Raw genomic sequence first — 72,089 nt, 5'->3', positions numbered from 1 at the left:
AATATTTTTACTGATTGTTATTATTAAAATAAAATTAGATAGATTAAAAGATCTAAAAAAAAAAATGAAGAGAGAACAGACGACGCACAGTCTTACTGGTGCGTCGACTGTTACACATATAATAGAAAAAAAAAAAAAAAAAACCTCAGTTATGTTACTCTAATATTTTTATGGGTCATTTATTGTTGAATTAAAATTAAATTAATTAAAAGAACTAACAAAAAAAAAAAAGAGGAGAGAACAGGTGACGCACAATCTATATAGTACGTCGTATATTTATTGAAGTTTTACTAACGCATTAACTTTAGAGTTGCGGTTTTGTTTTTTCAGACGTGATTGTTTCGTAGTGTTGCTAAGTGAGTGTCGCTAGATATCAATTTTGGCATAGTATAAACAAAAAGGAATCCCTTTTGCACAAAAATAAAATAAAAAATATATTTTGAATATTTTATTTATATTTTTTATAAAAAATTATATTTATAAAATATAACAAATACAAGTATATAATATAATAAAATGAAAAAAATACATAAAAGCTTAAATATAAATGCATATTAAAAATAATTAATTGTATATACAGAAAAGAGAATTCCTCACCCCATATCCAACCTCGGGGGATTTTGTCATTCCCACTTAGTTGCTTGAATTTAAAAATTTTATTTTTAAATCTTCTCAACTTTTGAAACCAAGCTACTCACTATATAGCAAAGTATACTGCTAATTTAATTTTTTTATGAGACTTGGCTTGAAGGTAGCTCTACGTGGCTTAATCTTATACTTCACGCTGATAAATGTATTTCTTTGGTTTCTTAATGAATTTATTTATGTTTTAGAAAAAAAAAAAAAAAAAAGAACTTTTGAAATGTCCCCGGAGGGCAATGTAACGAGAAAAATCACAATTCAACCTCTCACTTCCAATATTATAACAAATAAATAAATAAACCCCTTCCACTTTTGAATGAATCACATACTAAATATTCTTTTAATGACCGAGATTTTCAACTTAGATTATTATCCAAAAAAATAATTGTTATTATTATTAGATTGTTTCTGTAGGATAGGAAAATAAATTTTTTTTTTAAGGGAACAGGTAAATATTGATATGGATAGAATTTTTTTGATCTTATGGATATAATTAAAAAGTTTATTTTTGACACTCTTTAATTATAAATCTTAATTGAAAAAAATTAAAAAGATATGATGATAGCATTTGCTGGACCATCATTAAGTTGGGCTGTTCAGATTCCCTACTCGATTTTTTTCACTAAGTTATGCACGAATCTCTTTAATAGATTTTTCGAACCACCAAACAACCCTGAAATGCAGGAAATTTTGAATTTTTTTTTTTCGTTTGGTTAGAAGGAAAATTGATTGTTTTTAGAACGCTGAAAAGCTGGTTTTGGTGTCAATTGAGGTGAAGGTCTTATAAAATATAAGTACGTAGTAAATTCCAATTGTGGACAAATGGCCTGTTGGTGGTTTTTGAATGTCCGACTCCCACAAGATTTTCACTTGCCTAGAGGTCAAGTATTTGACAGCAATCCATTGTTTCACTCCCTGTTATCAATTATTGTTGCAAGAATAATAAAATTCTACTATTACCATTTTTATTTTTTTTAAAGTTTCAACAAACTTAAATTTTCCGTATCATTAATTAAGAATTATTGTCTGTTTGGCCATGTTTTTTATTTTTTATTTTTAAAATATTTTTTTTAAATTGAAAAAAAAAAAACAATCTTTTATTGTTTTAGAAAAATAAAGAACATTCAACAATCTAGGATCTTGATCCATTATGAAGCTCTTGGATGCTTGGCTTGTGAGAACAAATATATTGTTAGTTCGAGTGCTTCCATGTATCAGGCTTGTCCCGGTAGTTCCGTGCCCTAAGTCTATTCAAGTAATCCTCAGAACCATTTAGATGTTTTGAGCCCCAATCCAATTCAGGTATACCCAAACCTCAACCCCATTTGCCCCAATCCAATCTCTCATTTCCAATAATTATATAAATATGTTGAAGAAGTTAGCTGTTTAGGCTATTCAACACATTACTTTCCGACATGGTAGATACAAACTTCCACTATAGGGTGTTCAACAATTATTTTCCAAGTAATTTCATATGTATATAGATATATATATTCAAGGCTTCTACCCTTATCAGATTCTTTCTAATTGTATTTATGAATCACTGTTATTTCCAATTTTATATTGAAGTACTACATGCTTTATATATATATATATATATATGAAAAGACTAGCTAATTTAATCAAGTAATGAACAAAAACTATGAAATTACTGTTTCAATTATTAAGAAGAAAGCAGCAACAAAGGAAAATCTCTCAAACAAGATTCAGATATATACGAAGAAAGAACTTTATTAGGGTAGGGTAGTGATAATGTTTCTTCAACCTCTCTCAGAACTTGGAAATGAAGTAAATGTGAGTGGTGATTTTGTGTGGTTTTTCTTGGTTGATAAAGTGAGCAACTTGTCACGGGCCTAACTTTTCCAATACTCCCATGCGGCACTTAGCACCTCCCTTGCTAAGTAAGCCTTGCTCACAAGCTATCAAAATGCGGAAGCTAAGAGTAAGAGAGTAGGAAGTAGGAGAGTTTGAGAGAATGTGGAGAATACTTGTATTGGTAGAATTTTTGGATTCTTGGATATGTTACAAATGAGAATCCAACCCTTTATATAGAGGGCTTGGCACGTATCACAACAATACATGGTTCTAGATATGTACACATGTCACCTATTTAGTTAGAGTTCTAGATTATTCTAGGGTTATGTACAAGATATTTACATGGAGTATTCTAGAGAGATTCTCATCTACATTAGTCTAGGTTTCTCTTGAATCTTCTAGAATATTCCTGGCTTTTCTTGAATCTTCATGGAGAGTGTAGAGTCTTCCGGTTAAACCTTAAGGGTTTTACTCCTTTTGCACGGGACGTGACAAACTCCTTCCATTACGACAACTTGTTCTAAACCTCCCCTCGTGTATATATATTCTTTAATCCCAGGATTAACGTAGAACATATCTTGATCCCCAATTTTGAACTTCACTGGCCCAGTCATGCCCATGTTAGCTACCAAGTTCTGCAATATTAAACCATAATTAAATAAAATTAATCACAAATTAATAAATTATTACTAATATGTGCAGTCATACCACAACAAAAGCAAGTATACAAAGACTAATCATACATATATGCGAAACCTTTCCAATTCATAACTTAATGCTTTCTAAGGAACATCATGCTATGCTCCAAAATCATAATTTTTTTTTTTTGTTTAAAAAATTTGGCTTAATTCCTTTAATGTTTTATAATATCTACAATTAACCAAATAGTTTAATTTTAAGTCATATTGAGTAAAATGGAAAGGGCATGCAGCAAGCCAATTAAGAAATTGAACATACAGATCAAAAGATCGATAGTAGTTCAATCCTCCAGGGAAGCTGATCTTGTTGAATTTAGCAGCATAATAACTTATGTCATCTTCGGACAGCCAAAAGGGCAAGGTCTATGGAGCTTTTAAACCCTCTAAATCCTATTTGCTTTGGTATGATTAAAGGACGTGGCAAAGATGTAAAAATTTTCTTCAATAGCGTTTTTGTATCATCAGAAGCAAAATCCTCTTCAGCCTCCCCAGGTACCTATGTATGTAATACGTACGTAAATTGACCATTCACAATTTAGCAAAATTAATTAATCTATAAGAGCTGGATTCTAATATGATTTAATTGAAAAGGAAAAAAGGTACTGTTAGAGTTTGTGACCCGAATTCTTGTTGACCCGACCCGAAAAGTTCGCGGTGTGACCCATTTGGTAAAACTAAATTTTGGAGAAAAATTTGGGGCTCTGTGGTGGAAGCGGAGGTCTCGGGCCGATAGGGTTTCTTATGTACCTGTTCAATTTTAGGGTTTCTTATGTACTATATATTTTTGGTTTTCGGCTGAAATTAGGGTTAGAAGGTATCGCGCAGTCAGGCTCACCTTTTGTACCAATCTTTCGATATTGGATTTGCTTCTCCCTGCCCGTGGTTTTTCCCGTCAAGGGTTTCCACGTTAATTGTGTGTTTGTTCTTCGCTTTCTTTTGTTTCCGTTGCTATTTGTTTTTCTCCCAATTCCGTAACAAGTGGTATCAGAGCCGCGTCGATCTATTTGGGAATTTTTTTTTCTTTTTCGATCATGGCAACAAAGTTCGACATTGAGAAATTTGAGCGCAACATGAGTTTCTCCATGTGGCAAGTCAAGATGAAGGCGATTTTGACACAGAACGGTTTACACAAGGCGTTGGTTGGCAAGGAGCAGATGCCGTCTTCGTGGGATGCCGAAAAGAAAGCCGAGGTTGATGAGCGTGCCCTATCCACCATTCAGCTATGCTTGTCCAATGAAGTTTTGAGAGAGGTCCTTGATCAGAAGACAACAAAGGACTTATGGGACAAGTTGGAATCTTTGTACATCACAAAGAATCTCACAACGAAACTGATTGCGAAGCACCGTCTATACACCCTTTCTATGGTTGAAGGTACATCTATTAAAACACACATAGATGACTTTTCTACTATTTTGTTGGATCTGGCGAACATGGACATTAAATATGATGATGAAGATCAGGTCCTAATGCTACTGCGTTCCTTACCTCCATCGTATAAAAATTTTAGGGAGACTTTGATTTACAGTAATAAAACCCTAAAATTGGAGGACGTGAAAGCTTCTTTATATTCTAAGGAGTTGTTTGATAAGGAGTTGACCAGCAGTTCGGATAACAATAATTTTGGGAGTTCCGGAGGAGAGGGTTTGATTGTTAGAGGTAGAACATCATCTAGAGATCAAAATAACAATGGTGGTAGTCGGCCAAGATCGAAGTCAAGGTTCAGAAACCTTATTTGTCACTACTGTAAGAAAAAGGGGCACATCAAAACTGAATGTCGTAAGCTTCAGAATAAAAATAATGAAAAGAGTAAGGAACATGCCGAAGCCAGTGTCGCACATGAGGAAATTGAAGATGGAGATGTTTATTCAGTGACTGAGGATAGTTCGGGCAAGCAGGGATGGATTTTGGATTCAGCCTGTTCGTTTCACATCTGTCTCCATAGGGATTGGTTCTCTTCTTATGTTCCGGTGGATAAAGGTGTTGTGTTGATGGGAGATGATCATCCTTGCTGTGTCATCGGCATTGGAACTGTAAGGGTGAAGATGCATGATGGAATTATCAGAACACTATCTGAGGTACGTCACATTCCAGATATGTCTAAAAATTTAATTTCTTTATCTGCTTTGGACAAGTCTGGTTGTTCTTTTGCTGGTGGAGGTGGAGTTTTAAGGGTTCTGAAGGGTGCTTTGGTGGTGATGAAAGCTAGCCTGGTTGGTACATTATACAGGCTACAGGGTTCTATGGTAATGGGGTCGGCTGCTGTTTCAGTATCCATGTCAGATTCGGATGTTACTCGTTTGTGGCATATGAGATTGGGCCATATGAGTGAGAAAGGTTTGGCGATGTTGAGCAAACGGAGTTTGCTTGGTGATCGGAGTATCTCGAAGTTGGAGTTTTGTGAACATTGTGTGTTTGGGAAGCAGAAGAGAGTTAGCTTCAGTACTGGAATTCACAAAACCAAAGGTACTCTAGACTACATTCATTCAGATCTTTGGGGACCTGCACGTACTGCTTCTAAGGTTGGTGGCAGATATATGTTGACCTTCATTGATGATTTCTCCAAGAAGGTCTGGGTATATTTCTTGAAGCACAAGAATGACGTATTTGCTATCTTCAAGCAATGGAAAGCTTTGGTAGAGAAGCAGACGGAAAGAAGGGTGAAGCGCCTTCGTACAGATAATGGATTGGAGTTCTGTGATGGTGTTTTCAATGAGTTTTGTAGAAACGAAGGGATTGTTAGACATCTCACAGTTAGAGGAACTCCGCAGCAAAATGGTGTGGCTGAGCGAATGAACAGAACTCTTATGGAGAAAGTGCGATGCATGTTGTCGAATTCTGGGTTAGCACAGGAATTTTGGGCAGAAGCAGCTGCTACAGCTTGCTACTTGGTGAATCGTTCTCCATCGGCAACAATCGATTGCAAGACTCCTGAAGAGGTATGGTCTGGAAAACCTGCTAATTATTTAGATTTGAAGGTGTTTGGATGCCCTGCCTATGTTCATGTTAATGATGGTAAGCTTGAGCCTAGATCGAAGAAGGGCATATTTCTTGGTTACCCGCAGGGTGTAAAAGGATACAGAGTTTGGCTTCCTGATCCAAAGTCATCTAAGGTTGTGATTAGCAGGGATGTTGTGTTTGATGAGATGGCAATGCTGCATCCGAAAAATGAGCTCGTTGTTTCAGACAGTATGCCAAAGCAGGTGGAGTTTAGGGTGGAGGAAGTAAGTACTTCACAGAATGGTTCAGTTTCAGGCCCATTTGAGACACCCACTCATGTGGAAGAAGAGAGAATTGAGGAGGTGCAGGAGCATTCGATTGCCAAGGATAGACCTCGCAGGGAGATCAAGAAGCCCTCTAGTTTAGCAGACTATGTCACTTTTGCTTGTGTTGCAGCACAAGAGATCGAGAGTCCCAGTGATCCTTGCAACTATTATGAAGCCATCTCATGTGAGGATTCTGCAAAGTGTAACATTGCTATGCAGGAAGAGGTGGAGTCGCTTCATAAGAACCACACTTGGGAGTTAGCATTACCTCCAGAGGGTAAGAAGATTGTGGGATGCAAGTGGGTCTACAAAAAGAAAGAAGGCATTCCTGGTGTTGAAGATGCGAGGTACAAAGCACGTTTAGTAGCGAAGGGGTATTCACAGGTACAGGGAGTTGATTTTAATGATATATTTTCCCCTGTCGTTAAACATACTTCTATTCGTGCTTTGTTAGCGCTAGTTGCTATGCATGATTTAGAGTTGGAGCAACTAGATGTGAAGACCGCTTTCTTGCATGGTGAGCTTGAGGAGACAATTTATATGCAGCAACCCGAAGGTTTCGAGGTTGAAGGAAAAGAGGATCATGTGTGTTTGCTGAAAAGGTCCTTGTATGGTTTGAAGCAATCCCCTCGTCAGTGGTACAAGCGGTTTGATGGGTTTATGTTTAGCCATGGCTATTCTAGAAGCCAATATGATAGCTGTGTGTATTTTAGGAAGTTGGAAGATGGCTCATTTATCTATTTGTTGCTTTATGTTGATGATATGCTGATAGTGGCCAAGAAGAAATCCGATATCAACAGATTGAAAGCAGAATTGAGTGGTGAATTTGAGATGAAAGATTTGGGAGTGGCAAAGAAGATTCTTGGTATGGAGATTGAGAGAGATAGATCTGCAGGTAAACTTTTCTTGACTCAAAGATCTTTTGTTGAGAAAGTTCTGGAGCGTTTTGGAATGAAGAACGCTAAACCTGTAAGTACTCCATTAGCTACTCATTTTAGATTGTCTGCTGATATGTCACCACAGTCGGATAGAGATATTGAGTATATGTCACATGTTCCTTATTCTAGTGCTGTTGGTAGTTTGATGTATGCTATGGTGTGTACCCGTCCTGACATTGCACATGCTGTTAGTGTTGTGAGCCGGTATATGGCTAATCCTGGCAAACAACACTGGCAAGCTGTCAAGTGGATTCTAAGGTACTTGAGAGGCACTACTAACACTTGTTTAGAGTTTGGTGGAAGTAAGGAGGGTGTACGTGGATATGTTGATGCAGATTTTGCTGGGGACCTTGATAGAAGGAGGTCCACTACTGGTTATGTATTTACTCTTGGAGATATTTCTATCAGTTGGAAGTCTGTTTTGCAAGCAACAGTTGCACTATCAACTACAGAAGCTAAATATATGGCTATAGCTGAAGCGGTGAAAAAAGCTATTTGGTTAAGGGCGTTGATAGGTGAGTTGAGCTCTGAGCAGGAGAGTACGGTCATCAATTGTGATAGTCAGAGTGCTATCTATCTCACTAAGGATCAGATGTTTCACGAGAGGACAAAACATATAGATGTTCGGTATCATTTTGTACGTGATGTTATTGCTCGTGGAGATATTGTTGTCAGCAAGGTGAGTACTCATGATAATCCTGCTGACATGATGACCAAGGCACTTCCAGTAGCCAAGTTTGAGCATTGCTTGGACTTGGTTGGTGTTTGTTGTTAAGCTTTGCCTTTAGGGGTTTTTGTGGAAGAGGATGGCAACTTTTATCGAAGATTGGAGTTTTGTATATTTTTCATTCCTTATATGGAATTCGTGTCAAGGTGGAGATTGTTAGAGTTTGTGACCCGAATTCTTGTTGACCCGACCCGAAAAGTTCGCGGTGTGACCCATTTGGTAAAACTAAATTTTGGAGAAAAATTTGGGGCTCTGTGGTGGAAGCGAAGGTCTCGGGCCGATAGGGTTTCTTATGTACCTGTTCAATTTTAGGGTTTCTTATGTACTATATATTTTTGGTTTTCGGCTGAAATTAGGGTTAGAAGGTATCGCGCAGTCAGGCTCACCTTTTGTACCAATCTTTCGATATTGGATTTGCTTCTCCCTGCCCGTGGTTTTTCCCGTCAAGGGTTTCCACGTTAATTGTGTGTTTGTTCTTCGCTTTCTTTTGTTTCCGTTGCTATTTGTTTTTCTCCCAATTCCGTAACAGGTACACATATAAAAGACCTATAAAACAACATTTACATGATGATAGGGTAACAATAATATGTGAGTACATATATATAGATATATATAAATATAAAATCATTAATTACAATGATTGAATAATGTAATTACAAATTCATTCTTATAATTTAATGTAAACATATATCTGAAACCTGCAGAAATAGTAATCATCGCCATACAAAGCCGTGAACCCCTCAACAAATTTGATTTCTGGGTTCCTGAGAAGGAGGGCGATGCTGAGGTTGACCAAGGCCTTGACCCTGTCAGGACTGACCAAGCTCAAGTACCATGCTATTCCAGCTTCCATATATGGCCCACCAAAAACACCTGCTGGAGACCCAGATGAAGAAGCCCAGTGAGGTCACCATGTGGAGTGTTGTTTAAGATTCAAGGTTTGGTGGCGTGTTGGAGTCTCCGTGGCCGCGGAGGTCCGGCGCAATAGTATGGAAACCGAGGGAGGCGAAGGAGATGAGCTGGTGTAGCCATGAGTACCAGAGCTCAGGGAAGCCATGAAGGAATAGCACTACCTTCTAACTACCTTTTTCCTGTTGATGGAATGTGCATGTTTATGACATTGGTCCTAATAGTTGAATGTTCCATCTTCTCCAATTTTCTTCTCATTTTGCAATATTCCTTTCTAATTTTTATATTGGGATGTCCTTTCTTTCATTTTTATAGACAATAAAGTGCATTAAATTAACGAAATCCAATGCCACTTATTCAAATAAGTGCATTAAACGTAATTTTCCGATGATCAGGACAAATACAAATTATATATTCAAATGGCGTTCTTTCAACACAAACCCCATTTCATGACCAAATTTATTACTTTTAGATATATGATACGGTAAATTTTTATTGGTTTAAGTCAATTTGCGGCACAAAAAGAATGCCACAATATTCAAAAGCATTATTTTTATTTTTATTATTTTTTTGTTTTTTCTTTAAAAAGAAAAACTACAATGATTATGAAAATTAATCATTCACGCAGAACGTGGTTTGAATTTGAAAGTACTGAATGGAAATCCTGTTAATGAACTAATAAAAATAATTATTATAATTAATTGGTGACAACTCTAATACTAATTTGGCCATACCAATAAACTTTTCACAGCAACCGTTAAAGTTTCGTGGTTGAAACATCAACGACACCAAGGTTTCTATAGTCAAAGGAAACTACATATTCTCACACGTGGGGACAGTGGGTCCCTTCCCAATAGTCCTTTATTTATTATTAGAGGTGACAACACAGCACCGGATGGCTTACACGTGGCACGATCTTTGCGTAAGATTTGACCATGACATTGAACTTATACCCTTCTGACTTTTCGAAACTAAGCGATGTCTGTCCGCAGTTTGTACATGTTGTCCGATTCTACTTAATTTATTTCGAAATTTTATATATTAAAGTTAAATTGAGCACCAATTTAAAAATTTGAAAATAATACCGTAGTGACAACTCAACAAAACATGTTGTAGGAAATTATATTTAACATTAAAAAAAATATATAGCAGACCAAAATTTTATATTATATATAATATGCATTATTTGATCGGTAGATAATTATTTGATTAAATAAGCGTATACTAAAAATTTGAATCAAAATTTTCATTTTTTTCTATTAATTGTTCATAATTTCATTTTAACTATGGTTCTATCAATAGTACAGTATTTTGAAACCCTCTTTTTGTTGATAGTAATATTTTAAAAACTATTACTCCTAATTTTTTTTTAATGTATTACTCCTAATATGTGCCTTGTTCTAATTACCCAAAAAAAAAAAAAAAAAAAGTACTTTGTTCTCATGCCATTCCTTACTTCGAGATGGAGTGGGACTGACAAACGGAATATTCAATTTTTCCACAAAATAAGATTAAAAAATATGTAATTTTGAATATTTTTATATAAATATTATTAATACATAAATATTTACAAAAAAGAGAACAACATACAAGTATAGAATGATATTATGGACATTTTTTTGTCACCGAGAATGCCATTATTTTTTTAAGTTGGGCTGTTTTTATATCCCCTTATCAATTTTCCACTATTTTTTTTTTTTTTTTTTTTTGTTGCTAAAAATTTTCCAATAACATATGCACATAAAATGCAGGAAAATTTGGCTCTTTTTATAAAGCTGAGAATCTGGTTTCGGTGCTTTTGCTCTGTTCAGGTACAATACCTCCATTTAGGAATACGTGTAGTAAATTCAATTGTGGACTCAAATGGGCCGTTGGTGATTTTTTAAGGTCCCACAACACTTTTACGTGCCTTAGAGGTCAAGTATTTGATGACGTTCTGTTGTTTCACTCTCGTTATCAATTAATTACTGTTGTGAAGCGTAACAAATTCCACTATTACCAAAATTTTCTATAAAGTTTCAAGTAATTTAAGTTTTTCAGATCATTAGTAAGAACGTTAGGTTCTCTTTTCTTTACAACCTCATTCTGAAATCTTTATGAGGGGGGAAAAAAGAAGCTCATCCACAGTAATTATATGAATATGTTGAAGAAGTTGGCCATCTAACAAATATAACCCACTTGGTAGATACAAATTTCCACTCCAGGGTATTTCAACAAATTTTTTTCCAAATAATTTCATTTAATGCAAGGGTTCTACTGTTATCAGATTTTATATATATATATATATATATATATTTGATATTAAAGGATGCCAAAAAATAATGACTTTTATTATAGAACTGTGCCGTAGGGACATTTCCAATTTATATTGAAGTACCTGTTTTATTATAGAACATTCTAATTTAATGATAGTTAATTTGATTCTTCAACCCTTTAGACCGGCCCTTTTTAACCTCAAACCAATTAACTTGGTTCATTCTCCCATTTTCAATAATAATAAATATGAAATCAAGTTAATTAGAATTATTAATAATAAAGCATAAAAATAATAAGAATAAGAATAAGAAGATGAATTTTGCATATACAGTAGTTACTTGAAAGGAGACATCCCAACTAGGTTGGCACCCCTCCTACTACCAATACCATCCATTAAATCAAATACGATACAAAGTCAGTCAAGTACAACTGAAATCGAGTCCAAGAAGGACAAACCGACCAAAAGACCTCAAGGGAATACCACCGGCCTCATTAAAACCTTATTAAGAAAAAAACCCTAAATGGGAAAACCTCAAATAAGGAAAAAGAGTACCGGCAAAACGTAGGTATCCCTCACAAGTCTAAATGGTCAAAAAAACAGGAAAAGAGAAAAACTCAATTACAATTGGTAGGGTGTACGCGTACCCATAAACCTTCTTCACCAAAAACACGTAACTTGACAATGTCCGGATGCTTCTGCCGATTGTGGTGCTTCTGATGGCATCTTGAAGAAGCAGCAGCAGGCGCACAGGAAGAAGAAGGACGTGGAGGAGGAAATTGGACGGACTTGATTGCTTCCACATCATAGATCAGACGCTTGCGAGGGTCACCGAGGACTTCGTAGACCTCGGAGATCTGCTTGAACTTCTTCTCGGCCTCAGATCGTTTGCTGGCCGGGTTCTTGTCTGGATGCCATATCAACGCCTGCCTCTTGTACGCCCTCTTCAATTCATCGTCGCTGGCTTTCCTCTTCACGTTCAGAAAGCTGTAGTAGTCCAAAGCCATTCTGAATCCTCTCTTCTCTCTCCTTTTTCTTTTTCTCCTTCTTTGTCTAACTATTTGAGTAATATACCTTTTTGTGTGGTGAGCTCTCTGTCTATGTATAGGTTTGAAAAAGCGGTGCGGCAATTTGGGTTGAGTGCGAATTCTAAAGGAAGTAGAATTGATGGTAAAAACTTTGCTTGAGGACTAAGCAACTCAAGTAAGCGGATAAATAAAAGTTCTAATTTGCTTGAGTAACTAGATAAATAAAAGTTCTAATTTGCTTGAGTAACGAGATAATACAGATAGCAGGAAGCAATTCAAGTAAGCATTCAATCCAATTTACTTTTGCTTGAGGAGTAGGCAAATTAAGTAAGTGGATAATAAAAATTCTGGAGGAACTAGTTAATACGGGCAATAAAAACTTACTTTGCTTGACGAGTAAGCAACTCAAGTAAGTATTGAAAATCCAGCTGATATATATCAACTAATCTAATCTACTTGCTTTACTGTTATTGTATCACTCTCTCTGTTTAAGTCTGTGTTAATTGTTCATCTTTTTATTCAAGATATGGCTAGTCAGTTGCTTGGTCGTGACTCAAAGTGTGAAGCATGGAATTAAAGGGTGAAGATGATCAGGAGCCAATAGAGTTAGTGGCATAGCTACTATTTCCTCCTACAATGATTAAGAATTCAAATCCCACAATCCCCAATAGATTACTGATGAAATTAGTCACATATTCTACTTTATGTAGTATGTTGAATTGAATCCAAAGGCTCTCAATTGTGATACATCCAAGAGCTAGCGTTAAAACTCTAAACCAGATTTTTCTTTTTTGCTATGTTCGTTTTATTCCCAAAACTTGGACAATACGTTTTATTTCCAAAACTTGGACAATAATCACTTTTGTATCCATAATCTGTTTATACATCTATGAATAATTCTATTGAATGCTGTTGATTAATTTTTATTTTCTCCCATAAATTAATAGCAATGAAAGAGAGGAAAGGAAAAAAGTGAAAACACAAAGGGTCCAAGAAACATTGCTTTCCATCTTTCATGCTTTTATTTCTTCTTCTTATTATTAAATTTTTGGTCATCTTTTGGTTTTTTAACTATTCGGTATTTTGAAAAATAGTGCTAGCCAGTTGTTTAACCACCATCATCGGTGATTCCAACAAGAATTTGACAAACCCTCCTTTCATTATTACGAGTGGTACGTCCCTAAGATCCACCAAGATCCTACTTGCTAAGATCTTTCCAAGTCTTTGCTAAGTCTCAAAAAATATTTACCATTTCATGAATGCCTAGAGCTCCAGTGCTACCCAGAAGAAAGGCTGCCAACATCTATTTCCCAGTATCTGGAGATGGCATTTGCTGAAGCCACAACGTCAGAAAGGGGTAGGGGAAGATTGGCCTGCCATCCATCACATTCATCACATAAGATTGATCATTTCTGCATTTTCTAAAATTACAATCTCTCACGTATAGACAGGTACTTCATTTCTTTTGCTTTTGCTTTTAGTAAATATTGTGCAAACTCATGAATGACCATGAATTAGTTATAAAGAGATGTAAACAAAATGCACGTGAGAAACAAACAGGGAAAAATCACATGTAAATGTAATTTTTCTTACAAACTCAAAAATGTAAATGTGATACTCTCATTCTCTGCTTTTGGTATGCTAGAAACTTATTTTGTTTCCCTTATTTTAACTGACTTGTGATAAATCTTTCGTTTCCAAGTTCTCTACATTGCAGGTCTTTTCTTTTTCATTTTTCATTTTTATTTTTATTTTTTTTAACTTCTCTAAAGTAAAGTTTAGGTGATTGATTAACGGGAAGCTTTTTGGTTGTAAATACTATTCTAGCTCTACATGACCATTTCAGTCTTTTTCAATTCAGATACTGATACCTGCAACCACGGACTCCTTTCTTGTTTCAAAGTGCTTTTGGGATTTGAAACTATCAGATTTCATTTTTATTGCAATCCTGACTCCTTATTTTTCACTACAATCCTAGCATAGGATTGTTTTTGAGTTGCTTGTGCAAGAAGATACCGTAATTCAGTTCTAGCTGTGAACTAGTGTTTTCTTTTACACAATATAATGGATTCCATCTCCTTGACAGAGAAAGATTTATCCCAAAGAGTTTATAAAAAAATTCCAATTTCAAAATGTAAAAAAGTGTGGATTGTTTGCTTTGATAATCAAAATAACAAGTAGTTAAAAATCATCAAACACAACCGCAGTCCATGTTCATTTGATTACCAAGACTTAACCAATAGGTAATGTAATGGAAAAATGAAAGAACCCAATGTGTGTGCATAATTGTACTTTGATTTTCTTCCATTGATTAAACGCAATCAAAGAGAGAACGAAAAAAGTTAAAGTTTATTTTTCCAATTTTTTTGTTTTCCATCTTTCACACTTTTCTTTCTCTTATTATTAATTCGTGGCTTTTAAGAAAAAAAAAATCATCTTTTTATAATTTGGGCATCTTTTGGTTTATTGGTTATTAGGTATTTTGAGGTTTATACTAAAATATTGCAGCAGAAAGTTCACCTAGAACAAGAGTTATACTAATATATTTACAACTTAAAGGGTTATTCATATATAAGTATGGTTAATTAAGGAAAAGCAAAACAAGAAGAAAATATAATCATCAAACACAACCAAAACTTGTCAAATTGAAAAACAAATTTCTAAGCTTTATGGATAGAATACACAACCACAGCCCATTGTCAAGGGAGATCCAATAAGAATCCGAAATTCAGACCTAATATGGCTATCAGAGACAAATTTCCAAATTTTCACTCTAGGGTATTTCAACAAAATTTTTTTTTTTTCCAAATAATTTCATTTAATGCAAGGGTTTTACTGTTATCAGATTATATATATATATATATATATATATATATATATATATATATTTATGTAGATTTGATATTAAAGGATGCCAAAGAAACAATGACTTTTATTACAGAACTGTGCCGTAGGGACATTACCAATTCGAAGTACCTGTTTTGTACCTATGAAAAATTTTGAAAAGACATAGTAGCTATTGACAATTTCTTTTACTATGAATTTAATATATTATCTTATTAGTTTTATTATTATTATACGTAATCAAATTTTGTTTGTTCTTGTAAGTCAAAAAAATGGATAAAGATCGTCTTAGTGCTAAATTATTGAAGAGTTGTTTTTCAATATAAAGGAATTTTATCATGAAAAAATATTATATCTATATATTTATATATCGCTAAAAATATCATATCATAGTTCATCAAGTCTAGTGGCGGTGGCCCATTATCGGTCTATCTTCTACAGTTTGAGACATATGTCATCTTTGGACAGCCGAGTGGGCGAGGACCGTGGAGCCTTTAGACCTCTAAAGCTTTTTCGTACGTAATTGTTTTTCTTCAATAGCATTTTCGTATCATCAGAAGCAAAATCCTACTCTGCCTCCCCAGTATCCTATATAAATATATACATATACAGTTCATCTATGATGTGAACAGTCCTAATGCGAATCACAGTATTAATAATGATTTTTCATAGTATTGGTGATGATTTTCTAAAAAACCTTCGTTAATACTCTGAAAAACCATCATTAATACTACGATCCTTAATACTGTAGTTCTCATGCGGACCATCCTCACCATAGAATTTTCATATATATATATATATATATATAAAATAAGTACGTTAATTATAGCCATTCACAAGTTAACAAAATTAATTAAACTTAAATTGTAATGCTAGGATTCTCAAATGATTTAGTTGAAAAGGAAAAAGGTACACATATAGCTTATACTTATTATCTTCAAGTATGCAGTTGAATTTCATTTTAGCAACCAAAAAAAATAATAATAATAAAAAACTTAGTTAATTTACATGAAGACAAAAAAAAGAAAGCGCATTGAGTTAACGAAATTTCCCAATCAGCACAAATGAATTAATACGAATTATTCATCATTGTTCACTGATCCTCAGGGATTAGGAAGCCTCTGTCTTATTGAAAAATAATTCAAATTTCAATTTTCCATCTCCAAATATCAAAACAATAAAATAAAATAAGTACATTAAGGGAAACTTTTGAATTAGGGCAAATGCAAATTATATATTTAATGGCTAACACAAGCCATTTGATGACCAAATTCATTACTTTCATGTATAATTCTGTAAATTTTTATTGGTTATTTTAGTTGCACCACAAAAAGAATGTCATAATATTCAAAAGCATTGTCTTCTTTTTTTTTAAGGAAAAAAGAAACTGTAGTCATTAAGAAAATTAATTATTGAATAATATTAAAAATATCAATTAGAGGTGCATTCAATTTAAAATATAATAAATTTAAAATGAGTTATAGTTTGAAATTTTTGATAAATTATTATGAAATTCTATATATTTAATAAAAAATTCATAATAACCCAACAAAATATTTAAGGTTAAGATTGTATTTTATATTGATAATTTTCTTCATAATTTATTTTTAAAAATTTTTTAAATTCATTAAAACTTATCATTTTTTAAAATCTTTTAAAATCAATGACTTTTTGAATATTTTTAAAATTTTAAAAAAAATTTACAAAATTCTAAATAAATACATCTGGATTTTATTGGATTTTTATAAAATCTATAAAAATCTGAATTAAATATTATTATATTTATATTGAACCATTTAAAATTTAAATTAAATATATTTAAATTTTTAAATATTTTTAAATTTCAAATTGGATATATCTCCTGTATCTATCAAAATATACATTAAATGATATGTGGCCTTATATTATTAATTTATATTCAATTAAATTTATTTTTTTAAAAAAATCATTTATTCTATTCATATCTAATAAAATTTTAAACAACAAAATAAAATCATATTTTCACAGAAAAAGTTGAAGTTGATTGGCCAAAAGAAAACAGCAAGAGTTAAAGTTTCGGGGTTGAAACATCAACGAGACCTAGGCTTGTATAGTCAAAGGAAACCACATGATTCTCACACGTGGGAATTGTAGGTCCACATCACAAAAAATAAATAAAATAATATGAAAAAAGTTCGATCAAAGAAAACTGCTTTTGGCCATATGGTTTACACGTGGGACGATCTTTATGTAAGATTTGACTATGACGTTGAACTTATACCCTTCTGACTTTACGAAACTGAGTGATCGCTGTCTTTCTGCGCTTCGTACATTATTTTGTCCGGTCCTTCTTTATTTTGAAATTTTGTATATTAAATCTTTGAGCACCATTTTAAAATTTTCTAAATAATACACCGCTAACAACTAAACGTAAAATGTTATAGGAAATATATTTAACATTAAATGTCAGTTGTCACTAATATTTGGGTTAACGTCCCAGTTTTTTTTTTTTTTCTGTATTTTTATTTTAAATGTTTAGTATTTAGAATTATATTTATTAATTATGTTAATATGATTCATAAATTTTTTAAATAAAATTTTAATATATCTATATTATAAATTATAAACTTTAATATAATTTAAATATTAATAAATAAGACTTTAATATTAAAATTGTAAAATTATTTTGATATGAATATAATTCTATAGTAAATACATATTAAATTTTTTTTTTCTTCAATCAATTGCTATAATTTCTTTTAAACGATGTTATTGCTTATACATGTATATTTAACTTTTTTGGCTAAGAGCTCCTAACATCTATTTTGTTCTCATCCGAATAAGAAAGACAGAGACAAAGGGATTCCATTTTTCCATAAAAATAATTCTTTAAAAATCCGTTTTTAATGTTTTAATACAAAAAATAATTAAATATAAATATATATTTTTTTAATATAACAATATGCAATTATATAATATATATTCAAATAAAAATTACATTAAAGTTTAAAAATGAATACATATTAAAAATAAATAAATTATAGGGAATGCATCCTCATTTCTGCTCTGTCACGGCCCAAGTTTCGAAGCAGCTCAAAAAGATAATGGCGATTGGATTTTGCCGGACATTTTTGTCATCCAAATGCCGTTGTCTTTAAATTGGGCTGTTCAGATCCCCTTCTCAATTTTCAACTAAGATAGGCACATATATTTCTAATATATTTTCCTGACAACCAAACAACCCTGAAATGCAAGGAAAAATTGATTCATTTTAGAAAGCTGAGAAGTTGGTTTTGGTGTCCATTGGTGGTCAGGTATGACCATCCATCCACAATGATCTAATAAAATAAAATATCTCCGTTTAGGAAGAAACATAGCAAATTCCAATTGTGGACTCATTTGGGCTGTTGGTGATTTTTGAAGGTCCCACGACACTTTTGCTTGCCTTAGAGGTCAAGTATTTGTTAGCAATCTCTTGTGTCACTCTGTGTTATCAATTTGCTGGTGTAAGCATAATAAATTCTGCTACTACCAAAATTTTCTCTAAAGTTTTCAACTAATTTAAGTTTTTCAGATCATCAAGTAAGAAATTAGGTTCTCTTTTCCTCATATATGAATATGTTGAAGAAGGTGTCTGTTTGGGGCCGGTATATATATATATCAACAAATTACCCACCTGGTAGATGCAAATTTCCACTCTAGGTCGTTCAACAAATTATTTTCCAAATAATTTCATGTATACAAGGCTTCCACCCTTATCAGATTCTTTGTAATAGTATATATCACTGTTATTTCCAATTTATATTGAAGTACATGTTTTGCATATATGAAAAATATATGAAAAGACTGGCTAATTAAGTAATGAAAAAAGACATTTACCCCCAAAAAAAAAAAAAAAGTAATGAAAAAAGACATGATGGTAGCTGCTCACAATTTCTTGTACTAAGTATTCAATATATATTATCATATGCATAATCAAATCTTGTTTGTTTTCCCAAGTCCAAAAATAGGATAACTAAGATCGTTTTGGTATTAAATAATTGAAGAATTATTTTTCAATTTAAAAAGGAATTTTATCATATAAATAAGTTTATCAACTGTGGCGAAAATGGCCCATCCCTCTATCTTCAAAGTTTCAGTATATCAATGCCAAATTTGACTACATCATGCTGAGAAGGCTTTGACAAAATATGTACAAAATTCATACCAAAAGAAAATAATGTTCATGTCTAGTCATATTGAGATGAATGGCTCTTTGATATATAGGCTAAGATCAAACTACTTTAGAGTCGTTTTCCTATACACAATTTTAATCTCTCTTTTTTTTTTTTTTTGATAAATTGGGGAGAGGGGATTTTATTGCCAGGTCTTAAGCTTGCAATGTTACTAATCTTTTTAGCAAACTAAAGTTAGTTGGAATCCCCTATTTTCAATAAGTATAAAAAAATAAAACTTTATCTGGTTTTGAATTTATAAAATCCAACTCTTTAAATTAAAAGATGATGAAGCTTGAAAACGAAAGAATTTAATAAACATGAAATGAAAAAAAAAAAAAAAAGAATAAGAAGAAGAAAAGGAAAATAAAGAGGAAAACCTTCATTTATCCATAATTTTTTTTTTTATTACATAGGTGTTACTTACATGAAAAGCCATCTATTTATTCTTTAACTCTATCTTCTTTAAGATATGTAAATTTCCTTTTGTATTTTGTTTTATTGTTGATGTAAGATTACAATAATTTGATCATTAACTTAAACCCAAAATACCTTCTTTAAAAAGTATACATAAATTTTAGTATTTTACTGTTAGGTTATCCTAAGATTTCCATCTTTTCACTTTTATTTTATTTTATTTTATTTTTGTTTTTTTGGTTTTGTTTGGAAGCCCAAAGTCAGAATAACCAAGTCATGAAACATAGTAGTCCCAAAAGCTTCCATTTTATGGAGAGAACTATAGGAATTTTCCTACAAAATTACAAGGGCGGTTTACTTCACAGCAGGTGAACAAAGATTTTCAACGATAAAGCAATTCATCAAAGTAAGATTTCCCATATACATTTATGAGAAGAAAAAAAGGCACATGGATATACAATTAAGTTAATTAACAAACACCCATATAAATATGGTCCATACCATATTACTCAACAAACACCAATTGCCAAAGCACATTCTGCTTGAATCATTCCTTTTAACCAATCAAATTCTTAATTGTTAAAAATATATACAAACCAATCTCGATCCATCTTCTATAAATTAGAGATTTTAAGGGAAAAAAATGATATTTTAATATGGCAAAAAAGTTCTACGTTTTCAAATTCCTATTAGATTCAAATTTTATTATTGTTAACGTATGTCATTTCAATCTCTGTTAGGTTCAAATTTAATTATTGTACATTTTTTAAATTTTAACTTTTAGAAAAAATGATTTTTTATGGTTCTAAATTAGACAACATTTTTTCAGTGGGATGAAAAAGCAATGGCTTCCTCACAAATTAAGCCAAGTCTTCCTTAGTTCTTCTGCCATTTCTTATCATCCTTTTTATCTCAATCGGATTCACAACAAATTTAAGAAGCTAACAAGCATTTATTCTGAGTGGAAAACTCCATATCAGACAGCTCCAGCATAAAATTGAAAAGAAAATAAATGCCCTTTATTCTTTGAATCGCCTGCCACATAAAGGATATGAATTAGTAGCAAGGACCTTGCGGGCACTATTTCTAATTTTGTTGAAGCATACATATCGGATCTTGAGTAATCAATAGTATGAAGGCTCAGAAGTTTCATTTTCAAACTATTTTTTTTCTTTCTTTTTTTATTTTTGATAAATAAATTTAAAAAAAAGATTGAAAAAGTAGATATTGATTTACCAAGTAACCTTAAATAATGTATAAATAATTAATTTATCCATGATACAGTCATAATTGAGCTTCAGATCCTTTTAAATGACAATATAACTTGAAACATTTTTATATTGGTAGTCTTAATCTAGTGAAAATATTCTTGAAAATACATGTTCAGATCAATTTCCACATGCGTAAAAATTCCCTCTTCCAATCCAATGTTGCTGCAGAAAATAAAAATGTCAGTCAAAATTCCTTGCCATGCCATTTGTTAGTGAGCTAGTCTTTTTTCAGAAGGGTTACAATTTGCATTCTCAAATCTTTCTTTCTTCATGACTTCCATAATCTTTTATTTCTTAACCGAGTAGTATCATCTGTTTCTTATTCATTAATGGATTTTCAATTTATTCAAAGTTTTTTAATTGAATTAAAATGCAATAAATTGAAGTTTAAAAATTTATATTGTAATGTTTTAAATTTAAAACAAAAAAAATTGCATGGGTTCAGAACCATCAAATCTCTAAACACAAACTTATTTGGGTTCTGCATGCGGGGCAAATATTAATTATATGATAAGTTTTTGTGCTTAGAAACTTGTTAGTTTATGATTCACGCAATTTTGCTTTCAATTAGAAGTCCAAAATACAAATTTTCTAAATGAGATACTAAATTGAAATTAACTTTTCTTTTCCCAAGGTAAAATTTCATCATTTTTGAATAACAAAATTTGCTGCTGTATCTGTATCTTAACCTCTCAGGATTTTCACCCCTGTAAGAAGATAAGTACTAATGAGATCAATTCTGGAAAATATTATAGAAGATGGAGCCAATTCTAGATACCACAGGAATTTTTTTTTTTTTTTCCTTTTTCTTGATAGATTTTTTTGGGTCCCATTTTCTTGCTAGACCTTTTTGGTTTTTGGACATCCTTTTCTGGACCTGAAGCAGGAAATTTGCACCATTATTTCTTGACTTTCCTCTTTGATATCCATCAAATCGAATGGTCTTAATTTTAGTCCCCCCAATAAAACATTAAGTTCTGTATATTTTTGCTCATCACTCAAATATATAAAAATTGAAAAAGAAAATACAAAAAGCTTTATTTTCTTACAATATGTATAAAGTAATTTTTAAGCGTATAGGTTTAGTAATGTTTTTATGGTATATAATTTTAGAAAATCATTTAAATTTTTTTTATACTTGTGATTAACCATTTAAAAAGAATATAGTATTTTCCAATTAATTTTTTCCTAACTTACCAAACTCGACAAAGAGAAAAAAAAAAAAAAAAAATCCAATCCCATTATTTCTTTTTTTGGCCGAGGGCAAAATCCTAATATAAAAAAAAAATAATAATAATTATGAAGAAAGCAAAGAAAATTACAAGATATAAATAGTGAGAGCCATTATATAAATATATAATATATATTTTGGGGCAAATACAGTTTCTTGTAATCGAAGGTACCGTCAGTTTCTTGAACATTAATCAAACCCCTATCTGTTCCACCAAAAGGCCCTAAAAGAAGAGCCTCCGTAACTGACCCCCTTTTGAAGAATCACTGAAAACCCCCATCTTTCGGAGCTCCGTTTTTGAGCCATGGGTCTCGAAGCTGCTGCTGGGTCTGGGGGAGAAGCGAAGACCCAAACGGCACCCACAGCGCTCGCACCGGGCTTCAGGTTCCACCCAACCGACGAAGAGCTCGTCATTTACTACCTGAAGCGTAAGGTCTGTGGGAAAACTTTCCGATTCAACGCCATCTCCGAGGTTGATATCTACAAAAGCGAGCCTTGGGACCTAGCAGGTTAAAATTTTATCCCCAACCCTCTAATTAATTTTTTTTTAATTTAAAAATTTTCTTTTTGGAAATGGGTTTTGCTCTGTGGATATTGTTGGGCTACATTTCCCCTTGTATGGATTTTACTATATAATCCTGGGTTTTTATTTTTTATTTTTATTTTTTGTGTTTCTTAAATTGGGTGTGTGTATATATTTTTTTTGGGTCTCTCCCTTTTTGTGGGTAAATATTTTCGTGATTTTTTTTTCTTGGGTTTTGATTTTTCTTTTAAAAAAATTATTTTTTAATGTTTTGAATTGGTGAATAGGAAAGTCGAGTTTGAAGAGCAGGGACCAGGAGTACTATTTTTTCAGTGCATTGGACAAGAAGTATGGAAATGGGGCCAGAATGAACAGGGCTACGAGCCAAGGGTACTGGAAGGCAACAGGAAATGACCGGCCGGTGAAGCACGATTCAAGGACCGTGGGGATGAAAAAGACCTTGGTTTTCCATAGTGGGCGAGCCCCAGATGGTAAGCGGACCAACTGGGTAATGCATGAGTACAGACTTGTTGAAGAAGAATTGGAGAAAACAGTTGGTCTCACCCAGGTGAGGCATTAGCCAGAATGTGGTTAATGCTTTTTTTGCTTTGTTTTTGGGTTTTATGAGCCTATCTTTTGTTTGGTTCTGAGAAAAGTTTAGAAACAAATTTTAGTTAGGAATTTATGGTTTATACTGATTCAGTTTGTAGTAAATGAAAAACTAATGGGCAATTTGAGCAGAATTCTTGGCGTTAGTGGACTGGAGGACTTGGTAATATGGGTCCCTAATAACGTCAAAATCTGTACTTGGGTTGTTTTTAGTTTGTCTTTCCTTACATTCTGTTCAGCAGCCAAAAAGAGATTTCCTGTTGTGCTGGGAAATGGAATCTTATGGAGATTGATATCATTTAATTTATGTTCTTTTGTTTCCTTTTCATTTTCTTTTGGATGGAGAAGGATGCATATGTACTGTGTAGAGTATTTCACAAGAGTAATATAGGACCGCCAAGCGGGCAGCGTTATGCGCCTTTCATTGAAGAGGAATGGGATGATAATAAATCGGCTGTGGTTCCTGGAATGGAGACTCTGGATGAAGCAGTAGCTGGTCGTGGTCAAGATGCGTGTATTGAAGGAAATAGTGAACGTAAATGTACTGAAGATGCATGTGTTGAAGGAAATAGTCAACGTAAGTGTACTGAAGAAACTGCTCCGGATGCAAATGCTGGACGAAGTAGAGAAAATGCTCCCGATGCAAATGCTGGACGACATAGAGAAAATGCTCCTGACGCAAATGGTGGACGACATAGAGAAAATGCTCCTGATGCAAATGCTGGGCGAAATAGAGAAAATGGTCTTGATGCAAATGCTGGACGAAATAATGATCAGGTTTGCTCTTTATACAAGTTTAGCTCCTTTCTCCATAAGTTTCTTATTTAAGTATGGAATATTCACATGGTATGCTGAATTTTGTTCCTGTGAAGTGATCAGTCAATTATAATTCCCCAAGATTGTTGTTAAATTGATTTTTGATAGTCCGTGAACAGTAGCAATGAAAATAATTGTCTATGAACGTTATTCTATGAACAAACGCAAACAAAAAGTGAAGCTCACTCCCTGCTTTGATTATAAAGTGAACAATATTTGGTATTCTGAATATTTGTAAGTAGTCATGATGTAAAGGATGACATAAACTAAGGAAAAAATTCAAAAAATATTGTTTAACCTTTCCTCATATCTAATATTCAACATCCAGTAAAAGAACGACTATGTATAAGAAAACTTTGTGTAAGCCATTGAGAAACCTTTGAATCAAGTAATGCCTGCTCGATACTAGGAGCTCTTATTTCTTATCTGATTTTCTAAATTGACTGGAGAGAGAAGAACCATTTCCTTTCTCTTGCTTTGTCTTGCATGTCATCTTGAAGAGATTCTTACAAAATGGGAACTCTCATTGTACAATGAGAAATTTCTACCATCCCAAAATTCCCTCATTTGCAAGGCAATATTTTAGGTAGGCAACCACAGAAGCCATGAAAACTTAATTCTTAAAAAAATAATGGTTAAAGATGTGTTTGTTAGCCATAATGATTTAGGGTTACCAAATTTATGAGTTGGCAAAAAATGATCTTGACATATGTAAGAACTGTTGAAGTGGGAGGGCATCGTTATTTTTTGGAGGAGACTAATTTTCTTTTTTGGTATTCTTGTGAGGGGAAAGGTTTGATGAAACTATAATTAGGAATGCTTTGAGTATGTGCTTTAAGCAGAAGGATTGATGTGGTATCTTGCATTGTTTGTATAGCATGTGTATGCATGTTGATCCTTTAGCCAATTAGAAATGACATTCTCTGTTCTATTTTTTCGGTTAGGGAGTACCTCACCGCTTCAAATAATTAAGGGATAATTCCTCTTGAGGCTTGTGTTTATTTTAATAACCCTTCTAATTTTGCAAACGTCTATTACACTCCTATAGGGATTTGAATGATAGAGATTGATGTTAAACTCAACAGCTGAATGTAACAATAGAGGATAATGGAGAGATGAAAATCTTTTGAAACCAATGGGTGGATAAACGATATTTTTGAAACCAGAGGGTCTGATTGAATTTCAGTCAAATCTCAGGGAACAAAACTAACCCAATAATCAACAATGGCTTTCATTATTCCATTAGGAAGTTCTCATTTCTTTTTTCCCTCCCTCTTGGAGGATTTCGTATAGCAGCTACTAACTTTTTAGCTTATGTGATCATATACCTAGCGTGCTAGAATTTGGTAGTTTGAGAAGCTTGGAGTTTAAATTTCTAAGAATTTGTGGACTAATAGTGATATTATGGGTGTACTTGAATATAAAAGGGGTTCCAACATGTTTGTAGTGCATATAGGGGCTTTTCCAAATTTTGATGTAGGATGTGGGAAAGAGAAATAGGGAAAGAAAACAGGAGATAGAAGTAGAGAGAAAATAGGATGAGAACAGAAGGGTGAGAACCAAAGATAGGAAGTAATGTTTGTTACTCAATAATAAAATCTTGTCAGTTTAGGGTAAGATTGAACTCTATTTATGGGTTAAGACGAACCTAATTTAATAAGGAAATTAAATCAAAACTATATTGACTAGTAGTTCTAATTGATATTAAGTTCTAGATATATAAAATTGATAAAATTAATAATCAATAATTAAATTAAAATCCTGAACATGTTATACATCATTCTCTTTAAATTGAAAGAGTTTTATCTCCAGGACAAAGTAGTAAGGAATTTGATTGACAAACTTGACATAAGAATGCCATCTCAAGGAGAACCCTCTTGCAATATGAAGGAACTGTTCATTTAATTCGTTGGAGTTGAGTTTCATTTTGCGGAGAATGATGTGTAACATGCATGGAGAGGTTTTATTTAATGTTTTACTTAGGACCATTTCTAGCGATTACATTAATTGGAATTTTATTCAAAAAAATTTGTTAATAAGAAATATTAGTTTTCTTGACTTGATATAGTTTCCTAATTAGATTAGATTCATTTTCTTATAAATAGGTTTGTGATCTAAAGAGACAGACTTGATTATTGAGTAATAAGTATAACTATGTTTTCTTCTGGTTTTCTATCCTCATCCCATTTTCTATCTATTTGTCACTTCTCTTTTTACCCTGATTCTCTTTCCCAGGTCATGCATCACTTTTCTTTATCTGTAATGATAACCACAAAAAGTGGCTCTAAATAATGCTCTATGTATCACCATAGATTTCCAACCAAAAAACAAAAAAAAAAAAAAAAATGAGTGTAGATTTTCTAGAATCTTCACTATAGGACCAACTTATAGAGGAAAGTCTCCAAATATTGAAATAAGATTTAAAAACAAGGAAATCCTGGATTAAATATAATATTTAGAAATATATTATATTATCATAACTATAAAGTAAACTTAAAAAAAATTGATAATAAAATACCAAAAATAGGGTTGACATGATTTGAACTCTAGATTGGACGTACAATTGGTTTTGTTACCAGATTAAGTTATGTTAGAACTCTGAAACTTATTTTGGTTCAATGGTATGTTAGCAGATCTTTTCAAGGCTATTTTACCTACTCATAGAATAGGGACAAAGAAAAGTACCATTATCTCCATTAGGTCTAGCTGAATCTATAGGGTTATAGTTTGGATGCTGCTTCAAGAAGTTATCAATAGGGGACTACTCCTTGGCAATCAGGACCCATCCACGTTGATTGAGCAATCTGTTTACATCTATGTTTATAGTTCCATGGTTATGACCAAGCCTCTGATCCGGGCGATGTGGTACTTAAACCTTTGTCCTTTTAATTAGAGTCCAAATGCCTTACCAACTCATTTGTTAGCCCCTGGGTGCATGCTGCTTCCTCTATCTGACAAGAGTGCTCATGTCAGTGAGCCAACTATTTGATCTCTAGAATACGTCAGTACATTTACTTGTTTTCATAGGCTTGATGGAAGCTAGTGTACACGAAACATGTGGTAGTGGTTGGGTGATGACTCCTTAGGAGAAAATAGGAAATTGGTTATATGTATCCAAATTTTTCTTAAACAAATAAAATTTTGGAAATATTAGAAGATGACTAATTGATTCTGCTATTGCCATTTAGTATAGTGATTTATATCTAAATATTCAAAGCAGTGTGCCCTTTTTCCAAACTCTTGAAGAGAGCAAAATATGTTTGTGATGATGAATGCTGCACTGAAGAATGAAGTTTCTTGTTTTTTGTTTTTTCTATTTTAACAAATGTGCTTGGTGAGTTACTTTAAAGTCTCTTGGCTTGGGTGACATGAAGTGGGACTTGAGCTTGGACCAGTTAAAGGATGCATGAGTAGGACTCTGTGTGGTGTAGTATGGTGGAGAAATAGGTGCACTATCGGTGTTTTGTGGAGGATGAACAGTTTCTCATGTTTGGTTTGTTTCTTTGATAAAGATGAAGGGCTTGGACTTTACGTATCGGCTCTTAACTCCAAACAAAAGCACTTTAGCTAAAAATGGGCTTACAAAAATCAAATTAAAATTGGATTGTCCGGTAAACTGGTTTGATTAAACTTTCACATATTGTATAAAATTTGTAAAGATGGGTGGTTTCTTTGATGTGCCTATTTAGGACTGACTTTAGATTTCTAAAATCACTTCCTGTAGCATTTGGCCAAAAAATATGTAATTGCTCTTTAGTTATTTTGTTTCAGGGAAATCATCTATTTGCTGATTTTGGAAGAAGGATTAATTAGGTGATGACTTGGAAATCACTTCTTAGAGGAGAAGTGATTCCTATGGAATCATAGCATAAGTAATCCCTTATTTTCAAAAAATATAAAATGGATTTCTAAATATAATTTAAAAATTCACTATTTGTTATTATTAAATTAATATATTACTATTTGATTGTTGTTTGGAGTAAGTTAATTTGTTAACACAAAGCTTCTTTTTATACAACGTTATAAATTATGACATGTTTTACATATATTCAAAATTTGGACACTTTTAGTCAAGTCCCTATATCCTAGACTTTCACAAATAGACAAAAGTGATCTCTAGAATATGCTCCTGCATTGAATTGGCACCTGAGTTTATTGGCACCTGAGTTTATGTAATATAGCAAGGTTACGTTTTAATGTATTATATGCAGAACATACTACAGGTGCATCGATTAACATGGGGACGTGTTTATAATTTATTCTGTCTGTTGGTGTTTTGGTAAATAAAATTCTTGGGCGTTGTCATGTGACTGAAGGAAAATTCATGGAAGAGCTAAATATTGCTCTTCCAACTTTAGGTATCTATTGCGACTAAAAGGAAAGTATGTGATGGAGATCACAAGAAGAAATTGAAGAATCATATTTGGCCAAAAAAATAGAAAGTAGCTTAAATAATTTTAAGTAATTATTTTCTTATTAGAATTCTTAAAATATTTAGTTCTCTATTTCATTTAGGCTTTTTTGTTTTATTTTGTTTCTTTTATTAGTTGGTTGTTTTGTTGTAAATGGCTCTCACTAGAGCACTATAAAACGCGCTTGAATTGATTATTGAATAAAACTATTGAATTTTCTTTTTATTTTCTCTCCCTTCCTATTAATTCTCCTTCCCTCTCATCTAATTCTCTTTCCCTTCTCTTTCACTTGCTCTCTCTCGTCTTTTAGGTCCTGCATCAATTGGTAACAGAGCTTACTCATCTTGCATCAGTAAGTGTAAAGTCATTGCAATGCAAATAGGTGATATCTATAGAAAAATTACAATACTTACGAAATCCTTTGCTGAGAGAAACCACAATGTAAAAATAAAGTTCATCTATGTGGACATGTAAATATCAGTGTTTCGCAATAGTAATTTGATTCTTTCTTTGTCTCACATTAGGGAATTTTTTTTTTTTCCCAAAAAGAGTGGAAAATAAAAGTCAAAAGGGATATCACAATATCCAGGGATTTAACCACATGCAATGTTTGTGGTTCCAAACTATCTTTTCTTAGGACTCATATGCATGATCACTTCTTTTTATTATTCTTCTTCTTGTTGTTACTGTTGTTGTTATTGTTTTGCTATTGTCCTTGTGCATAGATTCCCCATACACCCCCTAATTTAAAATTTTTTAGCATATACTCTTTATCAACTATTCTTGAGTCACTAGAGGAGCTATTCCTGCATTTGACTCTCAAGCTTCACATAGACATGATGGCCTTTCTAATTATTGCCTGTACTTCCCTTTAAATTTAAATTTCTTGCAAAAAGTATTCTTCTTTCTGTCAAACCTTTAAATCTTCACAGTAAAAGGTGTTGGATATTTTAATGCCAAAATTACCCTTATCTCTAACTTTAGGTCTCATTAACTTATATTGCTCATCCATTGGTCAAAAGCAAAATTGCCATAAGCAATATAGGATTTTGAATTGGTAAATGATTTATGATAGATTGATTGATGGAATGGTACTTTATGCAACAAATTTTAATTGCAAGGAAAGTAAGCATATGCAATTACTAGAAAACAGGTGTATATGAAAACTAGGGGGGTATCTGTGTAACTTGAAGGAGGGAGGGGAGGGGGTGTTGACTGACTTCCTTAAATTTCTTGTTAACTTGTTTTGCATGTTGTTGTTTTACAATGCTTCTATTAAGTTACCATAGGGAGGGAGTGGGTGTTGAGCAACTCCCATAAATTTCTTGTTAACTTGTTTTAGATGTTATTTCACAATGCTTCTATAAAGTTACCATATGTAAAAAGGGAGTGGGTGTTGAGTAACTTCCATAAATTAATAGAAACACCAAACAGACAATCTTATCTCTGATGCTATATTAAGTTATGATTGAACCCATAAGCCTGAGTGCTTCAAAAGTGGATTCAACTATGTGTATGAATTATCATGCCAGCATCGGATATTTAACAGATTGTTTGTTTTAAGCCACATTTAGAATGTACCATATGCATGCACATGGTTATCCATTTGAACAACTCTTTTATCTCCTTGGGATTTGCCTTTTCTATATCGATCCTCTGTCCAGAAAATGTTTTCTGATGTTTGTTGAACATTTCAGGATACTCAATCCATCGATAAGGCTCCTCCTAATGCTTTGGATCTTCCAATGGACAATAAAAATGTGTTATCAGTGTGCAAGGTAGAGAGTGTGAATGAACCCCCTCTCTCATGTGTGGTCAATAGAGAAGAGAGATTGGAGGATTATCATTCACCAGGAGTAGATGATGAGCAACCCTTGCCTAGTGTGGAAAATCGGCTAACATTGCCACTACAAAAATATAAAAGGCGGCGGCATAGTGATTTGATTTCTGATTATTCAAATGTTTCAGAGAATTCGAGCAGGACAACTCAGGACCGTTGCTCTTCAACTACAACAACAGCAGCGACAGCTATGCCGATCCTGAGAAAAACTCCGAGTACTAAAAATTTTCTCTCTGCACTGGTGGAGTATTCGCTGTTGGAATCCATTGAACGCAAAGAACTAGTTCCAGTTCCTCCACCGGAATTGAATGCTGCTAATCACAATTCATCCGTGCCTCCAAGCTGCATGAAATTCATACAAGATCTGCAGAATGAGATACTCAAGATTTCTCGTGAGAGAGAAACATTGAAATTTGAAATGACGAGTGCTCAGGCCATGATTAACATTCTTCAATCTAAAATTGATCTTCTACACAAGGAGAACGAAGATCTGCACAGGGAGAATAATGATTTGAAGAGAATTAGCCGACATTTCAAGTGATTAGCATTTGCATATATAGTCTTATGTTCTTCATTGTATGGATTTCAGGCCCCTTATGGGCCACGTCTGTCGAATCATTTGATCTAAGACTCTATTCTTTTTCTAGTTTCAGGAATCAGGACCATCTTTCTTGTTCATTTGACTTTTGTTGTAATATAGAATGTTTTTCTATTTCTGTTGCCTTTGTTTTCAAATTTGTAGCTTAAAACTTTTAGATAAAAACTACATGTAGCCTTTTTTTTGTTTTTTGTTTTGGCTACAAATATTACTCTTCTTTTAAACGGCCTAAAATTGTCACCGAGAACTCGATGCTTTTAGTGTATTTTCACAGAAAAGAGTCAAGTCATGCTTGGCGTCCTACTTGTTTGAAGTTTGATTAGGGACCTTTTGGAGTTTTTGTTTTTTTGTTTTTTTTTTTTTTTTTTTGGTTTTTGGTTAATACCACACTTTATTGTCACTGCCAAAGACATAACCGGCAAGGTCATTGTACAAGGAAGTAGTGTTTTTGCTACTAAATTGTCATCTAACAACCATACTAATGAGACGGATTTGTTATTGAATTGCTGTTCAATAGCAATATTGTATGAATCTCACTGAGAAATTTTTGCTTCTCCGAAAATTTTCACTTTATGAAACTTGGCTGCATAACCAAATGAATATGATATGAAATTTAGTTAGTGTATATATGTGTTTTTATACCATGTGGTCGATTTTGTAAAATTTTAAAATAATTATAACAAATGAAAGATTTGATTGAATGTTATATTCAAGAAGAGGTTTTGCTTTTATTAAAAAAAATAAAAAGTAGTGGTTTTGCTTTCGAAAAAAAGTTTTTTTTTGATAAACTGCTTTAGAAAAAGTTTGAAAGATAAAATTAATTTAGGAGGCATACTACAGTACAATAGTAACTTTTGGTATTTAATTTCTTTAAAAGTTTTCTAAAATAATTACATCATTGTCAAATATTGTTATTGTAATTGTATTAAGAAAATTTACATTAGATTTTGATATTTATGTGTCAACTTAAAAATAAAAAAGTTGAATGGAATCTGATTTGTCAACTTTTTGGAACTGGTCATTTCCTTAATCCAAAATTCTTTTATTAATATTAATTTAAAAAAAAAAAATAGTCTGCAATAATTTTATTTTATAACTAAAAGAGAAGAACATTCCAGATAACATTGTTAATTCGATCTGTGTTTTTCGTATACTCTTTTTTGACGGATGCGAGTACGTCAGCGGTGGAGATATCAAATTATCAATTCAACCAATCAACAAAGTGTGGGACCCATTATTTTATTTATTTATTTATTATTTTAAATAGATTCAGAATTAAGGCCTCTCTTTTGAGCCGCACATCGTGGTGGGGGTGAGGGTGAGAGATAGGACTACATCACCTGCATGTGACGGAAACATTCTCTTGACCAACTTATATTTGAAGTTTTGGAAAACTTCCTCGAAACAACAACGAGACCTGGTAGAAAATAAATTTGGAGCTCAGCCTTGAAATTTGACTAGTTTACGCATATCCCTCATGGCTCAGCCCTATGCCTTCTTCCTATTCCATTTTCGACTCTCTGACTCCGACTGACAAAGAAAAAAACCAAAAACCCTAACCCTAATCCCTAATTTTCTTTTCCCATCTCTTTCCCTTTTTAATTTATTTCTCGATTTCTCTTTAAGGGTAAATTGCGTAATTTTGAATTTGGATGGGCCGTGATTCGGCAACTTCGTTAGCTCCTGGTTTCCGATTTCATCCGACGGATGAAGAACTCGTTCGGTATTATCTCAAGCGTAAGGTCTCCGGCAGACCTCTCCGGTTCGATCACATATCCGTCGTCGATGTCTACAAATCCGAGCCCTGGGATCTGCCTGGTGGGTTTTCTTTCTCTTCTTTGAATAAATGAATTTTACTACCTTCATATATGTGCATTTCTTTTTTTTTTTTTTTTTTTTTTTTGGAATAAAGATCGTAGCTTTTTTTTTTTTTTTTTTTTTGGGTTGTGGATTTTAGGTCAGTCGAAGTTGAAGACCAGGGACTTGGAGTGGTACTTTTTCAGTGTCTTGGATAAGAAATATGGTAATGGGTCAAGGACCAATCGGGCAACCGAGAAAGGATACTGGAAGACCACTGGGAAGGACCGCCCGATCAGCTATAATTCGCGGAATGTTGGAATGAAGAAGACCCTCGTTTACCATAGTGGGAGGGCCCCTAAAGGCGCTCGGAGCAACTGGGTTATGCACGAGTACCGACTTGTTGATGAAGAATTAGAAAAAGCTGGAATTGCTCAGGTTAGGATTTTGGTTGGTGTTTGTTTGTAATTATGGAGGTTTGAAATCTTAGTCTAATTTGAATGACTGATTGGTTTTTTTATTTTTATTTTTTACCTTTTTTTTGTGGCTTTGGATGGAGTAGGATGCGTATGTTCTTTGTAGGATATTCCAGAAGAGCGGTACAGGACCTAAGAATGGGGAGCAGTACGGTGCACCATTCATCGAGGAGGAATGGGAAGATGACGAGTTGACTTGGGTACCAGGTGAAGAGGCACCAATCGATGAAGTGCAAGTTAGCAATGGTGAATATGTTGAACCGAATATGGTGGATCAGGTTTGTGGGTTTTTTTTTTTTTTTTTTTTCGGGGGGATTCTTTCTATGTTCATAAGTAGTTTTTTTGTTTTGTTAACAGTTGTTTGTAGCGTACTCATAAATACGTAGGAAAGCCTTGTAAAAGCTACAAGGACACTCTAAATCGTTACATCGTCTGGGGTTTAAAACGACTGGGAAGAACATGCATAAATGTCATCCAAATCTAGTGAAATATGATTATTATAATTGCTAACTTTTATAGCTGAAATTTTAAAATGCCTCTGCACATTGGTTCATGCAATTCTTTTTGTTATACTTATTGATGGGAGTACAAATTCTGAAGGAAGAGTGCCTGCTTTACTGATACATGTTCAAAGATAAGCAGTGTTGGAAAAATTATGCTTATAAAAGCATAGAAATTTCATAAATTTCTGTAAAAGCTTTTTAACTTCTATCTTTTGGGCAAAATACTTTGTGAGTACAAATTCTATCAGTGGTAAATATATATATCAGCTTCTAGAATTTGATTTCTTTTTTGCTGGTTTATAAATTGGAGCTATTTATTTTATCTTTTGGATAATGGTTAAATTATTATGTATGGCAGGACCTTGTATTTTATAACCTAGAAATTTGCATGAATTTATGTACAAGATAAGTAACCATCACACTGAATTCCCATGCTTCTTTGTTCTTTTCCAAAATGCGACCCCCCAAAAACAAAAAAAAAAAAAAAAAATTGTAAAATATATTTCAGCTGCTAGGTATAGTTTCTTGGTTTTGGTGGTTATGAATGAAGGTTAAATGGTTTCATTCAAAATTCTTCTGACTAGAAACTCGTTATGTTCAATATGTTACAATGTGCATTAGATATTGATTATTTATTTCTAATGAAAGATAACAATCTCAGAGTGGTTAGTCAGATATTGTGTAATACACCAAATTTGAAGTTAAATGAAATCTAATATGTTGAAATTAAATGTCGATAAACCTATTAACTCCATTTGTTTATCTGTTCTGTTGTGTCTGGTATAGTTTCTTGGTTTTGGTGGTTACAAATGAAGGATAAATGGTTTTATTCAAAATTCTTCTGACAAGAAAGTGGTTATGTTCAATATATCATAATGTGATTCAAATATTGATTATATCTAATGGAAGCTAATCGTAATCCTAGAGTGGTTGGTCAGATAGTGTAAAAAACATACTTTGAAGCTAAATTTGTACAGATATTATTTTGAAATTAAATGTTAATGAACCAGTTAACCCCGTTTATTTATGTGTTCCGTTGTGTCTGGAGAAGTGAAACAAATTTTGTGGCAGGTTAGCATCAGCTTCAGCTGCATGTAACATATTTTGGGCTAAGATGAAGCCAGAATGCCAAATCACACAATAGATTGGTTTGGTGACCTTTGGTTCTTTTCAAGCTAAGCTTAGAAAGCCTTCTAGTATTATCGTCTTCTTTTCATGAATTGAACAACGATGTTATATTCCGCATGTGTTGCATTATTTATTTAACTCTTCTTGCATGTGCCCATACATACTCCAATTATGCTTATTCTGTCATGAAAAGGTTTTCGCCTGTGGAACAAAGTAATAGTTAAATCCTGCATGGAGTTTCAGTGTGTATATTAGTATAGGTTTTGCAATTTGCTTGTATTTTACTCTTTAGAGGGAAATTTAAATTGTTAAAGGTTTAAGTTATACTATGTATATGACTCGGGAGTGATCATAATGTCTTTTGGTGTTATTATTTAGTACATTTCCTTAACTAGCTAAGCTTTCATACATTTGGTTCTGGAATTGCAGCTAAGTTCTTATTTTGTATCTGTGTTTAGATGATGTTTCCTAATTTTTTCTCTGTTATGGTCCTAAGTTTGAAAAAGTTGAAATTATATTGACATTCGTACAAGTTGAATATTTATGTGAATCTAGAATTTTAGACGTTACTATAATATGCAGTTTCTGATCTGTATACCTGTTTCATCTTTTGTAAGAGATGTTAACTTATAATGATTAATCATATAATTTTGGACTTGATTTCTGTTATTTTGTATGTAATCACAATTTTGGACAACTACACTTGACCCACCTGTTTGATCTCATGGAAATCTTTTTCCCCTTTTTTTTATTTATTATTATTATATATATATATATGCATCATGGACAAGATTTGTATGATATACCCTCTGGTATACTCTACTTGTCGGTTCCCATTTCTCTTTCATACCATGTTACCAGTATTTGGCGGTTGTACCAACAGTGCCAGTGTGGACATGAATTACTGGTACTAGATATGTTTGATATGCTTGGAGATTCATTCGGCATGACCTAACCTACAGCAACCAATTACTTTACACATCATGCATGTTATTTTGACTTAGAATTTTAACTTTTGAGGTACTGTATCAATGCTTGCAGGACCTTAGTTTGATGGATTAAAAGGTTGAGATATCGTTTGTGTAAAAAATAGGTTTCATATATGCTGATGGTACTTTGTATATTTGCTACAATTTAAGAGTTTCTTCTTTCTTGTTCTTGATCATGTTTGTCTTATGCTCTTCTTGCAATTTTGCTTGTTTTTTGTTTTCAGTTTTATCCTCATTGTCAGGTGTCTGCTTTAGTAATGATATAAGTTACATAGTGCGGGAGTCATGCACCAGCACCTCTTATCTTATCTCTGCTATTCTATGTTTATTTTTCTCAATTAATTCATCATGTGTGGTTCTCTCATTTTAAAAATATTTCTGCCTTCAGAATCTTGATGCTGGCATTCCTTCAGAGAATGCTCCTGTTCCTTTGAACTTCTATTATGCGGATACAAGCAACAATGTTGAACATTCAGGGGACTTCGTTCAAGATGATGTTAAGCCCATTATAGGCACTGGTGAAACTTCTCAGGTTGGTGGTGAACAGGTATTCTTTGACTTACCACAACAATATGGAATGGGTGCAGAACCAGTCAAAGATGAATATCCTGTTGATATCAATTACTCAAATAATGAACCATACCTAGATGCTTCTGAGGCTCCTTCATTTGGTGATGATTTCTACATAGAAACAAATGACCTTACAAAACCCATTGACCCTGAAGATTTTGACATGCTTGATGAGTACCTTACATTCTTTGATGTGGATGATGACAACACTCAGTATTTGACTATTGATTCTTCTGCCAATGTGGGGATTGAAAATAATGTTTCTGAATCAGATCCTAATGGCCAGAAGGTACAAATTAAGTTTCAAAATTGTATTCCACTTTTTAGTAGGTGCTTTTCTATGGTAACTCTTATTTAACTTGTCCTTCTGGAACAGCTTGTAAATGGAGAAACTGAGTTTTTGGCCTCGGGAAGCCAACGTCTGCTAGAAGCAAATGATAGTAGTGAGGCTTCTTCTTCGAAGCAAAAGCCTGAGGCAACGGAGTTTGAACCAGGTAAGATTATATTTTGTTTGAATAAAAGGAATGTTAAATGTTTGAAACTGATAAGTAATATTATAGAGTATTTTATCCCTCATTGCATGAGTCTTGTTTGCCCCGGCTTCTGATCTGAGATTATCACTTTGCAACTTATGTTGCAGATATGAAGAGTTCATTCATCAAAAGGGCCAGTCACATGTTGGGCAGCATCCCTGCTCCTCCCGCATTTGCTTCAGAGTTCCCTACAAAGGAGGCAGCTCTACAGCTGAATTCTGCTGCACAATCGTCTAGTTCGGTTCACATGATCAGAATAAGAAACATGACTTTGGACGGCAGTGGGATGGACTTGTCTTTTGGCAAGAACGAGGATGTTAACCTCGTCTTATCTTTTGGCGTGTCACATGCTGATGCTAATTCCATCACACTGGTACCTGTGGCTCGCTTGCTTTATGGAAAGACAGGATCAACATTTACAAGGGGCTGTTTCTTCTTTTTGTTCATTTGGGTCCTAATTCTTTCTGTGAGTTTCAAAATTGGAAGCCATTTCTATACCAAGTAGCTCAACGTCAGTAAGGCATTGATAGGAAACACACACCCCACGCTGTATTATCAGGGGTAGTTGGTAGTAAATTCGCTGTATAACCTGTTCTGGATATTGCAGATTCAATATTTTATTTTATTTGTACTAACTGCTGTATTGATGACCTCCACAGATATTTGCATTCGGTGTGTGTTATTTATTTTTAAGTTAGACTGAATGCCTGATTGGGACTGTCTTTTGAACCTTTATATTATCTCAAAATGTAATGGAATATACATACGACAAGTATAAACATAGTTCTTATGCTGTAGACATGGAAGTCTTCCACCGTCTGAATTTTGTCTTTTTGAGGTATATTTTCTCCATTTACTCTAGTTTCTTGATTTGTCGAGTTATAAATTACTTGTGATTTTGTTCTCTTGTGTTTGTAAAATATGGGTAAACTGCACAAGGAAATTGATACGGTATTTGATATGAGCTGCGTTCATGGAGGGTTGCCACAAGCTTTGTTCATCAAAGCAAACTTCTGGAATTGTTCCTTCCCAGGGTGTGGTATTGTTTCGCGTAACGGTTATGAGGGTTGTATGTTTGAGGTTAGATTGGATCAGGTTCGATCATTTGCTATATGAAAACAAGAAAAGCAGGGAAAATAGAAGAAATTCACCTCCATAGCGTCCAAATCTGAAATCAAAACCAAATTATCTAATGATTGCCAGTGCATTTATGCTTTTGGATATGAATCAGTATCTACAGGAAGTTTGGTCAGAGAATTTTTACCCTTTTATTTTCTAGTTATGGTTTTCAGAGACTTTTATCTCCTTGAATTTTATTAGTTTCTATGAAAATAAACTTTGGATAAAGTATTTAATCAGACTTCAATTATGCCTTTTGGTTATGTTAATATTTGCAATTAACCAGGGGGAATGCTATAATTTTTGTTTGACATAATCTTTTGTTTGGTTTTATTTGACTATCATTTGGTTTTGTTTGATGTAATTTTTTATTCTATCTTTACTTTTTTAAAAGAGTTTTCTAAAAAGTTATGTGTCATTCGTTATTGTTAGTAATGTTTTTAAAAATTATCCAAATGCTTTTAAATGCAACATTTAAGCTTCAAAAATTAAAAATAATTTTTGACATAACTTTTGATTCTATTTTTATTATTTTAAAAAACCGCTATCTAAAAAACTATATTTTATTAATTTTAACATAACTTTTGATTATAAGTGATTTTTAAAAGCTAAAACATTGTTGAAAATAGTCCAAATGATTGCAGATATAGCTTTTAAGCGGATTTAATTTCAAAAGCAATGCCAAACAGCTTCTCAAAGCAGCTAAGGGCATTGTGCATTGTGCATTGTAATTGTTGCCTTTGCTACTACTAGTAAACAAAACAATGATTCCATTTTTGTTTTCCAAGCATAATTGTTGAAATTTCATTCGAGAAACCAATTCCTGTGATCTACTCTGTCGATTGATATTTGTCACAAAGACTGGAATTTTTTGTTATTTCCATTAATTAAAGTCTCTTTAATATTATTTATTACCCAAAAAAAAAAAAGAAAGAGAAAAAGAAAAGGAAAAGTCTCCTTAATATTAGTTACAAGGAGCATATTTTAGTCATCAGCTTCAAAAGAATGGTGTGCACGCTCGCACAAGTACACACCAAAAACGCGCAAGTACACACCAAGAAAAAAAAAAAAAAGGGAAAGGGGTTTAGTTTTGAAAAACTAAAATATTTACTCTTAAAAACATTTTAATTAGTGAACATATTTTTCTCAAAAACATTTATTTTTATTATTACGTACTATTTTTTTTTGAAGGGCAATAGCCACACTAGCAAAAAAAAAAAAAAAAAAAAAGGGCATTGGCCAATTGTTTTCCTTTTGAAGAGAAATTCAAATTCAAAATTTTTGCCCGTTAAATCTTCGGTTTGCTATTTTACATTTGCAACGGTAATAAAATTTCAAATAAAGTACCCAGAGACTTCTGGCTAAATTTTGAAATTTCAAAATGAAGCGTCTCTGTGTGTGTGTGTGTGTGTGTAAGAGCTCTGTTTAATTGTTTTTTTTTTTACTTCGATAAAATCGCTTTCTCTGCTTCATGTCGGCGTATGCGAAATATTGGATCTTCGTCTATTACTACTTCAAGGTTTGAGATCGATCACTTTTTGTTGTTTATTTTCAGCATCATTTCATTATTATCATCTCCTTATTCTTTTTCGTTGTTACTGTTTCTCTAAGCTTTAGTTGATGAACTTGGTTACATGTCAAATATTGTAATATGCTTCTGTGATTTTGACCCGATGATAATTCGCTGTAAACAAACATATATGTATATGTATAATATATGTCTTTAATCTTCATTTTTTCTGATGTGATTTTGTCTGTGAAAACAATAAAAAAGGAAAAAAAAAAAAACTTTTGGTTCTGATCTTCATTCTGTAAATTTTGGGTGCGGACTCATTTTCTTACCCCTTTCAATTTTTATTTTTCTTTTAAGAAATTGTAAATGAACTTGGTAACATTTCAGATATTATAATATGTTTATGTGATTTTGACCTGATGATATTTCGCTGTAAACAAACATATATGTATATGTATATATATGTCTGTAATTTTCATTATTCTGATGTGATTTTTCTGTGAAAACAATAAAAAACAAAAAAAAAAAAAAATTTTGGTTTTGATCTTCATTCTGTAAATTTTGGGTGTGGATTCATTTTCTTACACTTTCAATTTTTATTTTTTTTTATTTTTTTAAATTGCAAGTAATTTTGGGTGTGGAAGATCCGTGTGTTTAACAGATGGATATGTTTAGCAAATACAGTTATGATGTATATGTAAAAATTATCTTCAAAATGTTCAACGAAAATTAAAGCTTTCTTTAATAATAATCTTAATATTTAAATTTACTACAGTATTGTGCTGAAAAAGTTATTTTTCTAGTGTCTAGTGGTGAATCAATCTCCATAGCCATAATGAATGGCTGTTAACATACTGTAAAGCGTCTCTTTACTGTCTGATATATATATATATATATATAATGTTCTTCAAAACCAGGTTCAGAAAAGCTAATTATCTGAGAACACCAACAAAGTTGTTTGCAGTAGGAAGAAACCTCAGCCAGTGATTTACATCGCTGCTATTTTAATTTGGTCAAGTACATAATTATTGATAGTTTGGCATTTTCTTTATTTCTTTTTAAAGGCCAATATTGCGTATGAGCTAGGTGGATATGAGAATTGTAGACTTTTGAGATGAGAGGGAAGAAATTCTCATACTAATCTGAAAAAGAATTACAAGTCTATTTAACATAGATGTGGCTGGCATTCCAGTCCATAAAACTAGGAAAGTAATCCCCGCAAATCAGGGAAATTAAATTCCAAAGAATTAGTTAATGGACTGATCCTATTTATTAGGAGATAAACTAAATACTGATCCTATTTATTAGGAGATAAACTAAATAAGTAAATATCCTAAAATAATGTAAATCTTCCTAATTAATTAAATAAGAACCTTCCTAATTGATTAAATAAAAATCTGCTCCTTTCTACACTCCCCCTCAAGCTGGGTTGTATATGTTATACAATCCCAGCTTGGAACTGAATTCTTCAAAACTGGTCCTTGGAAGTGCTTTGGTGAGGATATCTGCTGTCTGCAGTCTTGTAGGAATGTAGGTCAATTGAACTATCCCATTGTTGACCTTCTCGGAGATAAAATGTCTATCTATCTCAATGTGTTTCGTCCTGTCATGATGAACAGGATTTTTGGCAATACTGATAGCAGCTTGACTGTCTGAAAGCATTCTTGTGGTATTTTTAGTGATAGCTCCAAGTTCGCTAAGTAATCTTTGAAGCCACATTCCCTCACATTTACCTAGAGCAAGTGCACGATATTCTGACTCAGCACTGCTTCTAGAAACCACTGATTGTTTCTTGCTTCTCCATGTCACTAGATTTCCCCACACATATGAACAATAGCCAGTTGTAGATCTTCTATCAATTAATTCTCCAGCCCAGCTTGCATCTGTGTAGATCTCTATTTCTCAGTTTTTGCATTTTTTAAATAACAATCCATGCCCTGGTGTCATCTTCAAGTACCTCAAAATCCGATACACAGCTTGTAGATGATCTTCTGTTGGATTGTTCATGTGTTGACTTGCCACACTAACTGAGAATGCAATGTCTGGTCTGGTATGTGAGAGGTATATCAATTTTCCCACTAATCTTTGATATCTTCCTTTGTCCACTGGAGTACTCTTTTCACTTGTCTTCATCTTCTTATTGGGATCCATAGGGGTATCAATTGGTTTACATCCAAGCATGCCCGTTTCATTGAGTAAATCTAGAATGTACTTCCTTTGAGAGATAACAATCCCTTCTTTAGATCGAGCAATCTCCATCCCTAGGAAATATCTAAGAGGGCCAAGATCCTTAATTTCAAACTCGACAGCCAGCAGTTTCTTCAACTTGATAATCTCCTCTTCATAGTCTCCAGTTAGGATAATGTCATCAACATACACAATTAGGATAGCAATCTTCTTCTCAGATGAGAATTTCACAAATAATGTATGATCAGCTTGACATTGTTTATATCCTTGTGAAACTACTGTTTTGGCAAACCTATCAAACCAAGCACGAGGTGACTGCTTTAAACCGTAAAGTGCTTTCTTGAGTTTACATACCATTCGACTGTTGGAGGAATTCTTTAATCCTGGTGGTACTTCCATGTATACTTCTTCTTCTAGATTGCCATTTAGGAATGCATTCTTGACATCAAGTTGGTGTAGTGGCCAGTCTTGATTCACTGCAAGGGAGAGTAGAACTCGGACTGTATTAAGCTTGGCAACAGGTGCAAACGTCTCTTGATAATCAATACCGTAAGACTGCGTGAAGCCCTTAGCTACCAAACGGGCTTTGTACCTTTCAATGCTGCCATCTGCCTTATACTTAACTGTGAATATCCACTTGCACCGTGGGTTTCTTCCCATGAGGAAGCTCTGAAAGTATCCAAGTACCATTGCTTTCTAATGCCCTTAGTTCTTCTTCCACTGCCTGCTTCCATGCTGGAATTCTTAGAGCTTCTTGAATAGAGTTTGGAACTTGTGTATGATCAAGAGTAGAAACAAATGCACTATAGGGAGGTAGTAGCTTCTCATAAGTAACATAGTTTCCAATGGGATGTTTTGTGCATGATCGAACACCTTTCCTTAGAGCAATAGGTAAGTCAGAATTATCAACAATAGGACTAGTGACCTCATGATTTAATGGATCCATACCTGTGCAAATTTCTGAAGCAAGAGGAACCGGTGCCAGTTCTTGACCTTGCCTAATTTGTGTAGTGTGCTCCATATGCTCAATAGGTTTCCTCCTCTTTCTAACATATACTTGAAGTTCCTGCTCATTGTTGGTCTCTGGTAACTGTGGAATAGGTTCGGGCTGGTCTGGTTGGGCAGGTTCGATAGATTCAGGTAGGGCTATTTGAGTGTTTTGAGGTTTAGGTAAATTCATGGAAGACTCGAATTGTTTTGATGAGGATGAGAATGGGGTTATTGGTGATTTTTGAGGATGATGAAAGTGAGAAAATTGAGAGTGAGTGTCTTGTAGAATGTTCCAAAACTGATAATGCTCCCCCTGAATTTCAGATTTGGAAAAGTAGGACTGGTGCTCAAAGAAAGTGACATCCATGGAGATATATATTTTCCTAGTAAAAGGTGAGTAGCACTTATATCCTTTTTGATGGGATGAGTAACCTAAAAAGATACACTTGAGTGATTTTGGATTAAGTTTGGTTCGATTATGTTGATGAATATGAACAAAAGCTGAACACCCAAAGACTTTAAGTGGAAGATCTGAAGTAAATGATTTAAAGTGAGGAAAGGATTGTATAAGAACCTGACGAGGATTTTGAAATTTTAGAACTCGGCTTGGCATTCTGTTGATGAGATAGGTGGCTGTTAAGATAGCTTCCCCCCAAAAATATTTAGGAACATTGTTGGAGAACATGATTGATCGAGCCACTTCAAGTAGGTGTCTATTTTTCCTCTCTGCCACTCCGTTTTGTTGAGGGGTATCTACACATGAGCTCAAGTGTATAATGCCTTGTTCTAAGAAATAGGAACCAAGAATAGAATTGAAGTACTCTCTGGCATTATTAGTTTTTAGGATCTGAATTTTGCTTTTGAATTGAGTGTTAATCATTGAGTGAAAAGATCTGAAGATTGCCCCTGTTTCTGATTTTTCTTTCATGAGAAAGGTCCATGTGATTCTAGTGTGATCATCAATGAAAGTCACAAACCAACGAGTTCCATTTATGTTTTTAACTCTTGAGGGTCCCCAAATGTCACTGTGGATCATAGAAAATGGATATAAAGGTGCATATTGAATGGTTGGATAGACATGTCTAGTGTGTTTAGCAAGTTGGCAGATTTCACAATGATAAAAATTTGAACTTTTATTACGAAACAAGTGAGGGAACATCTTTTCAAGATACACAAAGTTTGGATGACCAAAGCGAAAATGCCATAGCATAACTTTATTTTCATCTGAAAGTGACACAGAATCAAAAATAGATTGAGAGACACAATTGGTAGAAGGAACTTTTTGATGAAGTGAAGTACTTTCTTTGAGCAAATAGAGTCCACCACACAACTCAGCACTGCCAATCACCTTCCCCGAATCCACTGCCTAAAATTCACACAAATTTGGATTGAATTTAATAACACAATTTAAATCACGAGTAAGCTTGCTTATGGAAATCAAATTACACTCCAAGTTTGGCACATAAAGAACAGAAGAGAGAAGCAAATCTTCTGTCAATTGTATTGTTCCTGTTCCAGCCACTTTAGAGAGTGAACCATCTGCTATTCTTACTGTAGAAACACCATAAGTTGGCTTATAGTGCTGAAAAATACTAATATCACCTGTCATGTGATCGGAGGCTCTCGAATCGACTATCCAAGGCTTTGATTTTGTCACGTTTGTAGTGTAGGCAAAGGAGAGAGTACCTTGGTGAGCTAACATACTAGCATGCTGCTGTGAAGTTGTTGGAGTCGATTGAGAGGAATTAGAAATCTGGCCAAATACCTTCTGCAATGCATCAAGTTGCTCCTTGGTAAAGGGGCTGGTTTCGGCATTGTTGATATCATCTGATGTTGTAGCAGCATGAGCGCGGCTCTCACGATCATTCCGTACGCGATTAGGCTCCCAATCTGCTGGTTTTCCATGTATTTTCCAACATGTTTTCTTCGTGTGCCCTGGTCTCCTGCAATGTTCGCACCACGACCTTCCCTTTTTCAGTTTGTTATCTTGAGAAGAAGTATGTGTGTAGAGGGCTGAGCCTTCCAAGGTTGGAGCAGTGCTGTTACTTATCATCATTAGTTTCCTTCGGCTCTCCTCCCGTCGAACTTCTGAAAACGCTTCTCGAAGTGTAGGCAGGGGTTTAATTCCCATAATTCTCCCCCTTACCTCGTCAAGGTCTTTGTTGAGACCAAGAAGAAACTTGAATGTTCTCTTTTGTTCAACAATTTTCCTGTACAATGCAGCGTCATCAGGACATTTCCAGGAATACATCTCAAACATATCAAGATGCTGCCAGTATCGTGTGAGGATATTAAAATATTGAGTGACATTTAAATCCTCTTGCCGAAGGTCATGGAGTCTGGTTTCAATTTCAAACAACTCTGAAGTATTTTCTGAACTAGAGTAGGTTTCACGGGCTGCTTCCCAGATCTCGTTGGCTGTCTTGTAAAGCAGAAAATTTTCTCCTACTTCGGTGGTCATAAAATTGATTAACCACGACATAACCATGTGGTTTTCTGTTTTCCAGGTCCGATACTTAGGATCTGATTTTTCTGGAATGGAGATCTCGCCTGTGAGATATTCATCCTTCCCTTTGCCACAAACATACATGAGAATGGATTGTGACCATTGAAGAAAATTATGGCCATTAAGTCTGTGATTTGTGATAATAAAGGATGAATTTTCTTGAATGTTGGCTGAAGGAATTTGCTCGGATTTAGTCATGGTAGTGAGAAGCTAGCAACAAAAGAAATTAGGGCTCTGATACCATGTAGACTTTTGAGATGAGAGGGAAGAAATTCTCATACTAATCTGAAAAAGAATTACAAGTCTATTTAACATAGATGTGGCTGGCATTCCAGTCCACAAAACTAGGAAAGTAATCCCTGCAAATCAGGGAAATTAAATTCCAAAGAATTAGTTAATGGACTGATCCTATTTATTAGGAGATAAACTAAATATTGATCCTATTTATTAGGAGATAAACTAAACAAGTAAATATCCTAAAATAATGTAAATCTTCCTAATTAATTAAATAAGAACCTTCCTAATTGATTAAATAAAAATATGCTCCTTTCTACAAGAATAAGTACTAGTCAGGTGGAAATATAAGTGCTAAATGGTTTGCTGACAAGCTGTTTTAGTTAGACCTTAAATCAAGCTCATACTTAAGGGTAGTAAACATAGATCTATGTTAATTCTCTTGCAAAATTGTACAATATGTAAACATAAATGGCTTCAGTGTGATATTTGTTCATATATACTAATTGATACTAGCAATTGGTGGAAAACATTTATTTTTGACTGTTTTCCACTGTTTTTGATGAATATTTGCAGTTGTAGTTGTTGTGTACAGAGCTGACAGCTTGAAAGAAGATAACATTCTAAAGTTCAAGAATTACTGGTGATTTCTTTCCTTTTTTCACTTCCAATTACGATGATAATGCATGTTAACACTGTTCCAAGCACTACTGTTCCTAAAACTTACACTTTTTAAGGAAAGACGTGTCCATATTAACAAAAATGTAGATGGTATAAATTTTACTAAATTGTCAGTAAAAATATCGATTTGCAAACATAGAATAGAATGTGATTAACCTCCCAACTTGTATTTGTAGAAGATTGGCCTAGCACATTGTGATCTATTGTATTTTGAGTTCTATGTTTTTGTATTCATTGTATTGTTTGTTGTTCTTCATAGATGCCTTTTGACTCTTTGCACTTTGTGTTTTGAGTTTTTTGTATTGTGCATTTGCATCATCCAAGCTGTGCTTTGTGTAAAGTTTTCTGCTTACTTTATTCATATTGCTAGACTTTAGTGTATATTGAGTTCTCTATATTGTTTTTAGTATAAGTTCTCGTTTTTCCCCCTCTCTTCTTTGCTTCTTAAGGACCCTTGTTTATTTTGTGGTTTGGTTTCTTTGACCCTTTTTTATTTTCCTTTTTCCCCCTCTCTTCATTGCTTCTTATTTTTTTCTTTTTAATTTCTATCTTAATTGTTGTTTTTTGGGTTCTACGTGTGTATGTGTCTGTTCATTGTACTATCTTTAGTTCCTTTTGTGGTTTGATTTTTTGGTTGATTTTTCTTGTGATTCTTTCATAGTGGTTTATCAATTGTGTACAGCTTTTGTTCTAGTTTTTTCGTTTTTTCTTTTTTTCTCTTCCATTTTTTTTAAAACTTTTGTATTTTGATTTCTATGTGTGCATGCATATTCATTCTATTATTCACCTTTTTGACTCTTTGCATTGTTTTGGTTTTATAGAATGCATTTTGTTGTGTTTTTGAGGCACTTGTTTTTGCACTTGTTTTGGTTTCCTTTGATTCTTTGATATTGGTTTATGACCTGTCTATAACTTGTTGCATTTTGGGCTGTGTGGTTTCCTTTGATTCATTGTATTGTTTATGTTTGTTGTTGGTTGTTGTTTATGAATGCATTTTTGACTCTGTGTTGTTTTAGTTTATGAACCATGTGAAGTTTTTGTTTTAAAATGTTGCACATTCATTGTAGTGTTTGTGTGTGCATGTGTGTGTGTTCTATGTGTGCACGTTTATTGTACTCTCTGTATTTTGGGCTCAATATATGCACATTCATTGTATTGTTTGTGGTTGTTGTTCTTAATGGATGCGCTTTTTTTACTCTTTGAGTTGTGCTTTGATGTTTTTACGTAGTGTGCATTTATTAAGTATTCTTCAGTTGTTGTTTGCCCTTTGATTCTTTGATCAAAGATGTGTTGGTTGTTGTTGTTGGGTTTTTCTTCTTCTTCTTCTTTTTTGTTTGTTCTATGTGTGCATGTAAGTATTGTTTGTATTTTGGGTTCAATATGTGCACATTCATTGTATTGTGTTTGTTATTCTTTATGGATGCCTTTTTACTCCTTGAGCTGTGTTTGCTATTCTTTATGGATGCCTTTTTTCACTCTTTGAGCTGTGGTTTGATGTTTTTGTAGTGTGCTTTTATTGTATTGTGCGTGTTCTATATGTGCATGTTTATTGTATTGTTTGCCTTTTGGGCTCAATATGTGCACATTAATTGTATTGTTTGTGTTTGTTATTCTTCATGGATGGCCTTTTTTACTCTTTGAGCTATGTTTACTATTCTTTATGAATGCCTTTTTCACTTTTTGAGCTGTGTTTGCTATTCTTTATGGATGCCTTTTTTAATTCTTTGGGCTGTGGTGACATTTTTGTAGTGTTCATTTATTGTTTGTGTTTTATTATTCTTTATGGATGCCCTTTTTAAACTTTGAGCTGTGTTTTGTTAGTTTCATGCATTTTTTTTACTCTTTGAGCTATGGTTGGTTGTTTTCTAGTGTGCATTTATTGTATTGTTTGTGTTTTGAGTTCCGATATTGTTGTTTGCTCCTTTGATTCTTTGAGCTGTGTTTTACTTTTGCTTTTGCTTTAGGGTTTTTTTTTATTATTTTATTTATTATTATTTGTGTGTGTGTGTATTCTATGTGTGCACATATATTGTACTTTTGTTGTGTGCGTTTGTTATTCTTTATGGATGCCTTTTTTTACCATTTTAATATTTTTGTAGTTTGCATTTATTCAAGTATTCGTGAGTTCTATATTATTGTTTGCTCATTTGATTCTTTGATCAGCATGTGTAGCTTTTGGCTTCTTCTTTTTTTTTTTTTTTTTTTTTTTTTTTTTTAAGGGTGTGTGTGTGTGTGTTCTATGTGTGCACACTGGTGTTTTGAGTTTTATTCTTGTGGTCCTTGTTGCTTCCTTTTGGTTTTCTGATTTATATGAATGATTTATTGCTTTAGTTTTCTGATTTATATGAATGGTCTATGTTGAATTTTTTTCTTTTTTTTAAATTGTTGTATTTTGAGTTCTACATATATATATATTTTTTGAATTGTTGCAATTTGTGTGTTTTTTGTGTCTTTTTATAGCCTTTTTGATTGACTCTTTGAGTTTTTATTGTTTTGAATTTTTAGTAGTATGCGATTTGAATTTTATGGATCTACATTTTTTATTGATTTTATGAATGGCGCTTATTTTTTACTTCTCTGTTCTATGTTTTATATGTTATGTTCTGTGTTTTATATGTTATCCTTGCATTTTTTATATCGTTTTGGGCAATGCAAAGCTGATCGCTTAGTAGAGAATGAACATATTTGATATATTTGACAAGTAGATTTAGTAGATTGAATTCGCAAGTATATTTGATATATTCTTAATCATTTAAAAATCTGATAGTTCAGTAAGCCAGTTCTCACGCTGTTATTTAAAAATTTTATGGCTAACATCTTCTGTATCGACCAAGCCTTCTTTGCTTTTTTAAAGTGTTGTTAACATTGCATTTTTTTTGGTGTAGAATTCTTCTCCATCTATTTTCTGCTATTTTATTGACACATTTTGCATTTTAGGTGAATGTTTTTGTGGCAAAACTTCAGCATTGTTGTTCATTCGCCATATTATTCTAATTCCTACCATGGCATTGCAAATTTTTTTGGATCACGAATACCAAAAGTTTTCAAAGATAACCTTTTTGAGTCCATCCCATTTTTTGTATTAAAAATTTTATGCAGTCATAGCAATTCTTTATTATTATTATTTTTTTAATTTTAGTTTTGCTTTGAGTAAAAAATATTTTGTTATTATTTTTCTGCTTAAGGGGGAAAAAAGCTGGTCGCACATTGCTCCCAAGGCATTTCTAACGTCTCTGAAGATGTTTGCATTTTTTTTTTCTTTTGGATTTCTTTCACCAAAAAAAAAAAAAAAAAAAAAAAGAAGAAGATAATCTGTTGTTTCTATTAAACATCTTAATGGACATTCATTATATAGGTTTTCTATACCTTTCAACTCTGCTTTAATATTTCTTAAAATTAGTTTTCTTAATATCTTTACTTAGTAATTTAATTTTTAATTTTTAATTGATTTATACAACTTTTTTGGTAGTTTTGGGTGCACCAATTCGGGCCACTTAAAAATAAAAATAAAAAATAAAAAATAGCTCTTGGTCTGTTCGAGGCTTTGTCTAATGGGCCACGATTCAACATGAGCCCACGTCTAAGCTTCCTCGCTCCATCAAAAAGTACACGTCCATGTCAGTTGCTTACTCGACCATTCCGTATCTCTAGGTGGGCCTCCGACATGTCATAGATGTCCTCATATCAAACGAAGAAAGGCTGACAGTGGATATCTAGGCACCTGGAGACAAGAAAAGGCATAATAAAAGACAAAATGCTTCGGGGAGTTAAAAATAAGCGTAGAATGGAGATCCCTAAATAAACTTTTCGAACTGCTACTGAATCCATAGTATCACGAACTTGTTTGTTTACCCTTCCAGCCGTACGACCTTAGTTGCTATTCCAACCCTTTGTTACAACTAAGTAAGCCTTTTGCTCATAAGAAGTGAAAGCTAAGCAAAGAAGACTAGAGCACAAAAGAGATTTTGGGAGAATGAAAGTATATTGCTTAGACGAGAGCTTTATAAGTGAATGTGCGGAGGTGCGGATCTTGAACACATGACACTATCCTAGATTAGTTTCTAGATAATTCTCCTAGATATTTCTATGGACTATTCTAGAAAGCCATCTTACTACATAATCTTAGAATGTTCTTGAAAGGTGCATAAGTCCTAGATTGTTCTATAGTATTCTAGAACCTTTCAGAGGTCTTTTGAGTCATCGAGAACCTTCTAGCCTTCTCTTGAATCATCTATAACTTTCTAGAATTCTCTTAATTAAAAGCTTCTAGAATCTTCCGAACCCCTCTAAATTTGTCTTGAATTATCATGAATTCTCAAGAAGAGTCTTGAATATTCCGAATAAGCCTCAAGAATTCTTCCATTTTCATGCGAAACGTGACACTCTCTCCCACCTAATCTCGCGACGCCCTCGTCGCGTCTTCTTTCTTGAACCTTCAAATATGATCTTTAAATTGCCAAAGTGCATCAGCAGGTTCCCAACTTGCTTCGCTATCGGGTAGTTCATTCCATTTCACCAAGTACTCATGACTTGGATGGTTATCCCTTCCAAAAACTACTCGATCAGCTAAGATACTCTCCACATCCTTGTCATAAGTATTGTATACACCTATTGGTGCTTGCTTGGACTCCGCTCTTGTATGGTCTTCCTCATCCTTGTAGTATGGCTTTAAGTAACTTACATGGAAGCCTGGGTGAAGTTTGAGTATTGGAGGTAACTCTACCTTATAAGATACCTTGCCCACCTTCTTGATGATCGAAAATGGTCCTTCGTATCGGTGAACAAGGCCTTTATGTAGCCCTCGGGTAGACTTGTGTTGGGATGGAAGGATTTTGACGAACACCAAGTCTCCCACTGGATACTCCACATGCCTTCTTTTTGTGTCGGCCCACTTCTTCATTTTCTTGGTTGCTTTATGAAGGCATAACCTTGTTGAGTCCACTTTGCTCATGCTAAGTATTAGCAACCTTGAATGCGGCGGGACTCCTTCCTCCATATTTGGTAACAAGAGTTTGTGGCGTGAGTGGTTGTTGTCCCGTGGCTAGCTCAAACGGACTCCGATTGGTGAACTCGCTCATTTCCAGGTTGTAGGAGAATTGGGCAACATCTAGCAGCTTTGTCCAATCATGTTGATTGGCACTCACAAAATGTCGTAGATATAGCTCCAATAAAGCGTTAGCTCGCTCGGTTTGCCCATTAGTCTGTGGATGAAATCTCACGGTGAACCTTGAATCTCGATCACTTATAATTGATCTGGGTAATCCTTAATACTTCACCATGTGCTTGAAAAATAGTAATGCCGTCTCCTTAGCTGGATATTCCTTTGATACGGCAATGAATGTAGCATATTTGGAGAATTGATCAACCACCACAATAATAGTGCTACATCCTTCGGACTTAGGTAAGCCAATGATGAAGTCCATGGAGATGCTCTCCCATGGTCTCTCGGGCGTGGTAAAGGCTCAAATAAACCTGTGGGATGTCGTTGCTTCACCTTGTCTTGTTGACAAATAAGGCAAGTCTTCACATACATCTCTATGTCATCCCTCATTTGTGGCCAATAGTAGTTTGTCTCCAACAAAGCTCTTGTATGCTTTTGCCCCGGGTGGCCAGCCCATTTGGTGTCATAGCATTCCTTGATCAAGTTCTTTCTTATATTATCCCACCTTGGCACATAGATGCGACGTCCTTTCGTGTAGAGAAGGCCATTTTCAATCCAAAACCTAGTCTTGCCCTCCATGGCAAGTTGTAGAAGTTATTTGGCTATAGCATCATGATCCATGCCTTCCTTTATCAAGTTGAGCAGCTCCCCTTGGAATTTGGTTATCGATGCTAACTCGGCCTTCCTACTCAATGCGTCTGCAACCACGTTGGCCATACTGGGCTTGTATTTGAACTTGTAATCAAACTCGGCAAGAAAGTCTTGCCAACGAGCTTGTTGGGGCTTAACTTCTTTTGAGTTTCAAAGTAACTTGTGGCCACATTATCGGTCTTCACCACAAACTTAGACCCAAGCAAGTAGTACCTCCAAGTGCGCAAGCAATGGATGATGGCGGTCATCTCCTTCTCTTGGACCGTATACCTCCTTTTGGTATCATTGAGCTTGCGGCTTTCATATACAATCGAATGTCTCTTTTGCATCAAGACGCCTCCTATGGCAAAGACAGAAGCATCGGTATGCACCTCGTATGGCTTAGAGCAATCGGGCAATGCCAAAACAGGTTCCTTCATAATGGCCTCCTTCAAATTCTCAAAGGCTTGTTGGCATTGGATGGACCAACTCCATGTCTTGTTCTTCTTTAGTAGATCAGTGAGTGGTACGGCTAGGGTGGAATACCCCTTGATAAACCTCGTATAATAATTGACAAGGCCAAGAAAAGATCGTAGCTCACTCACCTTAGTTGGAGGAGGATCCCATTCTTGAATGGCTCTCACTTTGGATTCATCCATGTGTAGCTTGCCATCCTTGATCTTGTGGCCGAGAAAGTACACTTCATTGGTTGCAAATGAGCACTTCTCTTTCTTCACATAAAACTCTCATTACCCTTGAGAACCTTGAACACAATTCGCAAGTGGTGGATGTGCTCCTCAAGTGTCTTGCTATAGATGACAATGTCATCCAAGTAGACCACCACAAACTTATTCAAGTAAGGATGAAAGATCTTATTCATGAGGGTGCAAAATGTGGCGGGTGCATTGGTGAGACCAAAAGGCATAACGAGGAATTCATATGCTCCATATCATGTAACGCATGTAGTCTTTGGTTCATCACCCTTTGCAATTCTAACTTAATAGTATCCTGACCTTAAGTCAAGTTTAGTAAAGTACCTGGCTCCTCCAAGTTGATCAAATAAGTCGGCTATCAACGGTGTAAGGCATTTGTTCTTGATGGTGCCTTTGTTAAGTGCCCTATAGTCGATGCATAGCCTTAACGAACCATCGTGCTTCTTTTGGAACAAAACGGATGCTCCATAAGGTGCTTTCGACGGTTGAATGTAACCGGCATCCAAAAGCTCTTTAAGTTGTCCCCTTAGCTCCTCTAGCTCCAGGGGAGACATGCGATATGGTGCCATTGTGGGTGGTTTGGCACCGGATTCCAAGTCGATGCAATGATCCACCTCCCTCATTGGTGGAAGTCTTTTAAGTAGTTTAGGTGGCATGACATCTTTAAACTCTTCAAGGAAGGCTAATCTCCTTTGGTGGCTCCTTGGAAGTAACTTCTTTTTCCTTACGTAATGTCGCAAGAAATGCAGCATCTCCCTTCCTTATCCCTTTCTTGAGTTGTATGGAAGAGAGAGATGGTTGGAAGTTCTCGACTTGTGCAAGTTCTCGACTTGTGCATCGATCGTCGGAACCATGCAAGGTGTCACGTTCCGCATGAAAATGGAGGAATCCTTGAGGCTTATCCGGAATATTCAAAACTCTCCTTGAGAATTCATGATAATCCAAGAGAAATCTAGAGGGGTCCAGAACATTCTAGAAGCAAGTAAGAGAATTCTAGAAAGTTGTAGATGATTCAAGAGAAGGCTAGAAGGTTCTAGATGATTCAAGAGACCTCTGAAAGGTTCTAGAATACTATAGAACAAATAATCTAGGACTTATGTACATTTTTAGAACATTCTAGGATTATGTAGTAAAATGACTTTCTAGAATAATCCATCGAAATATCTAGGAGAATTATCTAGAAACTAATCTAGGATAGTGTCATGTGTATAAGATCTAGAATGTTGTATCCTCGTACTATGTGCCAAGTCCTCTATATAAGATCTAGAATGTTCTCATTCGTAAACAGAACGAAGAATCCACACATTCAATTATGAAACTCTCTTCTAAGCTATTACTTTCATTCTCCCAAACTCTCTTTTGTACTCTTTGCTTAGCTTTCACTTCTTGTGAGCAAAAGGCTTACTTAGTTGCAATAAATAGCAACTAAGGCCGCACGGTTTGAAGGGTAAACAAACAAGTTCGTGACAAATGGTATCAAAGCTTTGGTTAGACGAGGACAAATGGTATCAAAGCTAGCATCTAGAGCAACATGAAGACCCAATGCTGAAAGGAAAGGACGAGGGCAAGGGGGAAAAGAGACTAGCCCCAATGCTGGAAGGAAAGGACGAGGGCGTTCAAAGTCGAAGGAAGTTCTCACTGCCATGGAAACCAAGGTGGTCAAGATTGAGTTGCCCGTTGCCGACATGTTAGAGCGGCTTTATCGTGTGGAGCAAGGTGTGGAGGAGCTTGATGGTCGTGTGGGTGATGACCAAGTGGGGGAGCTTAGAGGTACCATGCAAAGCACCAACGAGGCCAACACCGAGGCATGGCATAATGAAAGCCAAGCTTTCCAAACAAAGGTAATTGAAACCTTGTTGCTCATGCAAGCTCAATTGGATGAGTTTAAGAAAAGCTTAGAGGAGACACGTGGGGTGGGGATTGGGCATTATGCAAGCAAGCTGCAACTAGGGGCACCATTTAGTCTCAACAAGTAGTCTCTACTTCAAGGGTGGATGTTCCCAAGCCCAAAGAGTTTAGTGGAAAAAGAGATGCTTTTCCACTAAAGGAGTTAGACAACTACATATGGCATATGGAGCGGTACTTTGAGGCCTTGGATTTTCAAGATTAGAAACAAAAGGTAAACACCGCAACCCTCTATCTTGCTAATCTTGCTGCAATATGGTGGCGTAAAAAGCATGAAGAAATAAAGAAAGGCACATGCGTAATCGATTCTTGGGAAGAATTAAAGAGTGAACTAAAGAAGCAATTCTATCCCGAGAATGTGGCAAATGATGCTAGAAAGCGCATGAAAGAGTATCTGGAGCAATTCTTCGAACTAATACTTCAAATTCCCAACATAAGTGAGAAGGATCTGAGAAGGATCTCCTTTTCAACGTCATGGATGGATTACAACCATGGGCATGTCGAGAGCTTCAACGAAGGGGTGTAATCGACTCTTGGAAAGAATTAAATAGTTAAAGAAGCAATTCTATCCCGAGAATGTGGCAAATGATGCTAGAAAGCGCATGAAAGAGTTGAAGCATCAACGATCCATTCGTGAGTATCTGGAGCAATTCTTCGAACTAATACTTCAAATTCCTAACATAAGTGAGAAGGATCTCCTTTTCAACGTCATGGATGGATTACAACCATGGGCATATCGAGAGCTTCAACAAAGGGGTGTACAAGACATCTCGACTGCACTCACTACGGCCGAAACTCTTGTTGAATATAGGCGAGGTGAGTCTTCTAACCCCAAGCCTAAGAATAATTATACTAAAGGTGGGGGAGCCAAGTTTCATAAAACTCCCCAAAGTAAGGAGCATCAAAGAAGGCCACGATTACCTAGCAACGATTGGAAGAAAGGAGTCAAGCCCGAACTAAAGCCGAAGGAAAATTGCTTCCTGTGTGACGGTCCCCATTGGGCAAAAGAGATTGTTCAAAGAGGAAGTCATTAAGTGCCATGCTCGAAGAGAGGGAAACTCAAGAGCAAACACAAATGGGTTGTCTACAACTCCTCAACGCATTGAAGGTTAAACCGATCCTAGCTCACAATGCAAAAAATAACTCCCTTATGTATGTGGCGGCACGTATTAATGGTAAGGATGCTCAAGTCAGGACACCGGAGCATCTCACAATTTCATAAAGAGGGAGGAGGCCATGAGGCTTAGCCTAAAACTTGACAACGGTCAAGGTTGGTTAAAGACTGTGAATGCTGAAGCTAAATCACTAGATGGCATGGCTCGTAACGTGGAGTTACACCTCGGTACTTGGCAAAGTAAAGTCAACTTCTCCATTGCTCCTATGGATGACTTTAACATCGTGCTTGGCATGGAATTTTTTAGACAATTCAATGAGGTGCCACTCCCTCACTACAACACGGTGTGTGTAATGGAGGGAGGCCCTTTGTCACGAACTTGTTTGTTTACCCTTCAACCCATGCAGCCTTAGTTTCTATTCCAACCCATTAATACGTGCCGCCACGTACATAAGGGAGTTGTTCTTTGCATTGTGAGTTGGGATCGGTCTAGCCTTCAATGAGTTGAGGAGCTGTAGACAACCCATTTGTGTTCGCTTTTGAGTTTCCTTGTCTTCGAGCATGGCACTTAATGACTTCCTCTTTGGACAATCTCTTGCCTAATGGGGACCGTCACACAAGAAGCAATTTTCCTTCGGCTTTAGTTCGGGCTTGGCTCTTTTCTTCCAATCGTTGCTAGGTAATGGTGGCCTTCTTTGATGCTCCTTACTTTGGGGAGTTTTATGGAACTTGGCTCCCCCACCTTTAGTATAATTATTCTTAGGCTTGGGGTTAGAAGACTCACCTCGCCTATATTCAACAAGAGTTTCGGCCGTAGTGAGTGCAGTTAAGATGTCTTGTACACCCCTTCGTTGAAGCTCTTGACATGCCCATGGTTGTAATCCATCCATGACGTTGAAAAGGAGATCCTTTTCACTCATGTTGGGAATTTGAAGTATTAGATCGGAGAATTGCTCCACATACTCACAAATGAATTGTTGATGCTTCAACTCTTTCATGCGCTTTCTAGCATCATTTGCCACATTCTCGGGATAGAATTGCTTCTTTAGTTCACTCTTTAATTCTTCCCAAGAGTTGATTACGCATGTGCTTTTCTTTATTTCTTCATACTTTCTACGCCACCATACTGCAGCAAGATTAGCAAGATAGAGGGTTGCGGTGTTTACCTTTTGTTTCTCATCTTAAAAATCCAAGTCCTCAAAGTACCGCTCCATATGCCACATGTAGTTGTCTAACTCCTTACCATCTCTTTTTCCACTAAACTCCTTGGGCTTGGGAACATCCACCCTTGAAGTAGAGACTACTTGTTGAGTTGTAATGGTGCCCCTAGTTGCAGCTTGCTTGCATAATGCCCAATCCCCACGTGTCTCCTTTAAGCTTTTCTTAAACTTATCCAATTGAGCTTGCATGAGGGACAAGGTTTCAATTACGTTTGTTTGGAAAACTTGGCTTTCATGACGCCATGCCTCGATGTTGGCCTCGTTGGTGCTTTGCATAGTACCTCTAAACTCTCCCACTTAATCACCCACACGACCATCGAGCTCCTCCATGCCTTGCTCCACACGATCAAGCCGCTCTAACATGTCGGCAATGGCCAACTCTATCTTGACCACCTTGGTCTCCATGGCAGTGAGAACATCCTTCGACTTTGAATGCCCTCGTTCTTTCCTTCCAGCATTGGGGCTGGTCTCTTTCCCCTTGCCTCCTCAACCACAACCTTTAATGAAAACATGTTGCTTTAGATGCTAGCTCTAACCAAAGCTCTGATACCACTTGTCACGAACTTGTTTGTTTACCCTTCAAGCCGTACGGCCTTAGTTGCTATTCCAACCCTTTATTGCAACTAGGTAAGCTTTTTGCTCACAAGAAGTGAAAGCTAAGCAAAAAAGACTAGAGCACAAAAGAGAGTTTGGGAGAATGAAAGTATATATTGCTTAGAAGAGAGCTTTACAAGTGAATGTGTGGATTCTTCGTTCTGTTTACAAATGAGGATTCACCCCCTTTATATAGAGGGCTTGGCACGTAGTACGAGGATACAACATTCTAAATCTTTTACACATGACACTATCCTAGATTAGTTTTTAGATAATTCTCCTAGATATTTCTATGGACTATTCTAGATAGCCATTTTACTACATAATACTAGAATGTTCTAGAAAGGTACATAAGTCCTAGATTGTTCTATAGTATTCTAGAACCTTCCAGAGGTCTCTTGAGTCATCTAGGCTAGCCTTCTTTTAAATCATCTATAACTTTTTAGAATTCTCTTACCTAGAAGCTTCTAGAATCTTCCGGACCCCTCTAGATTTGTCTTGAATTATCATGAATTCTAAAAAAGAGTCTTGCATATTCTGGATAAGCCTAAAGGATTCCTCCATTTTCATACGGAACGTGACAATAGGCAGACAAGAGATAACCTGGCAAACTAAAACATTACCGCCAAAGGAAAAAAAAGCAAAAGCGATTCCTATATAGTGGCGAGAGCGAAATGGGAGTGCCTAAACGGTTCACTTGTCAGTATTGTCCATGGCAGTAGCACGTGTCACGACATGAAAGCCTATGATGTGTTCTACTTCTAACATGTGTCCATTTTCTTACTCGACCATATATCTGTATCTCCCAATGAGGCCTTCGACGTTGTCACACATGTTCGCTACCACGTGTCCATTACCGACGTGTGTTTGTTTTCTACTTGTTCACATGCATGTCACGATTCCGGACACCTATATGTATTTCCATGTCGGCATCCAAGGTATCATTACTCGTAGTTATTCGTCCACATGTCATCATCTGCCATTACATCTTCCAACTCGTCAGCACTTTGCGCATGCCATGTGTCGTTTTTAAAATCTGAAAAGAGCTTTCTCTCGAATTTATCCTACGTCAGGTTCTTCAAGCATTCACCCTTCCTTCTCAATGTTGCTTATACATAAATATATTAGGCTTCGCTACATGGAAAATGAATCAAACCAAGTTCTCTTCTCCCTCTACCTTCTATGATCTAAAATAATTATCGTCTGATTTCCCAAACTTCTTCTTCTATATTATTTTTACGCCTTTTTTTCTTTTATAATTTTTCTATGCAATCGAATGACAAATTTTCTTTTTCTTTTTTTTTTTTTGGGTTTTTGTTTGGCAAAACACACTTTCCTCTATTTAAAACTCATCATTCTTTTTTGCCCTTTTTTGGAGGGTATCTCATTCATTAAATTTTCCTAAAAATATCTATTTGCTTAAAATTGAAAAGAAAAAAAAAAAATATATATTTTACACACAAAATATGCTTTTGAAAACCACCGTGAAAAAAAAAAAAAATACGACAACAACAACAACAAAATGGAAACACAAAATCAAAAAATCAATTAACATAAAATCCATAGGAGAGAGACATATATATATATATATATATAACCTGGCTACTTTTGGTCCTAAAATGACATCTAAAATTTAATTTGACAGAATTTAAGATGATTAATTTTGAATTAAAATATATTATAATTTTTGGCACCCTTTGAAAAAAATATTGGGCACAACAACTTTTGCGAATATTTATTTATTTATTTATTTTTTTTTTGTTGTAATGTTCGAAAACATTAAGACAAACACCCGGTGAAGTAGAATTTATAATTGTCAATAGATAGGTGGATTTTTAATGCCACCTCAAAACCGAAACATAAAAATTACAAAAGCTTATTTTAAACTAGGATTGTTACAAACCTAAAATACACTTTAGATTCATTGTGATTAAAATAATTAAAAATGAATCAATTTAGATTCATTGTTATACATGCATTTTATGTAGAAAGAATGAAATACAATACTAGTAAGTTAACTTAGACTGCAAATATTAACAAATTTCATGCAATCAACAAGAACAGAAGGGATTCACACCCCAAAAAAAAAAAAAAAAAAAAAAAAAAGAACAAAAGGAAATGTGGGAGAGAGAGATAATATTATGAGTCTATGACCAACACTAAGTTAACTGCAGTCTTCAAATTGACCCATAGATAGAGCATTCAAGAAAAATACTAAAAAAAAACATGCATCACCGAAACTAAAAATTCAACCTTCAGACAATCAATGCGTACAGCAAACACGGCAATACCACCATAGTAAAGAAATTAGATTTTCATTTTATCCTACTGTGACCAGAAACTCAAGAAGTAGTAAATGTGTATCAAATGCATTCCTGTTTAAAAATCAAAAGAAGAAGACATAGTTTTAAATATCCTACCTACGAAATCAATAATAATAAATAGACTTCAAAACATAGTTTTAAATATCCTACCTACGAAATCAATAATAATAAATAGACTTCAAACATCAAGATCAGATCAGATATAAATGAATTGAAATTTGAAACAGACAACCTTCAATTTAATATTCTGGAAAGATGTATATGCTTACCTTCCACTTAAAACCAATCATTTAACATTCTTTTTTTTCCCATCTTTTAGTTTCCAACATCTCCATATGTTCTCCCTTACAAAAACGTTGAGGCTGAATAATAGATAGTCAAGAAATAACGATATATATGTATATAAAAATAAAAATAAAAAGAAGAAGAAGAAGCTGCAAAAATTAAATACTGGCTCGCCCAACTACAAAACAGGACAGGACTAAAATGTAATCATAATGTGTATGGAAGATCAAGTTCGCTCGCCCAATAAAACTTACAAACCAAAAAATCTGAGCAAAAACATCATGTAAAAACCAAGTAACACTTTGTATATAACATATGATTAACGAATCTGATTAACACATGCCAAAAAAATCTTATAGACAGCTAAAAATGCAGCTTTTGTAATATCAACATTTCTCTTTGTGATCAAGCTTGCCACAATTTGCAAGGATTTTAAACTGCTCACTTCTAATCTATATACAAGTACACACATACAAGAGTTATTCTATATAATTTTAAGGCAAACCCCTCAAAATAAAAGGAAAAAAGCCTTTTCTGATGAAATTGTGTGAACAATTTGTTTGGTCAACTTCCACATCTATTTTCCTACTTTCTCAATATTAATGGCCCAGATGCAATAGATGACAAAGTTCAGAATTTTTGTGACCGATCAAAAACTAGTAGGAAAAAAGTATGGATAAGCATCAATATTCATACTACCATATTATATATATATATATATATATATGTATATATATAAAAGAAGAAGAAGAACCTTATGTGTTATATATCAAGCATGGAAAAATTACGGTTGCTTCCGACTCAGTCAAAGAAAGAAGAGCTCAGGAAGTAATTACAACACCTGTTTGTTCATCACAAGCACAACTCACTTCTTTATCCTAAAAAACATTAAAAAATATATAAAAAATAAAACTAAAAATAAAAAAGCATACTTAAATCTCTGAACTATCATACTTCTTTTATGATGTATAAACTAGTAGGAAAAAAGTATGGATAAGCATCAATATTCAAACTACCATATTATATATATATATATATATATATATATGTATATATATAAAAGAAGAAGAAGAACCTTATGTGTTATATATCAAGCATGGAAAAATTACGGTTGCTTCCGACTCAGTCAAAGAAAGAAGAGCTCAGGAAGTAATTACAACACCTGTTTGTTCATCACAAGCACAACTCACTTCTTTATCCTAAAAAACATTAAAAAATATATAAAAAATAAAACTAAAAATAAAAAAGCATACTTAAATCTCTGAACTATCATACTTCTTTTATGATGTATAAACTAGTAGGAAAAAAGTATGGATAAGCATCAATATTCAAACTACCATATTATATATATATATATATATATATGTATATATATAAAAGAAGAAGAAGAACCTTATGTGTTATATATCAAGCATGGAAAAATTACGGTTGCTTCCGACTCAGTCAAAGAAAGAAGAGCTCAGGAAGTAATTACAACACCTGTTTGTTCATCACAAGCACAACTCACTTCTTTATCCTAAAAAACATTAAAAAATATATAAAAAATAAAACTAAAAATAAAAAAGCATACTTAAATCTCTGAACTATCATACTTCTTTTATGATGTATAAACTAGTAGGAAAAAAGTATGGATAAGCATCAATATTCAAACTACCATATTATATATATATATATATATATATATGTATATATATAAAAGAAGAAGAAGAACCTTATGTGTTATATATCAAGCATGGAAAAATTACGGTTGCTTCCGACTCAGTCAAAGAAAGAAGAGCTCAGGAAGTAATTACAACACCTGTTTGTTCATCACAAGCACAACTCACTTCTTTACCCTAAAAAACATTAAAAAATATATAAAAAATAAAACTAAAAATAAAAAAGCATACTTAAATCTCTGAACTATCATACTTCTTTTATGTCTTCTGGCACATAAGCCAGCCCAACTGAAAACTCATCCACATGTTCCAAAAAGTTAAAAGCAGTCTCAAAGCTGCAAAGACAGTTCTACACCTTATATTTGAGTCCTTTTAATGCTCTGGTTACAGCGATTCACTTTTCAAATTTTGAATCCATTATCCCATTTCATTTATGAAAATACACACACACAAAAAAAAAAAAAAAAGAGCAAAACATACCAAAGAAACAGCCGTTTTTCCATGCCTTCAAGACAACCATTGGAAGCAGCAGACTTTCCCAGGCTTTTATGGATGTAGGACCCATTGTAATTGCTTCGGTGGAATCCCAAAGATGCTTAAAAGACAAACAATACAAATTAGCAAAGTTTCAAAAAGAAGGGAAAAAAATAAAAATAAAAACTTAAAAAAAATCCGAGCCAAGCCTCAAAGGAGTAATTTGGGAAATCTCATACAACGTGGATTAGAAACAGTAACGAGCCGAATTACAAAAGCTTTTAAACTGAAGGGAAAAAGCAAAAAGGGAAAGAAACAGAAAGGGAGGACAAAAAATAAAAGAAATACAGATAGAAAACATAAAGAAGTACTAATTTACCGTCACCGAAAACAGAGGATGGAGGTTAAGCTAGCAATCAAATAACCGCCGAAAATAGCAATCAAACAACCGCCGAAAATGGAAGCTAAGGCATCAAATAAAAATAAGCAGCACCCCGATTGGAAACCCTAACCCTAACCCTAAGTAGCAAGCTTAGAGTGTCACCAGATTCACGAACCTCTCTGCGCCCAATCCCACTCGCTTCCTTCCTCAATTTCTTCTCTCATCTTTACCGTTGGGTTTTTTAACCGTTGGATTTTGAAATGTTCTAACGTTCCAAATTTCAAAGTTGCTTACCTGGCATTAAATAATAAAAAAGTGAAATTAAATAAAAAAGGTGGGCGTTATGATGGTGGGTGCTTCGATTAAGGTGGGCTTATTATTTTTGACATAGTTTGCGATTAATTGTATTCAATAATACTTAAATTCATTAAAATATTTATTAAATTGTTGATCAAATAGCATAATAAAAAATATAATAATATTTAATTTATTTATTTTTTAATTTATTTTTCATTCAAAATTTTAATATGTCAATTTAATAAATATTTTGATATCTTAACTAATTACATCTTCACATTATCATTTAATAAATAAATTTTTTAACACAAATTTCTATGAAAAATAGAAACTTTTTATAAACCCATTTCTTTTTTTTTTTTTTGGGTTAATTTATAAACTCATTTCAGACTTCTAGTTTAGAAACTTTTTATAATTTCAAACTTTTAGTTGTGCCTTTTTCCTGTAACATTGACAGTTAACCAAGGGATGGGAGAATGCAATAATAAAAAATAAAAAAACTCTGAATTTTGCACCCCAAAGTAATTACTCTTCAATCTTATCATTATTTTATAAAAATTAAAAAAAAAAAGAAAAAAAAAAAAAAAACAGAACCTGTTAAGCGCTGATAATTTGCTGTACCGGAGATGATTTTATTGCAAGATGAACATCTTCCTCCACTCCTAACCCCTTTTATTTTTATTTATTTATTTTTTTAAAGAATGCATTATATAATATGATCAAGTGGTCAGTGTGGAGATTCGTTGTACAGCACTCAGATTCTAAAAATCATTTATTTGTGTAAATAATAATACAATTATTCGACAACTCCGTACACCTAAAAATACAGATTGATAGGCAAAGTGGAAGAACATCATCGAGCTAACAAAAATTGACAAGTGGATTCACATCAACATATTATATCTACTGTATTGTTCTTTTTTTTTTATTATTATTATTATTTTTACGCTTATCAACATCATGAGCTTACATAAAGTAATGGTGTGAGTTGTGACTTCATACAAGCGCTCTTGTCTGTTTCTTCATTTTCATAAATGCATGAACAGAGTTCTTTGTTCATCATGATTACATCTCTCCTGGAAGCATTGTGTCCCCCGGCAGATCGCAGACAGCGATTCCCTGGAAAGAGCAAATCCAATGAGAAATGGTGGTCAAAAGTAGAGGGAAGTAATAGTTTTGACAGTTATAATATCTACCTCCCCAGTAAGGTGAGCCACACATTTCTTTTCAGCTAGCAACTCAGCTTCGCTCTGCAAAACAATACCACAATCGATATGAGGTACCTCAAATTCAACTCTTTAACTGTCTCCTAGGTGAAATAAATCAGCTGCTCTATTGAATAAGATTTTATTTCTCCGTGAAACTAAATATAAGGTTTCAGAATGATGCCATTCATGTATCAAAAAAATGATTCCATTTTTGAATCCTGATCATAATTGTTGAAATTTGATCATGCAACCAATATTTCTGAATTACTATAGATTGATATTACTAAGGTGTTTGAAATGCTATTAACTGTTGTTACAAAGACCAGAACCTTTTGTTAGTTCCATTCATTAAAGACACCTTAACGAGGATAAGTATAAGCATACCTTAGCTATTCGTTTCCAAAGGTAGTCGTCAAATTTTATATCCTTTACCAGTTCATAATCACCATCTCCCTGGGAAACAGAAATAACTTATGGATCTGATAACTGGTAATACCATAAGCATGAATGGTGAGAAAGCAAATTTCCTACATAAACTTACTTTTGATCTGCATGGCATACTGAAAACGATATCCTCCGCTATACCATAAGGATTTCCAGTTGTGTAAACCTACAATTAAATTGTGGAAAGATGAGAACTGGAGACTAGAGAGAATATTATAATCTTGCCTCGTGTGACCCAAAGCTTTTGCTATTCTTTGTGTTTGTACCGACATTTCAAAATTTTATGTATGTGCAGTAAAAAGTCTGGTTTCTGATCTTTCCATCTCTCCATTAACATTTGATCTTATGGTTGTTTAAGTATGTTATAACTGGTACAGAACACGAACAAGATACAAAAGCTACTTGGAAAATGATGAAAACAGAATAAAAATTAGAAAATCATGCTACCAAACATATCTTATAATCTGTATCAGAACAATTTTTGTTATCAAGCAAGAATTCTAACATAAAAAACCAATCCTATCAAAATCAAGCTTGTAAACTGTATCTTTCTTATTGTTTCTAATTACAGTTCTTATAAACAGTCAGTAGAACAAACACACAGGCCCTAATGCATGCCTAACACAAATGAACTTACTCCAGAAGAAAACCAGTCGCCCTCGGGGGTTGGAGTAACCAAAGATTTTATGGCATCAACAATAGACACAGCAGTAGATGCGGCAGAAGATCTTCCCCATTTTTCAATGAGCACACCACCTCTCTACATGTGAAGAAATATTTTTAGTCCTTAAAGATGGACAACCAGGTTTCATAATAGACTGTTGATTTATGGAACTATATGTTCCTGAGTCATAAGTCTTACCTTCTGGACCTTTTCAGTAAACTCCTCCTCTAACCACTTGCGGTCCTTGATGACCTCTACAACTGGCAATCCATTTATTCTAGCATTTAAGAAGTCTGGAACCTGGTACAAGTATAGAACAGTTCTATCAGTAGAGAGAGAGGGACATTGTCTATGAACAGGCACACTATCTTACAACAGAATTTTTAAAATGACCTGAGTGGTTGAGTGGTTTCCCCAGATGGTCACGTTTGATACTTTATCATAGAAGACACCTGCTTTCAGAGCGAGCTGCACAAATCATTCCCATTGTACAAGTACATTACATCATTTGGGTCATAACCAAAACTAAATCGCCATCAGTAGAAGTAATGTTGATGAGCTATTTTCACCTGACATTTTGCTCTATTTTCATCTAACCGTGTCAAAGCATGAAAATTCTTTGCAGGTATATTTGGAGCATTTTTCAAACAAATTAGTGCACTGCATAGAAAAGGTAATTAAATTAACAAGGAAATCAGCAATCACCCTACCCCTCTTTCCACCCAAAGTACCTAATGGAGGATAAAAAAGCAAAAGAAACAATAAACAATCAGAGAAAACTCTTACTTGGTATTGCAAGGATTTCCAACCACTATTACTTTAACATTACGAGATGCAACTGCATTTAGAGCTTTCCCCTGTAATAATAATTTAAAAACATATATATATGAATATGGCCAACTGTGGAGAAGCCTTACTTCATAATGCAAATAGTAATGGCACCTGTTCAGCAAAGATCTGCCCATTGATATCCAACAAGCCTGCTCTTTCCATTCCAGGCCCTCGAGGCTTTGCTCCTATTAAAAGAGCCCATTCTGCATCTTGGAACACCTCATATGAATCAATGCCTATACTCACCTCTCTCAATAGAGGAAACAAGGAATCCTCCAACTCCATTGCAACTCCTGTATGCATAATATTCTAATTAATGAACATGGAAATATGTAGGTAAAATAGTCTTAACGTAACTACTTCCTAGTGAATGCAAATTGAACAGTTTAAGGTGAAATAGCAAAGTTACAATCTTATATTTGCTTCTTTGAATTTTCTCACAATAATACATGGTGAATAGCTCTTAGACATCAGTTTTTCTATGGATATGTTGGAATTTTTCACCCACGAAGGAATCTGCCAAGACATATTGGATGGGACAATCAAATGTCCACAGGCTCAGGTCTATTTATATGTTAATGTCCTTTACTCTATTAACCAATAGAAAATAGCCGTTTTGTACCTATAATACATGTGTAACCACTGACTAGATTATGCTTTCATAGATGTTTTCCTGGTCATACATGGAAATGAGTTTCTGTGCTTTGCTTTTTTTTCTTTTCTTTTTTTTATGTCACCCTGATGACAGAATCTTACCATTCACATTCGCTATTTTTATTTATTTATTTATTTTTACATAATTGTGTGTATTTCAGAAGTAAAATATCTGAAAGAAAATGAGTTTTCATTAATTTACATCCACTTAAAGCAAATATTGATGAAATAATGTATACTAAGAAACAGACCTTCAAGAGCTTGAAGAGACCTCTGAGATCCCAGTAGTTTCAAAGCAATAGGTTGGTCTGGACCAAAAACCTCACCAGATGCGAGCTGACATAACAAAATTCAACATTGTTAGTTCATGTGAATAACTGCTATTTCTAACGAAGACATATTTGAAATCGAAAACTCAAAATCGATTTTTATCACTCAATGATACAATCAAACAAAACTATAATGTCAAAGAACCAATTTCATCATTGCTTAACAGCAAAGCAGAGCAAGGGCTCTCAAGACCTAAGGATGCCCAAGTAAATATTACAGAGAAGGATTCATTTTAATCACAACATGATTCACTAAGAAGACAGCTATCAACACTAGCCTTTTTAATGTTTAATTTCATTATTTTCTTAATGCTCTAATCTAGATGTTAATTTTTTATTTGGACTTGCTGCATGATAATACAAAACTAGAAAAATATATATTTTATGCACATTTGATGAACAGAGTAAAATTCCTTTTCTACAATAAGCTACCATTTTTGTAGTCACGTTTCCAATTCTCTATATGTCTGTAGCCTTTCTATCATCTAAGTTTTTTTAAACTTCCTACTGAATTCAAACAAATGGACTTCTCTAGTTTCAGAAAATGAATGGAAGTAAGTAATGCTAGTTAATTTTTTAATATGATCGAGTGTTTCCTTGTAAGAACAGTAGCTGTATCAAATTGTGTCAGCATGGGAAAGTTTACAAAATATTTTAAGAAATTGCATAGAAATATATTACAAAACTTTTAAAAAATCATTACTCATTAAGACTAAAAATTACCTGCCATAAGATATACATATATATATATATATATACAGATGTATAAACAAAAATACTTATATAAGCAAACACATAAAGATACGTATATATAAATGGTTTTATTCATATAGTGGTAGAAACATTGAGTTTTTAACCAGTGATTATTTTAGTTTTTTGTCAAATGAATTGGATAAACCAATACTCACCCACTTATGGGACACTTTGAGAAGATAAAATTAAAATTAGCTTACTAACAGGGACTTGGATTCAAGCTTACAGGCTAAGTCTGTCATGTGTCAAGTTGTGAATGTACATGCATGTTTCATGTGAAGCCATGTTACCGGAGTTTAAAAAACTAAACAGCTAAAGACATAAAAGTTTTAAAATGTTGCAGGAAAAGTTCTGCTGACAGCATTCATGCAGATTCTCATATGGAACTCCTAATTTCAAACTTTCCAGAATGGAATAAATTGCAAACTTATATTCTTGTTCTTAGAAAATGAACAGTATAAAACTCAGAAGGAATAACTCTTTTGGAATTTCCAAGAACAGGAAATAATCTCTTCAGTTGGTCAAGGAATACTTACTTTAAAAAGTAAATGATTAGCTATCATTCCGGCAGCGCCTGAAACTGCAACATTAATTAACTTCTTCCATGATTTTGTCTCTTCTTCCTGAGAAAAATTGAACAAACCCTTATTATATGAACACGGATAAAATGTCCAAAATTGCACCTAAAAAGTCACCAAAAGTGAGTTTACATTTTCCTTTCCTCTTTCTCCTCTCCTATGATTGATACCACCTCACCCCTTTACCAATGGAGTCAATGGCGGGAAAGAGGAATGAATTATTCTTTAGCACAGACAATTAAGGATGTAGCCATGAAAAGAATTACTTGTACAAACCCCCACAAGCAATTAGAACTCTTAACTAGACACTTGAACGAAAACTTAAATAAATATCTAATTGTCAAGAAATGAGTCTACTGGTTCAAATCAAAGTGGTAACCATATGTAGAAACATATGCCAATCTATTGACAAAGAATGGCCCTTTACTCCATAAGAAAGAAGAACAGCTGGTCAGAACATCTTTTAAGGTGCACTTTTTTGGTAAACTAGAAGAGCATGTTTAGCAGAAGAAATTTATCAACACAAAAACAATGCTAATAGACCTAAAAATGGACAATAGATGAAAATTTGGCACTTACTAAACAAACCCAACTGTTTAGGCTACATTACCACACTAATAAAATAAAATAAATCAAATTAAATTTGTTTAGACTATATATATTCACAAACATAGTAAATGGAAAATATTAGCAGACTGAAACTCCACAACCGAGTACTATAGTAGATAGTCAATAAAACCATATAAGCTATATCAACCAAAATCTCAGTTTCCAAAGTGAAACCGAAACTCACAGCTTTGAGATCATAGGTGAGGCAGAACACTCCATAGCATTCAGGCTTGCCCTTGGGATCTTCCGCTTGAACTGGGAGCGGAGTTTGAACTTGACTGAGAAATCAATTACAAACAACAAAATGATCACTGTACCATAAGAGACCAGTGATAAAGAACATGAAAGGGTGAGATTTTATACTTACTTTGGAGCGACAGAGCAAGAAATTTTGGCATATTGTGTCCTCGGAAGAGGTCGGAAACTGCAACAGCGGTGATTATGAAGATGGGTCGATAAGGATGAAAGCTGCGAGGACTGAAGAAGTCCTGATTTTGTGGTATATGAAGGTGATGATATCTCTGCTACCGCCATCGCAGCAGAGCATAGACTCTGAGAGAGAGAGAGAGAGAGAGAGAGACTCTGGTTTAGAGAGACCAACTGGGTCTAATAAGATAAGAGGTAAAGTGAGGAAATAAGTTTGGTCGAAAAGGAAAAAGTGTTTGATTTGGAGGGAGAGAGAACAGAGAGAGTGGAAACAGGAAACATGTTAGAAGATAGTATTCAAATACAGTTTTAAGGCCATGCACATGACACTTGTCCACAAAATCTCATCCTCTAGAATCTTTTTTTTTTTTTTTTTTTTTTGGGATATCGGTGCCCAAAACAACATATATAATTCATTTTGTTGTGTACTTACTGATAATTATTTTTTATTTTTTTTATTCATTGAATATCACCACGTGAGCAAATGCTAGACTCTCACATGACCATAGAAAATTTCACAGGTTTAACACACTATCTTCAACTAACCCGGAAAGGAAAATTGACTAATAAAAGAAAAAGTCCAAAAAAAAATATTTATTAATTGTTAATAGTAAATTATTTATATGTCAACGAAGTTAACTCCTTTATATTTTTATTTATTAAAAATTTAAACTATTAAATTGAGTTGAAAAAGAAAAATTTATTGTAAGGACAAAAAAATTAATTATTTATATTTTACCAGCTTATTTACCATTAAAAAATATGACTATTTATTAATGATTAAAATATATATATATATATATATATATATATAGAAATTTTATGGTGAGGACGATCCGTATGAGAACCGTAGTATTAGTGATGGTTTTTTATAATATTAACGATGGTTTTTTAGAAAATTATTACCAATACTATGAAAAACTGTCACCAATACTGTGGTTCGCATAAGAATCGTCCGCACCATAGGCGGATTGTATGTATATATATATATATATATATATATATGTGTGTGTGTGTGTGTCAATGTTAATATGTGTTAAGATTACTTTTTTTTTTATTGAAAAGAAATTAATTATTTACATCTTACCAACTTATTTACCAATGAATTTAAAAAAAAAAAAAAAAAAAAAAACCTTATTTACCAAATAAATGTGGTAAATAATGTGACGATACATTCAAGTTTTAAAAAATAATATAAACTAAATATATATATATATATATATATATATATAAATCTTTAAAAAATTCAATAAGATATTACCATGTCTAAAATATTATTGATAATTTTATATGAAGTCAATATTCTGTCTTTACCTTAATTCCCTTGGTTTATTTGGAATCAACGAATAAAGTGGAAGATTTTCAGTCATGTATTGTATGAGTTTACGTAGATGAATCTTCCATCCAGAAACAAACCAAAAGAATATAATAAACAGTGGTATTCCAATTTCCAACACCCAAAATCCAAAACTTTGACATCAATTTGCACAACTTTGTAATTTCTATGGGTTCCCACCAGTGGTTTTAAGACAAAACGAGTGATCACAAACCAATCCCTCGAATCTTGATAAACACAAACAAAAGTGCAGGAATCTCAAGGGCAGTGAGTCTCTATCTCAGATTTTTAATTTCAGTGGCACTTTTGAGGATTTTTTTTTTCCTCTTTTTTTTTTTTTTTTTTATTTTTTTATTTTTTTATTTTTTTGGGGGCTTAGTGGAATTGTGTTCAAATAATAAGGCCTTTGACACTACCTGTGCTTGTGCTGTCATAGTCCTTAGACCCTACAAAGCAATCATGCATAATAGAAACCTCACCTTTTGGATCCACTTTATTGGGTCTCTTTCTATATTGTTTGTTTCTTATGTATCTGAATTTCTGATTTAAGTATTATTTTTAAAGAAAAAAGATCAATTTAATTAAGTTTTGCATATTGCTAATGATTAAAATACAAATTATTGATTTTTTTCTTTTTATTTTATTTTTCCCAATTCGATTATATATATTAGCGAAACTGATATATAACCATCATGTATAAATTAGTAAATAATACTATATATCATTTGACTGAAAATTGCAATATATATATATTTATATATATAATTTAGAGGTTTCGTTTTTCTTAACAAAAAAAAAATGTACATATTAATGCATATGAAGCAAGTGCAGTTGAGAAATGGGGAATTTGGTCCAATATCCTTTTTTAAAGGGCTATAACGATATTTGCCCTTCTCATCTCAAATATTTTTGTTTTACCTTTTAATTTTTCAATATTTTTAGATTACCCTTTTCAAATATAAAAGAAAAGGAAAAAAACTAATGAGACGTATTCCATTTTTTCTCTAACCTGGACGGAGCACGAAGAAAAGAGGAAGAGAAAGTGAGAGAGAATCAGGTCATTGCTAGCGATCAGAGGCAGAGAGAGATTAGCACTATTTGAATCGAAGATGGAGAGCAGCCACCTGAAGTCGCCGATTGAGGATTCGTGAAGGTTTGCGCTTTTTGGAAATCGACAGTGGTTGTGTGGCGAAAACCTGATGGAGAACACCGATGTGCTTTCGCTTACGGACCAAAGTGAGGGCAC

At 34.0% G+C, this 72,089-nt stretch overlaps 3 protein-coding genes and 2 pseudogenes across 4 annotated transcripts; 3 read left to right on the top strand and 2 right to left on the bottom strand.

Moving 5' to 3' along the window:
- Positions 1 to 2,292: 2,292 nt before the first annotated feature.
- LOC107413258 (uncharacterized) lies at positions 2,293 to 9,250 on the bottom strand (annotated as a pseudogene).
- Positions 9,251 to 22,349: 13,099 nt separating this feature from the next.
- On the top strand, positions 22,350 to 31,142 carry LOC107413278 (NAC domain containing protein 52). Of its 2 annotated transcripts, XM_025071792.3 has the most exons (5): positions 22,350 to 22,739; positions 23,041 to 23,321; positions 23,711 to 24,139; positions 28,901 to 28,942; positions 30,288 to 31,142. In XM_025071792.3, the coding sequence occupies exons 1-5, from the start codon at positions 22,535 to 22,537 to the stop codon at positions 30,969 to 30,971; spliced, it is 1,641 nt and encodes a 546-aa protein (XP_024927560.3). In that variant the 5' UTR covers positions 22,350 to 22,534; the 3' UTR covers positions 30,972 to 31,142. The 2 variants fall into 2 exon arrangements, with proteins under 2 accessions (XP_024927560.3, XP_015876673.3); XM_016021187.4 differs by lacking the exon at positions 28,901 to 28,942 and having other exon boundaries at positions 22,358 to 22,739.
- Positions 31,143 to 32,426: 1,284 nt separating this feature from the next.
- On the top strand, positions 32,427 to 37,823 carry LOC107413259 (NAC domain-containing protein 78). Its single transcript, XM_048469707.2, has 6 exons — positions 32,427 to 32,846; positions 32,986 to 33,263; positions 33,388 to 33,579; positions 36,310 to 36,780; positions 36,868 to 36,985; positions 37,132 to 37,823. Exons 1-6 carry the CDS (start codon positions 32,681 to 32,683, stop codon positions 37,527 to 37,529), a joined length of 1,623 nt encoding a protein of 540 aa, XP_048325664.2. The 5' UTR covers positions 32,427 to 32,680; the 3' UTR covers positions 37,530 to 37,823.
- A 26,099-nt stretch (positions 37,824 to 63,922) lies between these two features.
- LOC107413281 (malate dehydrogenase [NADP], chloroplastic) lies at positions 63,923 to 69,796 on the bottom strand. Its single transcript, XM_048470600.2, has 14 exons — positions 69,449 to 69,796; positions 69,266 to 69,359; positions 68,431 to 68,517; positions 67,064 to 67,148; positions 66,270 to 66,451; positions 66,114 to 66,184; positions 65,897 to 65,987; positions 65,721 to 65,795; positions 65,526 to 65,627; positions 65,301 to 65,423; positions 64,761 to 64,829; positions 64,604 to 64,672; positions 64,208 to 64,261; positions 63,923 to 64,130 (listed from the first exon to the last, which is right to left on the bottom strand). The coding sequence occupies exons 1-14, from the start codon at positions 69,613 to 69,615 to the stop codon at positions 64,077 to 64,079; spliced, it is 1,323 nt and encodes a 440-aa protein (XP_048326557.2). The 5' UTR covers positions 69,616 to 69,796; the 3' UTR covers positions 63,923 to 64,076.
- A 1,974-nt stretch (positions 69,797 to 71,770) lies between these two features.
- LOC112488823 (oxysterol-binding protein-related protein 1C-like) overlaps positions 71,771 to 72,089 on the top strand; it is a 3,738-nt pseudogene continuing 3,419 nt past the window's right edge.

This window comes from Ziziphus jujuba, chromosome 8, assembly GCF_031755915.1.
Source record: "Ziziphus jujuba cultivar Dongzao chromosome 8, ASM3175591v1".
Classification (NCBI taxonomy): Eukaryota; Viridiplantae; Streptophyta; class Magnoliopsida; order Rosales; family Rhamnaceae; genus Ziziphus; species Ziziphus jujuba.
This window is presented reverse-complemented; position numbering and strand designations above follow the sequence as displayed.

Bases quoted from the DNA above. Each gene is read 5' to 3' on its own strand.
- LOC107413278 (XM_025071792.3), top strand. From the start codon at position 22,535: ATGGGTCTCGAAGCTGCTGCTGGGTCTGGGGGAGAAGCGAAGACCCAA. The intron at 23,322-23,710 runs GTGAGGCATTAG...TGGATGGAGAAG, and splicing joins AAACAGTTGGTCTCACCCAG to GATGCATATGTACTGTGTAG. The intron at 28,943-30,287 runs GTAAGTGTAAAG...TGAACATTTCAG, and splicing joins AGCTTACTCATCTTGCATCA to GATACTCAATCCATCGATAA.
- LOC107413259 (XM_048469707.2), top strand. From the start codon at position 32,681: ATGGGCCGTGATTCGGCAACTTCGTTAGCTCCTGGTTTCCGATTTCAT. The intron at 33,580-36,309 runs GTTTGTGGGTTT...TTCTGCCTTCAG, and splicing joins AACCGAATATGGTGGATCAG to AATCTTGATGCTGGCATTCC. The intron at 36,781-36,867 runs GTACAAATTAAG...CTTCTGGAACAG, and splicing joins CAGATCCTAATGGCCAGAAG to CTTGTAAATGGAGAAACTGA.
- LOC107413281 (XM_048470600.2), bottom strand. From the start codon at position 69,615: ATGGCGGTAGCAGAGATATCATCACCTTCATATACCACAAAATCAGGA. The intron at 68,518-69,265 runs GTGAGTTTCGGT...AATTTTTCTCAG, and splicing joins TCACCTATGATCTCAAAGCT to GAAGAAGAGACAAAATCATG. The intron at 66,185-66,269 runs GTGCCATTACTA...TTATTATTACAG, and splicing joins GGCAGATCTTTGCTGAACAG to GGGAAAGCTCTAAATGCAGT.